Consider the following 67,602-nt stretch of genomic DNA (forward strand, 5'->3'; position numbering starts at 1 on the left):
GCATGCTCCATGGGGGCCAATTATAAAGTCAACCTAGGGAAAAGCTTCTACACAAATACTCTCACACTTAGCAGATCTGAGATATGACCTGGAGAGCTGAGCAGGAAATTCCCTTCTGGAGTTCCAGGGGATTGTAGAAATGCTGACAGCTGGGTCCTTATCTTTCCCATCTCTGGGATCCCTTTCTGGTTAGCAGGAGCCACCAGGGCTAGAGGACATGTTCTGTGGACTGAGGGACATCCATCCTTCAGCTGTTTCCCAGGCTCCTGATGGTCTTCCCCAGCACAGGTGCCTTAGATTAGGTACTCGGAGAGTATCTGCCATATCCATCTGTGAGGATATTATAGGCTGCTATTATTGGTATCTCCCAAATACCAATAACAACCACCAGGGGAGCTTTAAAACTATCATAATCACCGGCTTTTGTTTCCAGAGATATTGATTCAAATTCAGTTGGTGTGGGACTGGGAGACAGAGAGGAACCCGGATGTTGGTAATTTTTTTAAACACTACAGGTGATTCCAGATTATCTGCCTTATCTAATTCCCAGACTAGGGAGTTAGATAAGGCAGTGATTCTCAGCCACACCTGCACATTGAAAATGCCCAGGAAGATTTTTATTTTTTTTTTTTTAAGAGAGAGTGAGAGAGGAGAGAGAGAGAGAGAATTTTTAATATTTATTTTTTAGTTCTCGGCGGACACAACATCTTTGTTGGTATGTGGTGCTGAGGATCGAACCCGGGTCCCACGCATGCCAGGCAAGCGCGCTACCGCTTGAGCCACATCCCCAGGCCCGCCAGGGAGATTTTTAAAGATGCTGATGAATCTCCAAACCAAAGAGTCTGATTTTGGTTATTTAATTCATCTGCCTAGGTATTAGGATTTTTTTTTTTTAAGTTTGCCAGGTGGCCCTAATGTGCAGTTATGGCCATTAGGATTTTTTCTCAAAAAGAATAAGAAAAATGAATCAATCTATAGCCTTACACTTCAGACTCAGTCTCTTGTGTGTGTGACAGAGAGAGAGAAAAAGTTAGTTTCAGGAGTGAAGATTATCCATACCATTTAGCATGGGGGAGACTGAGGCCTGAAGAGCAGAGAGGAAATAAGGAAAGAACTCATTTTTGGAAGGTCTGTTCTTTACCAAGCCTTACCCTATGTGCTTTAAATGTTTTTATTTGTTTGTTTTGGTTTGGTTTGGTTATGGGGATTGAATCCAGTGGTGCTTAACCACTGAGCCACATCATCCCCAGACTTTTTATTTTCTTTTTTGAAAATTGTCCTGAAACAGGTCTTGCTAAGTTTCTTAGGATCTCCCTAAATTGCTGAGGCTAGCTTTGAACTTGCAATCTTCTTGCTTCAGTCTCCATAGTCACTGTGATTACCAGTGGGCACCCTGCTCAGCAGCAGTTCAATTTTGCAAGCTCCCTGGTGATTCTGATACACACAAAAGTTACAGAACCCCTGTACTTGAGGATGCCAAGAGAAAGAAAAATGATTGGAGAAGCATGTGAAATCAAAGGATTATTTTGTGCTGATTGTCTTCATTTTGTTATTTATTTATTAATTTGTACCAAAAATTGTAAATATTATTGGGGTGCTGTAGAATGTTTTGGATGCATGTATATATTGTCTAACGTTTAAATCTGATTAAAGAGCCAGGCACAGTGGCACATGCCTGTAAACTCAAGAGGCTGAGACAGGAGGATCACAAGTTTGAGCCCAGCCTCAACAACTTAGTGAGGCCCTAAGCAACTTAACAAGACCCTGTCTCAAAAAAACAAATAAATAAAAAGGCCTGGGATAATAAATAAATAAAAAGTACCCCTCAGTCAGTCCCTAGTGCCATAATAAAATAAATAAATATCAAATTAAACATATCTATCTCTTTATTTAGCATGCATCTTTCCCTCTCTCCCTCACTCCCTCCCTCTCTCCCTCTCTCCCCCTCACTCCCTCCCTCTCTCTCTCCCTCCCTTCCTCTCTTTCTCTCTTCCTCCCTCTCCCTCACTCTACCGGGGATTGAACCCAGAGGAATTCAATCACTGAGCCACATCTCCAGCCCTTTTGTTTAATTTTTTATTTGGAGACAGGGTCTGGCTAATTTGCTTAGGGCCTTGCTAAATTGATGAAGCTGGCTTTGAACTTGCAGTCCTCCTGCCTCAGCCTCTTGAGCTGCTGGGATTACAGATGTGTGCCACTATGCCTAGCCCATTTATCATCTCTTTATAATGAAAACGTACAAAATCACTTCTTCTAGCTTTTTTAAATGTACAGTGTACAATTATTGTCTATAATCCCCACACTGTACAATAGCAGCCCAGAGCTTCCTTCTCCTTTTCTAACTGTAACTTAGTACCCACCCATCAGCCCTTACCCTCCCTCCCACCCTGCTCTCCCCAGCCCCTGGTAACCACCATTCCACTCAACCTCTATGAGATACGGCTATTGTTTTAATGTAGAATATACATGAGCTTTGTTGTTTACTTTGTAATTAAAATACAGTATACAGAAAATTGCAGGTTCATAAATGTACCTCGTGATGTATCTTCATAATCAGCACATCCATGTCACCAACCCCAGGATTAAGAATCAGACATTTACTCTGAGCTCACCAAGCCACCTACGGAGGTAAAAACTTGATGGACAAGAAGTTCTCACTGAAGTTTAATGGTGGCAGACATGTCCAAGAAATATTTGGGGGATTTTATTCCTTTATGAATTTTGTGACAGATGAATGTGCAGAGATGGCAACTAATGCTCAACAGAACAGTACCGAAATAGTGGTAATAGGAAGGGAGAGTTCCACCCTGTTAAACACCTTGGAATGAGGATAAAGAATGGCCGAGGAATCCATGTCCCTTTTCCAAAGGTCCTGTTTTACTATGACATACAAATTAGGCCATGTACATTTTCGTATTAAACTTTTTATTAAATAAACACATGTAACTTTTCCAAGATAAAAAAAATAGAATAGAAATAGACATCACCAGCTTCCCTACTCCAGTCACTCTGTGACTCCCAACGGCAGATGAGTTTTCCTGGTTTTGTGCTTTAAATAAACGAAAGCATATACTCCTGCGCCTTTTCTTGGCTAGCTTCTGTCACTCATCATCATGTTTCTTAAGATTCATATATTTTATTGCACATAATTGTAGATCGCTCTTTCTCACTGTTGCAGAGCATCCCATTGACATGACTTACACCATTCGTTCTATTGATAAAGGGTGTTTGGACAATGTCCAATGTGGGGCTGTTACAAATACCGCTGTTTATCTTGGAACGAGTCCTTGATGTGAATCCTGGAGGGAAGGAGCTTGGAAACGTGGTTTCCAGGCTGCAGCTTCCCACAGAGGTCTGTGGCGCCGCCTGCTGGACAAGAGTCACATGACATGCCCCGGGTTTTGCCTTCACCGCCCAAGTTTTTTCCCCAGACCTCAGAGCCTTGTTCCCACCTGGAGACCACACCCCCACCTGGAGTCAACACCCCCCCACGTGACCGGGTCCTAGGCTGAGCCACCACCCAGGCCGCCAAGTAACCTTAGTTACTGAGTCCTCAGTCCCTAGAGTCTGGAGCAAGCCAGGAATCTCTGGCTGCTCCCCCAAGAGAAAGAGGCCTTTGGATGTCCCTACCAATGTCCGTGGCTTTGGGGCTAGGCTCCTTGACCTTGCTGAGCTGAGGTCCTGACAGGCAGCCTCACTGGGAACCTGTCATGAGAGTCCCTAGGCCCTAATGGGACGAGCTCACCCGCAGTTTCCCTGGCCCCACCCTGCCCAGACCTGTTCTAGATTCCTCCACCACCCTTCCCCAAGGCCACTGCACCTTCTGCCCGCCTCGCTGAGCAGTGCCTCCTGGTCTCAACCCGGAAGGCTGGCAGGACGACGGTTGGGTTGTCTCAGGGGCCATGGAAGCCTCGGCAGCGCCTGTGCTCTATCAAAAGCTGCAAATTTGGGAGCCAAACATGGAGTCAGAGGAAGAGGAGGAGGAGGAGCTGGAGGAGGAAGAGGAGGAGACATCAGAGTCCCTGGTTCTCTACCTCAGGAGGCCCCTGGATGCCCCTGGGTGAGTTGGGGAGGGGTGTGGATCCCTGATCCTCAGACTGGAGGCTGTCAAGTTCCTCTCTCTGGGACCCTGAAGCAGGGCAAACAGGGCCAGCTCAACCTTGGCTCAGCTTCAGGGACTTTCTGGATGAGTGGGGGAGGGGGGTCCCAGGCTGCAGCCCCAGACCCCGCTGAACCAGTCAGAAGTCTATGAGTCCAAAGGGACATCTGTACAAGCCAGTCCCTGTCCTATCCATGGCTGTCTTAGGTTCCCAGCCCCTAGCCCCCACCCCCAACACACACACCTGCTGGACAGATTAGGGCTGGGCTACACCTGGCTGGCCCCTGCTCTTCAGCCTTCTCTCCTGCCTGCCAAGCCCCTTCAGGCTTCTCTCCAAACTGGCTGGCCCCTGCCTCTCCAACCCTGCTACAGACAATCCCTCCAGAGCAGGCCACAGGTTCCCCAGCTCTTTCCCTCTCTGGGTCTTTGCCCACGCTGAGCCCTCTGCCTGGAAGCCTTGCTCTTCTTGGCAAACTTGTACTCTTGCAAAATCAAACCCTTTGGGGAAACATTCCCTGTGTTCTCTTGGGATTCTTTGGTATCCTCCTGCCTCAGCCCAGCTCAGAACACCCGTCTCTGCAGGAACAAGGTTGATGGGCTTCCCGGAGCCTGGGCCCGGCTGGTGGCAGCTCTGCTGCTGCTGGCTGTTAGCTGCTCCCTGGCTGTGAGGCAGTTCCAACGGAGGGGCAGCTTGACGGGAAGGTTTGGCTCGGTGGCGGTCCCTCCAGCCAGCGTACACTCCCATCCCACTGGAGTATACCATCACGGTGCCATCATCAGCCCTGCAGGTCTGTGCTGGGAGGGGAGGGGTCAGGGGTCACTTGTCCCCGCCACTCCCCCATAACAATCCCTTCCTTACTGCAGCCACGTGCTCCCACCTGGGCCAAGAGCTACTTGCTGCTGGGGGCAATGTCGTGGATGCTGGAGTTGGAGCCTCTCTGTGTCTGGCAGTGGTGCACCCTCATGCCACAGGGCTAGGTCAGTGACCCATGACCCTGACAGCAATACTCAATCAGGGCCCTGGGCTGTGACCTGAAATTCAGGCAGTCAGTGGCCTTGACCTCAAGGCTAGCTAGCCAACAGCACTGTTCTGTTTTCTGTAGTTTGAAAGTAATGTGACTGGCTTCAACCCTAGGCTGTGACCCTTGAACCCAGGTCTTTATAACCTTGACCCCAGGTGTACTGTCTACCTACCCAGTTGTGCTAGGGCAGTGGGCTAGGTCAAGAGCCCAAGAAAGACAATATGGGGATAGGAGATATGGGGTTCATTGAGAAATGCTTCTAGGAAGGTCCATTGGCGATGGGTGGGGCAGGTGTTCCTCTGCTCCACACAGTGCCTTTGACACCTCACCTGAATGTACCGTCTCTTTCTTCTTGTGATACTTTATCCAGAGGTGGCCTCCTTGAACAAGTACATCCCTCTCCACAATGCACTGATGTGTCCCAGTTTCCAAAAGGGCAATTTTATAGGTTGGGTTGCAGAAGAAGTAGTTGCTTTGCTGTTTGTATAACCAGCGTCCCTGGGAGCAGCTGTCCTGGTACATGTCCAAAACAAAACCCAGCTTTTTTTCAGATCATACTAACTTACCCTAGTTCCCAGCCTACATGACAGAAAGTTTATGTCCTTCTAGTTTATCTGGGCATTCCTGACCAGAGCCCACTCTTCTAGTTGCCTTGACCTGGTGGGGTTCCTGGAAATTAAAGGAATGTTCTAGGGATGTGGTGTCTTTTTGTCCTCCTTTTAAGGATAATACATTCCCAGGCTCATGGATCAGTCAGTAACCTTTCACCTGAGGATGCTGAGTGGCTCTGAGCCCAGTCCTGGCCAGCGCCCCTGACCCCTTTGTTACCCCTTTATCTCCTGCCAGGTGCCATGTTCTGGGGCCTCTTCCACAACAGCTCCTCAGCAAACACAACAGCTCTGATGTCAGGCCCAGCCCAGACCCTGGCCCCTGGCCTGGGGCTGCCCACTGCTCTGCCTGCCCTGCATTTGCTTCATGCACACTTCGGCCACCTGCCTTGGTCACACCTGCTGACGGGTCCAACCATGCTGGCTCAAGAAGGCTTCCTGGTGGACGAACCCCTGGCCAGGGCTCTAGCAACCCAGGGCACAAAGGGCCTGTGTCCACTGTTCTGCCATGCTGACGGGACCCCCCTGGGCCTTGGGGACCGAGCCACCAACCCAAAGCTGGCAGCTGTGCTAGGCAGGGCAGCACTCACCCCTACTCCAGCCCTTGCTGGAGATGAACTACTGAGTCTGCTGGCCAGAGATCTGGGGCTGGAGGAACCCTCAGCTAGGCCCATGCCCACCTTGGTGCCAGCACTGCAGTTTTCTATGGCCCAAGGCACTCTATTCACCACCCCTGGTCCCTCAGCTGGCCCAGAACTGTTGGCACTACTGAAGGCAGCCCTGCACTCTGGAGAACCCTACCCTGACCCCTGCCCACCCCTCCTGCAAACTGCTGTGACCCCTGTGAGTAGCATCCTGGCCACCGTGGACAGCAGCGGCGCTATGCTCCTTCTCACCTCCTCACTCAACAGCTCCTTTGGGTCTGGACATGTGTCTCCAAGCAGTGGGGTTCTGCTTAGCGATCTAGTGGACAGGTCTGCAACTAGTGCCTGGGCCTGCCCCCTCGTTCTCCGTGTCAGTCCGGATGACACAGAAGCTGATGTGATGGGACTGGTGGCCTCAGGAAACCCCAAGATGGCCAGAGCCATGACTCGTGCCTTGCTCAGCCATCTCACAAGGCCACAAACCCATACGCAACACCAGCAGCAGCCCCAACAAGGACCAACAGAGAGTTCCAGCACTTGTGGCCAAGGGACCCTACTCCAGGTGGCCACCCATGCAGAACACTCCCATGTCTCCAGTGTCCCTAGTGGCTGCTGCCCCTTCGAGGGGCTCTAATGGAGGGGCAGGAGTCTGATGGGAGACAGAGTTGTCTCAAGCCTGAGAGCAGGAGCAGAGCAGACTCAGCAACAATGGGGTACATAGAGACTGTGCATCTACTAGGTGCCATTGTTGGCTCAGCCCCCAAACTCTGGACTGGTCAGTTACCTGAGCTCAAGCTCTGGTATCCAGAACAAGCTGGATCACTCTTCATAGCATGCTCACTGGACGGAATTTCTGGCTTTTTAAAAAATCAGATATAGAGCCTGATGATAATGAGGAAAAAAGCATCAGGTCCTGGGCCTAGCTCTGAGTGCATATCACCTCTGGGAAAGACAAATGGAAGAATACCAAGCCCCTAACTAAGCTCTGGGCTTCATGGGATAGAGCAGGCGGTACTCAGGATCCTGCTGGTATCTCTGGCTTCCCCTCCATAGCCATCCTCTGCTGATCTTCTTCAACTGGATTGAAAATAAATAAACCTCAAGTCTCCAGGGTACCAAGTGCCATTCCTGCTTTTTGATTAATTTTCCATCTGCCTTGGAGGCACCTGATTTCAGAGTTTCCCCCATGACAGCACAGGTGACCAACATCCAGGGAGGATGTCTGAAAGCTTTCCTTGCTCTGCTTACCTTGTGCTTCCTGGGGCACCAGACATGCAAGGCAAAACTTTTTAAGTTTGCTTGCTAGAACAGACAAGAGTGGGGCAGGGTTTGCAGGGTTACCGGTTACCTTGAGTCCTGCAGAAGCACAGCAAGGCAAGCGTGGAGTAGAAAGTAAGAAGCTTCATTTAAAGAGTAGTAGAACAGATTTCTCCCAGGTGGAAGAAAGGGACCCCAAAAGGCAGTATCTGTTGGATGAAGAAGTCCCAACCCTTTTATACATCTAAAGTTTTCTTTGTCCTTTTACATTCCTCTCCTTTATCTTGTTCATTTCCCCTCATCCTGTGTATGTAATGGGAGGAGGGGGTTGCCAGTGGGAAGGCCAAAAGCTGGGAAACAGGTGGGCTGGAGGGGCCAAGGAGAAGTGATCCAGGCAGGAAAGGGGGCCCAGTGGAATTAATTAGCAATTCCCCTCAGGAGTTGCTTCATTAATAATTCTTTCTTTTTTTTTTTTTTTTTTTTTAATATACCAGGGATTGAACTGAGGGGCATTCCACCACTGAGCCACATCCCCAGCCCTATTTTATATTTTATTTAGAGATAGGGTCTCACTGAGTTGCTTAGCTCCCCGCTTTTGCTGAAGCTGGCTTTGAACTCGTGATCCTCCTGCCTCAGCCTCCCAAGCCGCTGGGATTACAGGCATGCACCCCTGTGCCCAGCTCATTAACAATTCTTTAGGATGGGCACTAGAGGCAGGGCTTTGGAGACCTTAACATTTCAATCTCTCAGGGGCAGTTTCCTAACTCAAATGGGACTCCAGCAGACCTGACTTACCTAGCTACACTAACTACCTGTCTTTAAATCTGGCTTCACAAGGGTAAGTAGGAGGTGTCCCAGGGAACTGGTTGCCAGGGGACTGAAGCTGGGTGTATGGTATTCAAAGGTCAAGGTTGGCCCAGACCTTCTCTCTAGGACTGGGGTCTCTCTGAATATGATACCACCGTTATGGGTGCTGAGTGCTGCTCCCTCACGTATTGAAGTATAACATTAGAGAAGCACGCCAAGACAAGCATTTGAAGTAGGGTTTATTTAAAGAGGGGTAACATAGAGTTCTCCTGGGAGGGAGAAGGTTACCTTCGCAATAGGTTGGAGCAGGGGCAGATTTTTTTGTGGGCGTGTGTGTGGTGCTGGGATTGAACCCAGGGCCTAGTACACGCCAAGGCAAGCGCTCCATCAACTATAGTCCCAACCTGGGAGCTGGTTATCTTGATAGGGTGGAGGAAGGGCTCTGAAGGCATTAGCATTTCAATCCCTCTCCAACTTCCCAGATCCAAATTAGCCTTCATTCTGACTGAGGACCTATCTTTAAGTCTGGCTTCAGATACAACGCTTTCCAAGCCAAGAAGCAGGGGTGGCCAGAAGCCACCCCCTTCTCTGCCATTGTAAAGAGCATCTCTGATTTAATAGAACTCTCCATCCCACCATCTCTATCTCCCCCTCAGGAAAAAAAAAAATCTTTATCTCCCAACTTAGCAATGTACCAAAATCTATCTAGTTATTTTAGCCCCAAACCTGGCATCCCTGTCTATTCCTCTTCCCTGACACCCAACCCATCACCTCCTCCAATCCCCACTCCAACCAACTTCTAATTAGCCCAAATCTGATCTGTTTTCATATCACAATGGTTTAATCCACACATCTTCCATCTTCCTGCTTCTTCTACCTTTGCCTGCAATCCATCCCACACACAGCAGCCAGATAATCTTTTTAAAATGCAAATATGATGTGAAACTCTCCAGGGACCTCCCAGCACACTCAAAATGAAATCCAAACTCCTGATCCTGGCCTGGGGTGCTGTAGGGGCTTGCTTCTCTGAACCCCACCCCCACCGGCTACCAGCCTCCTCCCCTTCATCTCTAGGGTTTCTGTAGCAGCAATGTCCTTTGCCCCTCCTAGATCTTTGCCCTAGGGGAGAATGGGTTCTTCTTGTCATTCACGTCAGCCCACAAGTCACCTCCCGGTGACTGACCACTCCCTCAAATCAGTATTTTAGAACCTACTGAATTCTTTTCAATTAGCAAGAGTTTTTAACGGGCATTGTATTCACATGCTTCAAAATTTTAAAAGCTGCCTCTGACCTCCTACATTCCTTCTTCTTCTTTTCTTTTTTCCATAGTTATCTTTGTAAGTGTATTTGACTACTTGTTCTCAGCCGCCTCCTCCCATTAGAAAGAAAGTACATCTAATTGGTGGCTTTGTTCCAGCCCGCGGCCCGGCTCAGCACGGTGCACAGCACCCAGTAGAGCTCAATAATTGTTGAATGGCTCAATGCTCGCAGGGGCCGCTCTGGGACGAGATGGATCGATCGCCCTCACTTGGACCTATTTTCCGAGTGGGATATGCAGGAACCCATGCCGTATGCTGAAAAAGAGAGGAACGAACTGAGGGTTTTCCACCCAGGGAGCGGAAAGGCGGGCCCTCTCTGGCCCCGCCCCGGCCCGGCAGGCCCCGCCCCGGCCCGTAGGCGGGCCGACCCAGTACGCCTGCGCCGACGCCTGACCTGGAAGCTGCTGTCTTCCGACCCCACGTGTTCCGTGGAGCATGGCGGAGCTCAAGAGTTGCGCTGTGGCGGAGCCTGTTTCTACCCAAGATGCGACGCAGGCCGACCGCCATGGCCTGCTGGAGCATAGCCGCGAGTTCTTGGACTTCTTCTGGGACATTGCAAAGCCGCATCAGGAGACGCGGCTTGAGGCCACCGAGAAACTGCTGGATTACCTGCGCACCAGGCCGACGGTATGGTGGCGGGGCCTGGCGCAGCGCGCCGCGGAAGTCCCGGCTAGGAAGCTGCCTCGGGCCCCGAGATTTGGGACAGGGACCTGTGGTAGCGACCCTGGTGCTAAGGAGGGTGAGGGCGGGCCCTTTTGTCACTGCTCCACACGGGGAACGCTGTTGGTTCCTTAGGGATCCGAGATGAAGTATGCCCTGAAGCGCCTAATCACTGGCCTGGGGACCGGGAGAGAAACCGCTCGGCCGTGCTTCAGTCTGGCTCTGGCACAGGTGAGGCGGGGCTCCTGGGCAGAGTGGTGGGGTGCTATGAGAACGGGTGTCTCCGCTGCAGGAAACGGGGCGTCGGAGTGAGAAGCCAAGGGCATCCTCACATGGAGCTAGTGTGAGCAAGGCCTGGCTAGGAAGAAATTCGGGCAGGTGGAATAAAAATTTGAACAAGTTTTCTTTAATGTTTTTGAGACCCGGGCCTGGCTGTGTTGCCCAGGCTTTCCTCGAACTCCCTATCTGCCCCCATCCCCAGCATACTGAGTACCTTTGATACTTAAATTAGCAGCATACCTCTTAGATGTGGCTGCTGGGATCGGGAAACTTTGGAGTGGGCTCCAGCAAAGCTCAGCGCCCTGGCCACATGAGGGATTTCAGCTGATCATGGGCCATTCTCTGAGAAACTTGTACAAAAGAGTAAAAACTTACTTCTTTAGGATCAGCCTAAAGAGGCTCAGAGCAGGTGGTGAGAATGGGGTGGGTTGTCTGGGAATCACAGGCTAAGCAACCTAAGGGGCTTAGCCACTATAGACCTACCTTCTGAACCCCTGGTGGGGCCGGGGCAGGGAAGCAAGATTCAATTTCATTTGAGCAGTGGTAGTCCATCCTCAGGCATCCTTGGGGTGAGACTCTGGAGCCAGGGTTTCCTGGGAAAAGTTGAAGGAAGAATGGAGGTTGGTGTCTGGTGGCACATAGCTGGGCCTCCCTGCTGAGCCCCTTTCTTCCTCCCTCCCCTACTCCTGGCAGCTGTTACAGTCTTTTGAAGACATCCCTTTGTGCAGCATCCTGCAGCAGATACAAGAAAAATATGATCTGGAGAAGGTGAAGAAGGTGAGCTGTCCCTAGGGAAGTCAACAATCTCGCTCTCACCCCCGGTGAAGGGATGGGGGGATGGAAAGCATTTGGGTTCTTCTCACCTAGGTCTGGAATCCTTTTCTAGGCAATGATGAGATCTGCTCTCTTTGCGAACCTGTTTGGAGTGCTAGCCCTCTTTCAGTCTGGCCGGCTGGTAAAGGTAAAGGCTTTGGGGATACAGGGGGCACATGGACTAACTTGGAAGTGAGGTGGGCACAGTAACATTTAACACGCCCTCTGCCCTCTATATACCAGGACCAGGAGGCCCTGCTGAAGTCAGTAAAGCTGCTGCAAACCTTGGCCCAGCACTACAACCACTTACACAGTCAGCCCCTGAAGGCCCTTATGGACATCCTCTCTGAGGTATGGGCTTACCACTGTGGGATCTATCACGGGTCACATTATCTGCTATGGAAACATTGAGAAGACTCCAATTACCACATGAGAACACTCTAGAGTAGCACTGTCCTATAGAATTATAAAGGTGTGTAACTGGAAAGTTTTCAGTACTTGTGTTGAAAAGGTAAAATTAAAGCTGTAGTTTGATAATATTTTACTTAATCTAGTAGTAAGTCTAAGATGCTCATTTAAACATGCAATCCATGTAAGGACAGATTCATTCTTTTTGTATTATATCTCTGAAATCAAGCATGTATTTCATACTTAGAACACATTTCCTTTCAGGTAAGATGCATTACAAGTACTTGGTAGCCATGCATGGCTAGTGGTTTTCCTGCTGGGCAGCACAGGTTTTAGATAATGCCTGACACACAGCGAGTATGTTAAACATTTCTTGTTATTGTGGTCAAGGCTGACCTTTCATGGGCCTCCATTGCCCTTCCTGAGACTGAAGTAGGTTCATACTAGAACCATTTGCTACTGAAGAAAAAGGAAGGGGCCTGACATGTCCCAGACTGGCTTTCTATGCAGTCTTACCTCAAAGCCAGAAGGACCTGAATCCAAATCCCATCTCTTCACATAGGGCCCCTTATATAAGAAATGGGTTCATCCTCTATAAGACCAGAAAAAGAATAACTTGAAGCATAACTCGGCCAGTTAGCATTAATGGGGTGCTTTATAAACTCAGCTTCCTGAGAATTTGAGATATTTCTAGCAAATGCCCTGGTACCTGTCAAGGTAGATTGTAACTATCCTACTTCAGACTAACATAATGCCATGAAGCCCCATAGATAGAACAGGTCCCAGAGGGGGCTACTTTGTCTTAACCTGTCTCCCCATTACCAGGTCCCAGAGGCCACATTCCAGGAGATCTTGCCGGAGGTCATCACAGGTGACCTGAATGTAGTTCTCAGTTCCCCTCACCACCTGGAGCTCTTCCTATTGGCTCAGCAGAAGGTGCCCACAAAGCTCAAGAAGCTGATGGGATCAGTCGACTTGCTGTCAGATGAGAATATTCCCAGGTGTGAGGGAATTGGGTCGATGAGCTCGCTCTGGGAACACTGCACCCTTGTCTGCTAGTGGGTGTTTACTGAGTCCCCTCTGCCATCCTCCCCAGTCTGGTGAATGTACTGAAGATGATGGCCACCTCTGTGAAGAAGGAACACAAGCTGCCCAGCCTGGCTTTGAACCTGCTCCGCCTGGCACTGAAGGAGGACAGGTTCTCACGGTTCTGGAAGGAAGTGGTAGAGCAAGGGCTGCTAAAGAAGCAGTCCTGGCCAGCCTGGTGCGTGTGGCATCATCTCCCCTTCACCCCCCCCCCACTCCCCCCCCCCCCGTATGGGTGGGACCTGCCCTGCAGTCCAGTCTGGGGCACTGGGAGCTCTGACCAGGCGTTGTCCCATTCCTTAGCTACCTGTGTTTCCGTCTGCTGGGCGCAGCCCTGTCCCTGCTATCCACAGAGCAGCTACAGTTGGTGATGCAGGGAGACTTGATCCGCCTTTTCGGAGAACACACGATCACTACTAAGGTGGGCTTTATGCTGTGCTGTTCAGCATTGCCAAAAAGGAAGGGCCAGACAGCAACCTCTTCCTGCCAAGGAGGAGGGTCTGGGGGCCTGGGGGGTCCCTGGCCTCTGGGTAGGGTGAGCTGCCTGACCCCAGCCTGAAGGGAGTTTGGGGGCTCAGGCCCTTCTGTCGTCAAGTCCACTTATAAGTGAGTATAGCCAGTTGTCTGTTTAGACTTCCCAGATTGCAAAGGATATGAAGATTAAACAAGTTGCAAGAAAATGTAGCATGGCATTGACACATAGTAAGCATGTGAGAACTGGTGGTTTTTTAATTCTAGTATAGTGTATCTAGGAAACTGGCATAGCAGGATTCAAGCCCAGGTCAGCCTGGACTCTTAACCACCCCTCCACGCTGCATCAAGCTGGGAAAGCAGCCCATCCCCATCGGTTGAAGTGAAATGGAGACCTTCTGAGGCTGGCGGTGCAGAAACAGGAGATGTCAGATATAGGGAGGCCTTGACACCAAACAGAAGTGATGGGGGAACAGGGAGTCATTGCAAGTTTTAATTTCAACCCAGCTGGGTACAGAGGAGGGGTTCTGGACCTGGGTTTAGCCTGTAGTGGAAGAGGCTGGTGGTGCTAACCCATGCCTAATTCTTACAGCTCCCGAACCAGTTCAAGTTTGTCCCAGAAATGAGCGAGTACATTGGCACTTTCCTGGAGGGGAGCCAGGATGACCCTGAGCGGCAGTTGGCTGTGCTGGTGGCCTTCTCATCCATTACCGAACAGGGCCTCCCTGTCATGCCTACCTTCTGGCGAGTCACGCAGTTCCTGAATCCCCAGGCCCTGCAGGACTATGTGGCCTGGCTACAGGACATGTTTCTTAAGCCCAACCTGGACTCCTTGATTGAGTTTAGTACCACCAACCAGAAGAAATCCCAGGATGCTTCACTCAACATGTGAGTGGGCCTGGGGACAGGGGGCGTACCCAGGCTTCTGGAGTTTTCTTCCTGAACTACTGTACCCAGACTCTCCCAGTGTTGTGGCTTCAAACTACAAAAGGGTGCAGGGAAGAACCTTAGCTCTTAAGGATGGCCTTGGGCTTGCCACCCTGGTGTTCAGGGCAGGAAGATCTTGGTTTCCTGTCAAGATGGGGCAAAAGAATATCCTGCTTTTGACATTTCTGAATGGCTTCCATGACCTTAGCTACTGTCTCTCCAGGCCTGAGCGAGCTGTGTACCGTCTGCGGAAATGGATCATCCATCGAATGGTGAACATTGTGGACCAGTTGCACCAGGAGAAGGAAGAGGCCTTGATTGATCAGGTGGCCAGGTACGAAATGTGTCTGCTTCCCCAACTCCCTGTGGGTGGTATGGCCAAATAATTGGGTCCTTTGCCTAGTCCTAGTTTGGGTCTTCATTGAGCCAGATGCCTTCAAGTTGAGCCATACTAGGGAGCAGCAAGCAGAGGGATTTAGAGGAATTCTCCAGAAACCTAGGAAGTGTGGGGCTACCGAGGCCTGACAGGCTCAGGCTTGCCCTGCATGTACTACAGGCAGCCTTTGCACACAGATGTTGTATGGGAAGCTCCACATCTCCCATCTGCCAGACACAGAGCCAGGGTGGGGGGGGTGTTTGTTCCATGCACACAATCCCACAGGAAGCAGCCTCACCAGCCCTGCATGGGCCTTGGCCATTGGCTGCACAACCTCACATCTGCCTTGGTCCAAGGGAGGGGCTCTCCTTTTAGCTCCATGCTCAGCTGGGGATTTGGGCCAGAGAAATGACCCCTTCCTGTCATTGCCTGGCTGCTTCTGGCCTTGCCCCGTAGGCCCCAGAGTCTGTGCCCAAAACCAGAGTTATGGCTCCTTCCTCCTGGTACCACACCATCTATGGTGCCACCTCAAGAGGGGAACCTGTCAAAACAAATGGCGCTGATAGGCAGCACTCATTGCTTTCCCCAGGTTTTGTTTGTTCCACTCGTTCTTTAAGACAAAGAATCCCGTGGATCAGATTCCAGAGACTAAGCAGCAGTTTTCCATCCCTCTGGATGTCCGCACCAGAGATTTCATCATCGCCGCTTTCTTCAGGTGGGACTTGGGCAACTCAGGAGAAGCCTGGGGGGTGACAGTGGCCTTGAGAACACTTGCTTCTTCCTATTACAAGCTGGGAGCAACAGCAAAGTTCCAGTGTGTTCTTCTAGGTCCAGGGCCTGGGGACTGAATCCTGGGGTGGGTAGAGGAATGGTGTCATGTTCACTAGTAGAGACCTGTGACCCCTGTCTCCACTCTTGCCCAGCCTGCTACAGACACTCAGCATAAAGTTCAAGCAAGCACCAGACCAGACCCAGGGTGGGAAGTCTTGGACGTACCACCTGGTGCAGTTGGCAGACACGCTATTGAACCACAGTGGCAACGTGGACGCCGTGACACCCTTCACAACGGAGCAGCGCCAGGCCTGGGACCAGTGAGGGCATGGAACTTCAGAGGTGGGTGGGACACTTAGGTCTGGCTGGCAGCAGTCATCTGCAAACATCCCTATCTTGCCACAGGATGCTAGAGACCCTGAAGGAACTAGAGGCCCGCTCCTCAGAGGCAAAGGCCACTGCCTTCCAGCACCTCTTGCTCCTGGTGGGCATCCATCTCTTCAAGGTATGGTGATCTGGAAGGGAGGGACATAGGAACTCGGTGTTCTACGGCACAATGGGTCCCATATTGAGAGGCTCAAGGGCTCTCTGATGGCCAGGGAAGGCTCTGTGGGGGCAGAAGTTAGGTTTCCCAAGATATCCCAGTCCTATGCAGACTTTGCAACCCAGGGGAAATCTCTGTCCACTTGCCAGACACCAGACAGTATCCCAAGCTTTCCATGCAGGGCCTCTTGTAATCCCCACAGCTTTGAAGTAGGCACTTCCCCGCATCTGAATTATAGGGAATCAAAAACAAGTAACTTGTCCTGTACCTCATAATAAGTGGCTGGGTTACAATTGTCCCCCAGGATTTCCCAGATGTTCCTCACTGACCAGAGGTGATGGATTAGAAGGAGAAAATGGGCCTTGGGGAGGCAATCCCAGCATCCATTAGGTGTGTCATTTTGATAGTCAGTTAAAAATGGTACCTAGTTTTTATGTTTCTCCTCCCTGCAAGACAGTGGTAGTGGCTGAGGTTTGTGTTTTTCCTCACTGTGGATCCTCCTGAACTATGGTGTCTCCCTTTCTGTTCTTTTGAACAAGAGTCTTTGAGCACATGTAAAGCTCAGTGCCAGTAACACTTGTGACCTGTGGGGTTTCTTCTTGACGCTAAGCCCTGGTTTCTTCAGAGGCATTCTTGAGGTGGCCAAAGCTCTTAATGAGGCTGCTCTAGGTCTTAGTAAATCTGAATAGACAGGTCCTGCCTTTGTTCTTTTCTTGCCACTTGGCTGAGGCTTTTATTTCCAGTATTTGGCATCAGGCCTTTGATAGCGATAGGACTCCAGTAATTCTTGGACACGTGTGTAACCTATCCCAGACCCTGGGGTCTCTGAGATTGACTTGCAACCCACAGGACAGGCACCTGCCCAGTCACACCACCAGGTAGCTGGAGACCAATGGCCAGGGCTTAGGCTCCCATTCCCCTGCCCTAGACATCAAAGCTGCCCAATGCATCATGAAAGGGACATCTTCCTTCTAGGTACCTCACATCAGAGAATGCTTTCTACAGGTGCCTCACCCCCAACATGGTGGATTAAAGTTTAATTATTTTCAAGTTCAATGCCAAGCCAAGTGTGAGGGGTGGTAACATAAAATTGTGCATTGGGAGTCTGTGACCCACTGGCTTCCTCAGGTTCTGCTTCTCTGGTTATCAAAGGGAAATTGGGTTCCATGTTCCCCAAGGGCTCTCAGATCCAGGGGTTATATGTGATGTGTAAAAGGGTCATTAGCTCTTGGGCTGCCCCCAGTCTTCCATTCTGGGTGATGACAGTGACTTGTCACAGGGCAGACAGTTACCAGAGTGTTCAAAGCCTCTAAAGTGCCAGCTACTACTGTGTGGTCGTCCCCTCCCCTGGCTCAGCAGGGGCATGAGCAAGGCCCCACCCCTGATTTCTCTTCTGCCCTTAGTCTCCCACAGAGAGCTGTGATCTCCTAGGCGACATCCAGACCTGCATCAAGAAGAGCATGGGGGAGAAGACCCGTCGCCGTTCCCGTGCCAAAGCCACTGGTGGGTCATTGCCCCTGGGGTAGGGTAGGAAGGGTATGTCCTTGGGGGTGATAGGGAGCCAGAACAGGGCTGACCTGGGTAGCCAGGCCAGCAGTATTGTGCCCAGACTCAGCCCTCTTCCCTGCTTACAGACTCACAGGAACCACCATGGGTGGAGGTGATGGTGGAGATCCTGCTGTCCCTGTTGGCCCAGCCCAGCCACCTGATGCGCCAGGTGGCCCGGAATGTGTTTGGCCACATCTGCCCCCACCTGACCCCACATGCCCTGCAGCTAGTCCTGGATGTGAGTTGGGCCTTTGGGAAGAGGAATCTGGGGTGGGGCTCACCCTATACCATGCTATACTAGGAGTGCCACATCATCCCTCTGTCCCCTGCTCTAACCGGCAGTCAGGGGGCATGGGGTCCTTGCTCAAGCTGTTGCCCTGCCAGCCTCTTCCAGGCACCTGAGGCTTGTCAAGGAGACACTGGTAACCCATTTTCTTCCTGAGAGGAGAACCTTTGACCAAGACCAGTGTCCTGAGATGGGCTGGGGTACGGTGCAGTAGGTAGGAATTGACCTGGGAATCCTTCCCAGGTGCTGAACCCTGAGACAAACCAGGATGAGGATGACAACGTGGTAGTCACTGATGATTCCGACGAGAAGCAACTAATGGATTCAGAGGTACCTGGCGGTGAGGGGCAGGCTGGGTGGGCAGCTGTCAGCAGGCACGTGGCATTGGGGAGGTCTGACTCACATGCCACCACAGAATGAGAATAAGGACAGTGAAGACAATCGAAACTCAGAGAGTGAAGAAGATAGTGAGGATGGAGAGGAGAGCGAGGAGGAGGAGCGTGATGAGGACGTGGACCCTGGCTTCCGCCAGCAGCTAATGGCCGTGCTACATGCTGGGAAGGCGCTGGTGAGCAGGAGCCAAGGGAGGGACTTGTGCATGGCTGTGTGTGTCTGTGCCTTCCTGAGGCCAGGCTGATGGCTGGGCCCCTGTTTCTCAGGGTGGAGTGGATGGTGAGGAGGATGAAGAGGAGCTGGGGGATGAAGCCATGATGGCTCTGGACCAGAACCTCGCCAGCCTCTTTGCTGAGCAGAAGCTGCGTATTCAGGCCCGGAAAGATGAGAAGAACAAGCAGCAAAAGGAGAAGGCGCTCCGGGTGGCCTTCCAGATCCGGGTGAGCATGCCTGGACCCTGCCCCTCCCCTCCCTCTGCACAAGCTCCCATGCTGCCTGACCGCTCCACCCCACCTTGGCCATAGGTGCTGGACCTTATTGAGGTGCTGGTGACCAAGCAGCCTGAGAACCCCTTGGTCCTGGAGCTACTGGAACCGCTGCTGAGCATCATCCGGCGCAGCATGCGCAGCAGCAGCACTGCCCGGCAGGAGCAGGATCTTTTGCACAAGACGGCCCGCATCTTCATGTGAGCAGGGCAGGGGTGTAGAACAGGCCCAGAAACAAGGCTGGGGATAGCCAGACCTTCAGGGTTACCCAGATAGGAAGATTGAGCCAAGATTGAAACCCAGGTCCGATAATTCGAGCTCCCTGCTCTGACCTGCGGCACGTGCCACTCAGTAACTCACAGAGCCCTTAATGCATCCTCCCATTCTCAGACTTCATGCCACCCAGACCCCAGAACTGGGAGTCTTTGGGCCCCAGCCCTTCCCTGCCCTCGCAATAGTTAGGACACCAGTCATCCAGTACCGTAGTCCTACCAGGATGACAGGCCTGTGGTGGGGGACCCACTGTGGGGGTCACTAACCCAGTCCTGGGAAAAGTGGGAGCTGCAGAATTAATGAGAGGTCATCAGGGGCCTAGGGCAGGATAGATGGGAGGAAATGTGAGGAGCTGGTCACGGCAGCTGCAGCTGGAAGGCAAGGCAGGCAGCGCAGCAGGAGGGCCCATATGGGCCGAGCTGGTCCATGGAGCCATTTTCCACAGGAACTAGGGGGCAAGGGAAGGCCTGAGATGGAGAGGGTTTGGAGAGGGCTGTTCTAGAGGCAGAGAACTGGGCTAGAGCAGCAGCTGGAGAGAGACAATGTCTGTGCCAGTTTCTGACCTGCCTTCCAGAACTAAGGTGCTGGAAGAGAAGGCCTAGGGACCTGGGACACCGAGTAACATTGCACAGACATGGTAGTGGCCCCCAAGACAAACTCGTGCCAGCTCCAGGTCACGCTTGTTCAGACAGTTCTGCCTTCTGCTTGGATAGTGTCCAGTTTGCCAACTGTCCTCCCTCTCATCCCATGCTCTCCTACGAGAGACTATGTAGGATGTCGATAGAAGATGGGGACCAATCGGGGTGTTAGGTGCCTGGGCAGCTTTTTCTTCCCTTTGCCTCATGACCTCAGAGCAAATCCATAGGACCTGAAGTGGGGCTTAGGGTCGTTCCTCTTGTAGTTGGTTGGCTTTGCTTGGCAAAAAGTAAGGTGGACAGAAGTTCTCATTGATTCTGCCTCTCCCACCCCAAGGCAACACCTGTGCCGCGCCCGGCGCTACTGCCATGACTTGGGTGACCGGGTCGAGGCTCTGCACACAAGGGTGGAACAGCTTGTGCAGCAGGCCAGCCGCCAGGCCGACTCCTCTGTCGCCCTTTACTACTTCAATGCCTCTCTCTATCTGCTGCGTGTGTTGAAGGGCAACACTGTCAAGAAGGTCATCCACAAGAGCCAGAAGCAGAAGAGAGCCAGCACCAACATAAGCTCCGAGCCACAGGAGCCACAGGTAAGCCAGGCCTGTCCTGAAAGGGCTTGGGAGGGGCCCTAAGCTCAGCACAGGAGGGGGGGTGCCATCTCCAGCATTTTACACCTGGGGGTTTGAAGATAAGATTTCCCTGGGACCCAACCCTTGGCCTTCTGAAGGCAGTCTGGGCTCTGCTCTCATCCTCACCCTGCCTCTCACCTGGCCCAGGCTGCCAGCTGCTTGGACTTGAACCTCGTGACCTCGATATATTCAGGAGCACTGAGTTCCTTCCTGACCAAGCGCAACAGCCCACTCACTGCTGCCATGTTCCTCAACCTCTTCTCCCGGTTCCCAGTAAGTATCAGAGCCAGCCAAGCCCCCTAAGGGTCCCTCCCCAGTCCAATTACCACCTTATGGCTCTTGTCATCCCCTACAGGTGATCTGTAAGAACCTGCTCCCCATCCTGATTCAGCATGTTGCTGGCCCAGCAAGGCCCCGCCATCAGGTAAGGGCCTTCCTTGGTCCCAGCAGAGCCTATGTGAATTACTTGCTTAGCTCCCTTCTGCCTGAGTATTAGTGAAGCCCAGAAGCCCTGCCCTGCTGGTCTTGGCTGTGGTGCATGCTCTTCAACAAGCAGGATGGCTGATCTGAGGGGCAAGGCCAGCTTTGCTCTTGTAGCAACCACTTTCAATCTGGCCTGAGCCCTTAATCTCCCTGCAAGAGAGGCACAAGAGATGCCTGGGTGTCTGGTTGGGTGCTGAGGCTGTTGAGGCGGCTGGAGGGAGGTGGCACTAAGTTTATAAGAGGGCCAGGAACTATCCCAACCTCAGATCCCGCCCCCAGCCACTTGGGCCCCTTGCCTGTCCCCAGACCTCAATGTCTTCCACCTATATGAGAAGGGACACAGGTGGATGATCACAGAGCCAGAACAGCAGGGAGTTCATTGTGCATCACCTAGAGCCACGTGACCTTATTTATGAGGTGTCCAATGGATTCCTGAGCTCTCAGTGGTTCCTGAGCCTTGGCCCAGCTTACCAAGGCCCCCGGTAACCACCATCAATCTCCTTGCTGCAGATCCAGGCCTGCCTGTTGCTCCAGAAGACTTTACCCAGGGGGGAGCTGAGACCATGTTTTGAGGAACCTGAGTGGGAGCAGCTGATTGTCCAGATTCTGGTGAAGGTTACTGAGGTAACAGCCATGGAGCGCCCTCCTCCCAATGCATCAAGAATGGTTCTCTGGGAACTTGAGCCTCCAGAGTGTGGTTTGAGGGTGTCCCAAGAGACATTTCCTCCCTCTGGGTTTGTCTGGTGAGTGGGAATGGACAGAAAAGCTGTCCACTGGGACGGCAGCTCTCCCAGTGCCTGATTCTGACTACTTCCTCCCTAGAATCTGCGCACGCTGGGGGAGGCGCAGAACAAGTCGGAGCACCAGAAGGAGCTATCTTCCCTGGGGCTGCTCAACATTCTCCTCAAGAGTCACAAGGTGAGGCAGCAGCCTTGCAGCTGGGCCCAGTCAGGAACTTGCATTGCATAGGGTTCTGGCAGCAGACTTCCCGGGAGAGTCAGGGCTTCATGGCAGCACGGAGATCACCAGGCAGGACTGTGGCGGCTGGGTGCCAGTGGGAAGAATCAGACTGTCCTGATTTAAGTGACTATAGAGCCATGTGTGGTTGAAGGTGACACTTGGGAAGACAGCACCACACCTGTGGCTGACAAGGTGGAGGTGGGTATGGGGTGTTTGCAGGCTTCAGTAAGAGAACTGAGAAGGGTCTAGGAGCACTGGAGGCAGTGGGTGGAGTTGGAGAAGATTGAGTGTGGACAGCAACTAGGAAGGAAGCCCGGCCTTGAGCAAGAGGACATGGAGGGGTGCTGAGGAGTTGAGTCGAAGCTGGTGGGGTATGAGATGTTCACAGACTGTCAAGGTAGAGAGGCAGCTGGAAATGGGCCTCTGGGCCCGTCAGTCTGGCCAGAGGGAAGGGTTTCAGCCAGAGTGGAAGGCAGGCTTGGGCTCTGAGCAGTGCTAAAGAGAGAAGGCAGGGCTCAGGGCAGAACCTTGCAAAACAGCAACATAGGGGTAGCAGCTGGACTAAGGCAGGAGGCCTGGGGCCCAGGAGCCAGGGAGAGGCCCTGCCTCCCATCACCACCGCAGCTCCAGCCTTCCCTTCCTCTGCAGAGGCGGGCTGGGAACCTGACCACACTCCTAGATGTGCTGCAGGGCCGGCAGCAGATCCTGCAGCAGAGCTTGCAGCAGGGAGAGCACTTGATTGGCTCCACCCGCCTCCACGACCTCTACTGGCAGGCCCTGAAGATGCTGGGAGTCCAGTACGTTCTGGGAGGATGACCCTTACCTTAGGAGGGGGCTGGAAAGACCCTCCCACCAATGCTGCACCTATTTTGGTTTGCGTTCTTGGGCATGGGAGCTTTGGGTACCTGGGTCCCACAGGAACTCAAGGTAGAGGTGGCCCTGCCCTCACTGGATACTTTCTTGCCTTGCTCACTACCTCCCAGGCGCCCAAAGTTGGAGAAGAAGGATGCCAAGGAAGTTTCCAGTGCCACCCAGAGTCCTGTTAGCATGAAGCGGAAGAAAAAGGGGTTCTTGCCAGAGACCAAGAAGCGTAAGAAACGCAAGTCAGAGGATGTCACAGCCATAGCCACCGGTGAAGACCAGCCCCCAAGCACGGGCAAAAGGAGGAGGAAGAAGATAAAAGCCAAGACCTCAAAGCTGCAAAACAGAAGCGAGAAGCTGTCCCAAGTGAATGGAGTCACTCCCACATCCCCGGCAGAGCCTGCAGGCAAAAAGCAACAGCAGAAGGCTCTTCCCAAAAAGGAGGTCTCAGGCAAATCCCCACAGTCCGCCCTGCCTCGGAAGAAGGCAAGGCTGTCTTTGGTCAAGAGCCCTAGCCTGTTCCAGGGTGGGGCCAAGAGAAAGCGAATGATGCGCAAGAAGGGGCGAGTGGCACAGACACCTGCCTGCCCTTCCTCCCCCGCCACCAGAAGCCCCGTAGACTCCTAGTTTTTTTTAATAAATAAGCTGCAGTCTAAGATACCAACTGCTGCCTCTGGGGAGTGGGTCAGTTGTTAGTCTGTCAGGCCGTATTTCCCCAGGGGTCCCAGGGTGGTACTTAACACCAGAGCTGTGGGGTGAAGTCAGGCCAGTGCAGGTGTGATCATTTCCTGGGTGCAACCCCTACCCATCCCTAGACCATTTTGCAACAAGAGCCATCAGGACATGATTTAAATAGGTTTATTTCTTCATTTACAAGAGGAATATATTTGGCTTATCTCTTAAGACTCTGAGATTCACAATCAGCAGCTCTAAAAAATAAAGGAGCAGTTTGGCTTCCGGAAGGAAGAGGAGGCAACACTGGACCTGGTTCTTGTACAACAAGAAAACATTGCTGGGGCCCCGGCTGAGGCTGGGTGGAGGCCAGACTGATCTTTGGGGGATACCATCCCCACCCCACTCCCTTGTCTAGCCCCCAGGGTGCCCCAGAGCTTGGTGGGGTGGGTATTCCACTAGCTAACACCACTGAAGCCACAGCCAGCCAGTAACTAAGGGGCAAAGGGAGCATTGTCCAAGCTCAGGGTCTCCTATGGGCCATGACAGCCCCCCCTGGACCAGAGCCACCTTGATTGCAGCAAATGTGCAAGGGGGTATGGAGGCGGTGGGGATCAGCTTCCCCAGGGGCTGGTGTGAGGTGGCAGCTTTACCTTAGTGTGTGGTTTCAAGGATAAGTGTGTGTACAGAGATGGGACTGGGTGAAGGCCTGCCCCCCGCCCCAGAGTCAGCTGGGAGTGTGTGTATGCGCGTGCCTGTGAACCACTGCAGCCTGTGGCTGGTGGTGTTGGCTACTGGACAGGCCTCAGCCTCCACAGACCATCTCCTGGGCAGGAAGCTGAGTGCATAGCTGCGTCCTCCAGCAGCCAGAGCACTGGCTACTGCCCCCTGGGTTCTGGGAATTGCTCTCTGGGCCTCATCCTTGGAAAAGGCTCAGCCAGCCTGGAGGGAGGGAGTGGGCCCCTGGCTGTCTGTGGGGTGTCAGTGAAGGTGCTCCAGGGGTCCAGCAGAGGTGGGCTAATGGGTAGCTCCCAGAGATTTCAAGCCGGGTGTACAGCTGCTGCCAGCTCCCTGTAAAGGGACAGTCCTCACCTGAGACCTCCAGGTGAAGAGCCAGCCTAAGGCAGCAGGGACAAGTGTCCTCCAGAGTGACCAGCCAGGGTAGGAAGCACCCAGTGAAGGGTGCTGGGTTCCATGTGCCAGCTTGAATCCAAGGTCAGAGCATGGTCTCTGTGCCAAGCCCTTCATGGGGCTTCAGAATTTGAATTGTGGCTCTGAGGCCTGAGCCATATCTTCTTGGTATAGTCCAGCACCCACTGGGTCTTCAAAGCTGTGTAGAGTGCCTTGCCCAACATACTGTGTGGGGAAGTCCAGCCCCCTGGCCCCATGACCTTGGGAGGGCAGGGGCTTGCCCAAGATCACATAAGCTGGTGGCAGGCCAGGTTCTCCCAACACTCCCACTTGGGGCTGTCTTCTCCCTTGGCCCCAGGGCCCCTGAAACCCAAACCCAGGACTGGGAATCTGTCCAACTGAGTGGCTCCAACACACACAGCCTTCCAGGTTAACTGAGGACGCAGCCTCCTCTTGGAGCCAGGGCCACTCAGCAGTCCTAGGCCATAGAGAATGGGTGCCCAGCTGTGAGTCACACAGAAAGCTTTGAGACAGCCCTATAGGTCCGGGATGCTGAAGGACATCTCCCAGACTAGGGAGGAGCGAGGGTTCTTCACTGTCCCAGCAGCACCTGAAGGGGGAGATGTTAGGTCAGAGGTGAGGCTTTGGGGGCACATTCCAAGCCTTCCCTCCTTCATTTCCTTGCTGTTTGGGCCAACAGGCCTTCCTCTGGAGGCCGAGACTGGTCTTGCACTGCCAGGAAGCTCTAGTTCCTGAGGCCAGGCCCTAAGGAAGATCACAGCAGGAGTTGGGCTCTGCCAGCTCTAGGAAGATTTGGAAGTGCAAAGCTGGGGAGTTCCTGGTCAGTCCCAGCCCAGACCCACAACCTCAGCGCTTCTGAGGGAGGGAGGGAGCTAATCTAACAGAAGCCTGCCTACCTTGCCTAAATCAGTAATCTCGGGGCAACACTGCAAGAAGAGACCAAACCCAAGGTTGGTGGGATGAGCTTCTCCGGGATGTCAGGGAAGTTGCTCCGCTAATACCCTGTCCCTCTCCCACGGGCCTGTGGCCTGCACTCACCACCTCAGACTTTCATGGATGCGGGTGGCATCACCAGCTGGTTCACCCTGGGGGAGAGACGGGCGGGGGTCAGGGTGGCGCATCAGCGGGGGCCGGGCCCGGGCACAGCTCTGGCACATCGCATCGCAGGGGCCGGCTGACCGGAGGTGCTGGGCAGGGACCTCGTCAACCCCAGGGGGAGGTGGGAGAGCCCAGGGGTGAGGAGAGAGAGAGAAAGAGAGGAGTAAAGAGAAGAGGAGAAAGAAGTCAGAAAATGAGAGGAAAAGGAAGGTTAGAGGGTCCCAGCTCTGAAAACCCTGGACCTAGGAACCCAAACCCCATCTAGAACCACTGCAGACTACCTGGGGCCACTACTGGCCCAGTGTGTGATGGAGGCTGGGAGCTGGACCTTGGCAAGGCCTGTGGCCGAGGTGTGGTGGGGCTGGGCCCTGGACTACAGCATCAGGTTACCCCCACCCCAGGACAGCGTGGAGGGGCTGCCACGCTGTCCCTGCTTCACAGGGCCACCCCCTGCCCCACTCACTGCTGCTCAGCCTTGGCACGGTCACTGAGGAAGAAGAGAGCAGTGGCGAGGAAGAACATGCCACCCAGGACCACGACGAAGGGGCAGAGCATGAGGGCATAGCCCAGGCTCAGGAACTCCCAGAGCGGGGAGTCCTTGGTGCTCTGGCGGATCAGGTCCGAGATCTGTGAGGATTTGGTGGGGACGGGGGTGAGGGCAGGGCCACCTCCTGAATTCGCCCAACCTCCCCAGGCCAGTCCCACTCTCTGAGCCACTCACAAAGCCTATGAGGTAGGGGCTTCCGGCATCGCCCAGCAGATGAGAGGTGAAGCTCTGCAAGGCCACCGCAGTGGCCCGGCGGGTGGGAATGACCACGTACTGCAGGAGACAGAGGCAGTCAGTGGCCGGAGGGGCCAGGCCCACCCCACGCCCAGTCCTATTCCTACAGTATGACACTTCTAAAGCCCCTACTGCCTCGGACTCCTGCCCTGGTGTCTTCCCCTTGCCCCTGGGGGTTCCTCTGTCCCCTTCCCCTGCCCTCTCCTTCCCTGCCTACCCTGTAGGTATGGCTGTCCCTGTGGTTCCTCTGCTCTTCCTGCCTGGAGCTGTGTCATACCCACAAACAGCTCTGGTCACTACTGTCCCCAGCCCAGGCCACTCTGTCCTCCTCTAGACCTCCCTTCATCTCAGAGACAGAAACCTTCATCTCTATCCTTACCACATCCAGTCAAGGAGAGAACAGTTTGGGGGTTCCCCAGGACCAGCCCACACCAGCTTCTTCAGGCCAGAGCTCTTTGAGCCTTTGGGAAGCTGAACCCTGAGGAAGAGCTGCCACCTCCCCGACCCACTCTCCCTCTGCTCAGGATGTTCTGCACTTGGCAGGGAGCTAGGTGCTATGGTCAGTGGACACTGATGCCCAGAGAGGAGCCAGCCATTCCTGTGGATCACACGGAGTCCTGCAGTTCTAGAACTAGAACTGTGACCTCTTGCCCTCACCTCCCACCAAACATCTTGTGTCCCCCTCCATGTAGACCAAGCAAGACTAAGGCTGGGACAGTGGGGACATGTGGAACAGGGCCCTGACCAGAAAAACTTCCTCTTGAATCTATGGGCACCCCAAGTACTAAATGCCAAGAATTGCTGGGCCTCAGACACACCCCCATCAGTCCAAGCAGGCTCTGACCCCTCTCCAAGTCAAGACAGAAAGGGTGGCAGAAGAGCAAAGCAGGCAGGGGGTGCCCTTTGTCCCTGAGCCCAGCCTCACCAGCTCAAGGTTGTGGACAATGTGGGAGCAGTCAGCATCCACCAGGCACCGTAACTGGGGGAGAGAGACCTGGATCTCCCAGGTTAGATTAGATTGCGTGGCCCCATTTCCAGCAATAATTAGTCACTTAACTGTGACACTTAATAAACTGGGACATGATTTCCCTGGGATCCAGACCTTGTCAGCAGCTGTCCGGGGCTGCCCCTGGGAATGAGACAGGGAGGAAGTGCTGCCTGGCACCAAGGGCTCTTGACGCACACGGACTGGCTCCCTGCTTCACTCTGGGGCCATCCAACCCCTGCCACCACCCAGCCCTGCACTGAGACACAGAACTGAGTCAGAAGCCCACCACCTCCACCCAGACATGGCCTGATGGGGGACAAAGAGCGATGGCAAGGGGAAGCAAAGAAGAGGGAGGCTTGGGGCGGGGCAGGGCAGACTTCCTGAAGCAGAGGGCTAGCAGGGGCCCAGTGCCAGACAGAATGTGACCTCCTGGGCAGTCCCATGTTTCCAGGCCAGACTCAGAGCACCCTCAGTATCTCTCTCCCCTACACCTCCGGGCATTCTCCCCCATGCCGGTCCTCTGTACTTCTTCTCTTAGTCCTCTCCTGACCCTGACCAGGAGGGTCCCCAAGGAACAAGGGTCATATCCACCCTGCCCCCCACCCAGAGTACCACAAGTAACTAGACCCACTGCCCACTCCTGGCTCCTCCCAGGCTGCTCCCATCCCCACCCAGGGACACAAGCCCCTGCCGGCTGCTCAGACAGCCCTTTGTCCCTGGCCTGCTGGTCTGCAGCCCATTGTTGGCCCTGTGAAGACGGCCTCTGTCCATCCAGCCCAGCCACAGGCCCACAGGCAGGCAGGCGTGCCTGGGACCCAGGCTGAGCCGGGAGGGCAGAGTCCACGGACTTTCAGACCCTGGGGGAGGAGTGCTGGCAGGCAGCACCACCTCGGTGCCAGCCTGGCACCACCAGCCTCCCAGCCACAAACCTGAGCCTCCAGACAACTCCCTTTCCCACCCCCACATTTTATCCTGGCTGCCGGCTCAACCGCTGTTTTCAGGGCCTGCCCTGGTGTAGACCTCCAAATCTCTAATCCACTCCCTGCCTCTGGGTTCACCCTCCCAGCAGGCCTCCCTGCTGAGCCCTGCCAGCTCTCCCACCTCCTCACTCCCCCCATCCCAGCTGCCCCTGTGAGGTTAAGGTCTGGGTCAGCACATGGTGACCTCAGCCTGCCCGGCTCACCATGAGGATGTCCGCAGTGATGGCCCAGTTAGAAAATAGCAGTGTCTCCCCAACGAAGATACAGATCTAGCCAGGAGAGAGAGAGAGAACAATCATCAGGCAAGCCCTCCACCCACTGGCAGCCCCATCATACTGGCTCCTATCATGGAGCCCCAAAGCCTCCAACCCTCCCAGGGGACCCCCACCTCCTGATGGTCAGGCTCTTGAGGAATGGGTCAAGCCATGCCCACAGCGCTGAAGGACACCCAGAGGCCCTGAACTGAGCAAAGGCAGGCAGGCGACCAGAGGACAAGAGCCTCCCCGTGGGGACAGAGGGTTCAATGAGTCAAACTGCACTTCCAAGCCCCCGAGCCTCCTGCCCCCCTACACTCACATAGGCGCCCACAATGCTGCTCTTGGCAGCCACGAAGATCAGGCAGATGAAGATGGCGGAGCCCAGCATTCCCACAGCACACACCAGTGGGTCGGCCCGCTGGGTCCTCAGGCGGCACCAACGCGTAGCTCCTGCACCAGTGACCACACCCAGGAAGCCCGTAAAGCAGGTGATGGCCCCAAAGATGAGGCTATGAGGACACAAGATAGTGTAGGGTATGAGTGGAGTAAGGTGTGAGTGGAGGGGGACATGGCTGGGGCAGAGGTGCCCTCTCATCCAGTGTTCCTCACCACCCAGGGTCCAGCTGAGCAAGGCCTACCTGTCCTTGGCCCCGCAGGGCGGGCTGCTGCATGGCTCTGCTGTCTTCTGCACAACTTGGGCACGGTGCAGATAGAGCGGGATCCACATGCCCAGGGCCCCTGTGGCGAAGGACACGGCCGACGTGGCCAGGGAGGAGAAGACGTAGCTGCGGCTGGGGAAAGGCCAGGGCAATGACACTGAGCTGAGGCCAGAAGCCCCAGCAGCTGGAGTAAGCAGCCCCAAGCATGGTGGCCCAGGAGGCTGCCTCTTCTCCCCCCCACACCCAGGTAAAAGCCTGTCTCCCCCAGACAGGCCTCACCCCACACAGGCTCCAGGGTGAGGCTTCAAGCTGCAGGAATAACCAAGTCTAGGGGCCAAAATGTCACTGCCAGCACTGCAGACACCCAGATGGCAGGTGTCCGGGTGAGGGTCCTGGGAGGGCTACCCCAAGAGCAGGGCCCTCACGTGGCCGCACCCCTCCTTCTCCCTACCAGACTCCTCCCAGCAGTACTCACTTTCGGATCAGAGCCTTCATGTCCCGGAGCCACGATGTCCGTGCCTTGAGCTGTCCCCCGAGCTGGTCGGCATGACCTCTTTTGGTGGCTGGGACCAGGACAAGGATGAGTGTTCCTGTGATCATGCCCAGGACAGGGGACACCTGGCAGAGCGGGAAGCATGAAATCAGGACACTAGGGCCCTGTGAGCTTTGTTTGCCACGCCTTCCCTAGGTTCCAGACCCTTCCTCTGGACTAAGACCCGTCCAGCCTTCCTGGCAGGACCACTGAGGAAAGTGACTGGGGATGAGGTCAGAGAAGGGCTCTGGGGTTCAAAGTGAACTGTCCCATCCAGAGAGGAGGAGGCAAGAAAGACTGATAGGCTGAAAGGAAGGAGGGAGGGATACATGGATGCTTGAATGAACAATGGAAAGACAAAGATGTGGAGATGGAGAGAGATGGAATGACAATCTTGGGGGAGGAAAGAGAAAGTTCCTGAGGGTGGAGAGCCAAAGACAAGCCCTGCCCAATACCCTGGGGCTGGGAGTGTTCCCCAGACCCTTTCCTCACCCCTTGGGGCACTGGGAAGTGACTGGCCGTGCATGAAACCTCCAGCTAATAGATCAAGTAGGCTATCCTTGAGAGATGCCCATGTGGGTCACTTTGGGTCTTCCCTGTGTCCAGCCTAGTGTCAAGAACTGACTCCAATGCCGCAGGTCTCTGTCCCCTACAGGAGAGGGGCCTCACAGCAGCCCAGATTCCTACACAACAATCCCTGAATCCACTAACCCATGAGAAAAGAGAAATTTGTCCCCACCCCCACAGGCCTGGGAGCCCTTGGGCTGGGGAGTTCCTATCCATGCCAGCCCCTCTCGCCCCCCACCAAGAAATTCCACGGAGGCTGCTCCCTTCCTGCTTTTGAGGAAAAAACACTTTGTCTTAGGCTTCCGCTCCTCCGAGAGACGGGGGATCTCTGTTTCCTCCGATTGCACTGTCCTGGGGCCTTGGTAACTTGCCCCCAACCCTCTGGCGGGACAGGAAGTGGCTCCAGACCCCAAGGGCCTCCACATAGAGGTCTTGTCCCAGCCTCACCCTAGCACAGAGCCAGGACTGGAAGCAGGAAGCTCCGCCATGGATCTGGAATTTCCTGACACGGTGAGAGAATCCTTCGTCCTGTCAACCTGGGGCTGGGCAGGGGTGGGGGTGGGGGTTAGGGATGTTTCCAACCCTGAGACTGAGGCCCTGAGGGCAGTGAGGCTGTCCAACTCCCCAGAGACCTCAATCTGGACTAATCTAGAAGGACAAGACCGCAGAGGCCAGGTTGCCCCTGGAAAGTCTGCTCAAGGCCTGTGCCCTAGCCTGGGCAAAGCTGGCATCTCTGGACCAGCAGGGGCAAGGGCTGGACTGGGGGGGGTGACCTCCTGGGAGGGTACCTAGGCCTTACCCGCAGGGCCCAGTGCCAGTCTCCAGCCGCTTGCTTCACACTGGAGCCAGTGATGTAGCCCAGGCCGCTGCAGAGGAGACAGACACATGTCAGCGTATGCAGAGACAGGGACTGGGGTGCGGTGTGCTCCCTGGTCTACGGGGCAGGCCACCTGCCCTCGCCACTCAGCTAGCCAGTCAGCCAGGCATCGGGTCAGAGAATCCTCCAAGGCTGACTACTCAAGTGTCTGGTTCACTGAGGGGGTGGTGGGAAGACCCCTCCCGGATCCTCACCCAAACCAAGACACCTCCCCTCTCACCTGCCCAGTGGGATGGCAAAATAGAAGACAGACAGCATGAGTGTGCGCGTGTTCTTGGTGAAGAGGTCGCCAATGATGGTGGGCGCGATGGTGGAGTAGCTGGCCTCGCCAATGCCCACCAGACCCCGGGACAGGACCAGCAGCCAGAAATACTATAGGGGAACGACAGACAATGTTGGGGACGGCCCTGCCCTGCTCCTCGGCCTGCACATCCTTGCCTCCACTGTGCACCCCATGCCCTTCAGGGTCCAGGAGCCAGGGGAGAAGATGGAACCCAACCTTTGCCTCAGCGGTGACTCCAACCCCAGGCCACCCGGGCTTCAGGTTACCCCGACACCCAGGTTGAGAGCAGTATGGCTCTTGGTCCCCATAAGCACTAGGAATATAAGCCTGTGTCTCTACCTGGGAGACTTCTTCCCCGATCCTGGCCCCAACTTAGGAGCCGCAGGTCACTCCTCAACTCTGTGCTCATCCCCCAAGTAGGGCAGGTGGGCCAATCCTGGCAGCACTGAGAGCCCAGTGTGAGCAGGGAACGCGTAGAGCAGCCCAGAGGACTCAGAGTCCCTCCCCCCACACACATCAAAGGGCAAAGCCAGCTGAGCTGGGAAGGGTGGGGCCATGCCAGCTGCCGGTGGTCCTACCCCTTTGATGTGGACCTGCCCCCTCGGTCCCCCCAGCTGCCCAGGGCTTGAGAACCCAGCCTGGTCATCTTTCCCCAGCCCCACCCTGACCACCCATCCGGCCAGCATCGCCCACATCCAGCCTCCCCCTCTGGCTCCTGGCAGATCCTCTGCTACAGTGCTGGCCCTTCACCTTGACCCCCTTGTTTCTGTAGCTATGTCACCCACTCCCTGAAGACTCCTGGTCTTCCCTTAGCTCTTTGCCTGATTCTCTTCCTGGGTCTCATCTGCCCATAGCCTTTGCCTCTGGGCTGTCTGGGTTTTTTTTTTTTCTGTATTGATTTATATTAGCTTTTTCTCCACAGAGCTTGCTCCTTTATCATCTGTGTCCCCGCCAGCTTCTGTCATTTTTCTCTCCACTTTGTTTATGGAGAGTTTACACCCTTTTGCAGGCTTCCGGATGTTCTCTTTGATTTGATGCCGTCAAATCTGTTGATTTTTCCTGAAAGCCTTGTTCAGGAAGGTCTACTCCATCCCCGAAACACAAAAACATTTCTCTTCTATTTTATGTGTGTTCCGTTTGAGAGAGAGGATGAGAGGTGGGGAGATGCGTCAATCATCCTCAGCGCAGTAGCCAGCCACTGCACCCACGGAAGCCCATGGGACCGTGTACTTGCTATGAATCCGTCTGTGCCTGCATTGCACATGTAGGTACCAATAAACAGCACTCAGTGTCCTCTGTGTGCCTGGAAAACATGCACGTAAAAGGGACCATCCCAAATCCCGCCACTTGCTTTCCCGTTCATTCTTATCTTTTTGAAACCCATTTGCACTGGTTAGCACAGATCTAGTTCATCCTTCCACTGCCCAGAGTCTCACAGTATTAATACACCCCATTTATCTGTGCAGTCCCCTAGACAGCTTCCTCTTTTATTTTCTAGGACAGTATTACAGCGAGCACCCATGCACACTCGAGCCCACAAGTTAGAGTTGCTCTCTTGTCCATATAAGGCTGGGCCAAGCAGGGTGCACAGGGAGAATTTTACAATTTCTTGCCATTCTGATCTCCAAAGAGACTCCTACCAATTTACACTCCCCACCAACAGCGCCTGAGTCCCGGATTCCCCACAGCTGTAATAACACTTGGTATTGTCAGCCTTTTTAATTGTCGCCAATCTGATGGGTGTGAAATGGTATCTCATTGTTGTTTTAATTTGCATTTCCCTGATTACTCGAGAGGCTGAGCCATCCCTTCCTACATTTATTGGCCACTTGTGTGTTTTCTCCTGGAAAGGCCTATAATGATCCTGGGGCTTGTTTTTCTACTGGGTTATTTGTCTTTTCCTTATTGATTTATAGTTCCAGATTTTTAGCTTGTGTTTTGGCTTAACTTTTCGCCTATCTGGAATTCATTTTGCAGTATGGTTTGAAAACCAGATCAAACTTTATTTTTGATCCAGATATAGATAGTTCTCCCCAAGCCACTGGATCTGAGATGCAACTTCTATCTTACATTAAAGCCGGGTAGACACAAGGAGTCAGTTTCATTGATCTCTAAGTCTATCCCTCGGCTACTGTAGTTAGAATAGTCATTAATTTGATAACTGATAGGACAAATTCCCCTCTCGTTGTTATTTTTCACATTGTTCTTGGCTGTTCCTGGGCATTTTCTCTGCCAAATTAACTCCAGAATCACATTGCCAAGGTCCACCAAAAACCCCCATGGGACTCGGGCTGTGATTGCAATGAATTTACAGATTAATTGGAAGTGATCTGTTCCTCTGCCTTTGTTCATCTTATCTCCCCAACTCATAAGGAAACCAAATCTTGTTATTGTGGTCCAGTATTCACTGGTCAGTTCCAGAAGCAGCCTCAGGGGTCTCCTTGGGGCAGGACAAGGCCCAGGGAGGCCCGAGAGGCTTCTGGTCCAGTCTCCATATCCTACTGTGGCTGCCAGGCTGCACCTGGCACTGGGCCTGGAACTCCCCTAAGCCTGACCCTCCCCCATGAAGCAAAGTTGTTCCCCACAAATCTGTAGGTTCTTTGCCCTCATCTTCACTCTCCCCTTCATCAGTGTGAATCTGACCCTGACCTTGTCCTTGTTGAAACTTTTCCAGGGCTCAACAGGCACACCAGTCCCCCCCATGAATCAATCCCTGCCTTCTTTCCAGCCAAAACACTCACCTCCTGGTTCTCCCGACACCTCTGCCATTCGGCACCTGTGAGTGTACTCCTCTGTCCAGGACATCGTCACCAACAGACCTAGCCTCCCAGTCCCAACTGCCTGGCTCAAGTGCTACCTCCTCCAGGAAGGTTTCCCCGACCCCACAGATTGCAAGAAGCTGTGCTGTCTTTCATGAGAACTCAGCATATTGCAGGTCTTAAGGCTCCAAGCCAGGGACTCCTGTCACATCTGCCCAACCCAGGCTCCCAAGGTCAGGGCCAAACTGAAAGTTCTTGAACACAGATCCCGACTTTCCCTTTCTTCCTCCACCTCTCTCTACAGCAGCTGTCCATGATGGCCCACCCTCTGCTTGAATACTCCTACTGATGGGGAAACTCACTACCTCCCAGGGCAACATATCTCCTCTTTGGAAGAAAGAACAGAAATAGAGCTGTGTTGAACATTTTCCATGTTCCAGGATCTGGACGTTCATTCACTTACTTGTTTCTCACAAGAAACTTTCAAGTATTATCCCCATTTTAATAATGAGGAAATTGAGGCTCAGAGTTGTTCCAGGTCCCAAAGCTGAGTGGGCAACAAGAGTTGGGATACTCCAGCCCAGGACTGTGAGAGCCAAAGCGAGAAGCATCTTTATTTGAATTGATGCTTCCTTCCCTGGAACTTGGACTCAAGCACGTGGCTGGCCATCTGACAAAGGGCAAATTGAACAAGAAACAGAAAGGGGAAGGGACTCACCCAGGGTCACATAGCAGGCCCAGGGCTAGAAGCCAAGGTCCTCACCCCTAGGCCAGATTTGTGTCCACATTCCTTGTACCTTTCCCAAGTCAGAGGGAGGCTCAGAAAGAGTCAGGATTTCACCCAGGCTGCACGGCCCTCAGTTACAGCCACCTGGGGCTAGACCTATCTGCACAGTTGATTTACAAAAGCAGTGAAGACCCCCCCACCCCTGCCTTCTGCACTGTTAAGGCACCGTCCAGGGTTTAAGCTAAGGAGCCAAAACTCCCAATCAAGGCGAACAAAGCCTCGTCACCCAATGGAGGGGCCAGGAGGGTGGGCCTCACCTGCTGGGGGATGAAGGAGCTGGAGAAGGTGACTGCTGACCAGAAGAAAATGCCGCAGCTGAGGATCACCTTTCTGTTGAAGCGGTCACCCAGGTAGCCGAAGATGGGGGCAGCCACCATGAAGCTGCAGATGAACACTGTGCGGGGAGAGGAGAGCTGGAGGGGCGGCACAGGGTCCCTAGGCTGGGCCCAGCTACCCAAGGCCAAGTGCCCATGATACAAAGCTCAGCCTGGACCCCGACCAAGGAAGCTGAGCCCCTGCCCCAGGGAGGGAGAAAAGCCTGGCTGGGTTAGGGTGATACAGAGACCACATCCTCTTCAATGCATGTCCATTTTGCCATTTTCTTTACACCAAGTGCTGTGGTCAGGGCGCACCACCGTATTTCAGCTCACCACCCACCGCCCCAATGAGGAGACAGGTTCAGAGATGGAAGGTGACTTATCAAGACCCCACAGGCAATAAATGTCCTCGTGGGAATCTTGACCTCCAGAGCCCATGTTCCTTACACTTTGCCACATAGCTCTCTCTCTCTTTTTTTTTTTTTTTAAGAGAGAGAGAGAGAATTTATTTAGTTAGTTAGTTAGTTTTCGGCGGACACAACATCTCTGTTTGTATGTGGTGCTGAGGATGGAACCCGAGCCGCACACATGCCAGGCGAGCGTGCTACCACTTGAGCCACATCCCCAGCCCCCACGTAGCTCTCTTTATTGTACTTGGTTCAGAGAGATGAAGGGATCTACCTAAGTTCACACAGCCAATCAGGGCAGGACTGGGCCTGGCACGGCAGCTCTCAGTACCTGCCAGATCACCCAGCTACCTTCACTCCCAGGCTGCAGAGGCTTCCTGACAGTTTGTAACCCTGTCATGCATTCATTCATCTATTCATTCAACTGAAATGTTCTTGGTCCCTATAATGTACCTGGTAATGTTCTAGGTGTTTGGGATACAGCAATGAATAAACAAAGTTCCTGCCCTCTCGGAGCTTTCTTTCTAGTGAGGAGAATAGACAATAAATAAATAACAGTTTATCAGATGGTGATAGGTGCTAAGGAAGGTAAAAGGGCAGAAACAGGAGACTAAAAAAAAAAAAAAACATGCATAAAATAGAGAAAGAGAAAGCAGAGGTTTCTGTTTAAAATAGAAGGATTGGGCTGGGGATGTGGCTCAGTGGTAGAGCACTCGCCTAGCACGCATGAGGCACTGGGTTGGATCCTCAACACCACATATAAATAAATAAAGTATTGTGTCCAACTAAATATATATACAAGGGGGCTGGGGATGTGGCTCAAGTGGTAGCGCGCTCGCCTGGCATGCGTGCGGCCCGGGTTCGATCCTCAGCACCACATACCAACAAAGATGTTGTGTCTGCTGAGAACTAAAAAATAAATATTAAAAAAATAATAAAATAAATAAATAAATATACAAATATATGTATTTTTAAAAAATTTAAAAAAGAAGTATCAGAAAAGGTGGCATTTCAGCAAAGATACAGAGGAGGTGAGGAAATAAATCATGCTACCATAAGGGTAAGAACAGCGAGTGCAAAGGGCCTGGGACAAGAGTGTACTTAGCATGTTTGAGAAAAAGCAAAGAGGCGAGGAGAGGCTGGGGCGAGGGACCAAGAGGGCAAAGGGCAGAGACAGCGTTGAGAGGCCAGAGAGGGTAGAACAGTGTGGCCCACTGAGACTAGCGTGACTCCAGGGGTGAGAAGGGGAATACTAGAGGAAGCTGAGCTGGTTTGGTTCTTCCAGAACAAGGGAGCAGTAGAGCCTTAGAGGACTTCACAGGGAGGCCCCCCGTCAGTGACAGGAAGGGGTTTAACGGTCACAGGAATGAAGAGACCTAGGAGGAGGCAGGGTAGACCCTAGGTCACATAGCAAGGCAGCCCCCTCCCTCCCCACAGAAGGCGGTCCCACAGCTGACAGGCAGATGGCCAGACAAAGGCCCAGTGGGCTGCCGATGACCACCAGGCTGAATGTGGTCATGGGCTCAGCTGCTCCCTCCATGGACCCGAGTCCCCAGGGAGACGGGGACTAAAAGAGGCAAGGGAAGGAAGAGGGCAGGGACGGGGGTGAACAAGGAGAGAGAAGGCAGAGGGCAGAGGTCTCCTGACTAGGCTGGAAAGGTGGGGTTGTCCCTGTCTTATTCCAGCCCAGAGCAGGACAGCAGGTGTGTATGGGTGGGTTGGGGGACCTGTTAATCCAGTTCTGAGTGATTCAGGCCTTGGGCAGGATCAGCACAGAGGTGCACAAAGCTGGGCGCCAGAGACACTGCTTGTAGTCAAGTGCGGCTCTGTTCCTCCCTACCTGGGCAACCCTGGCCAGGCAGCAAATTTTCTGGGTCTCCCCTTCCATGGTGTGCTGGTAAGTGTGTAACAACTGGCTCTCTAAAAAGGGAACCCGGGAGGGGGAATCTGCTAGGCAGCCTCTGCCAATCTCCATGGTGTAAACTCCTGCTTGTGGCCGATGTCACATCACCTCTCAGAGCTGGGAAGAGATGTGCCGTGACCCACCATTGTGTGGTTCTTTCCCCTCAGAAAATATAACATGATTAACCATCAGAGCACAGATAATAAAGTAGTAAAATAAGTAGGAAGTGATGACGTTTGAAAACGTATTGTCTGGTTTTAATATAAATTATTTAATAGTAAGTTTATATAACTTAGTTTTTAACAATGGTTGCATCTAACAACCACTCGCACGATTCCTGAAAATCTAACAATCGACTCTCATGAGCCAGTAGGAGCCAGCTCCGGCACGCCAACTTCCTCATCTGTAAAATGAAGATAAAAATAGCAGCTCCCCTGGGCTCCTACTGGAGTCCTAGATGAGATAACATGGGTAAGGTGCTTCACGCCCTGCCCAGAGCTGGCCAGCCCGGTCAACACTGGGCCCTTGTGTAGATCAGTCACAGCCGGATATTATTTCCTCAAATCTAGAAAAAGAATGTTTTCCTGCTGAACCTGCCTCCCAGGAACTGCCTGAGATCAGATTAGGATGTGGGCAGGAAGGAGATTTCAGGGGCATCAGGATTTACACACGTTAGGGCAGAGGACAAATTGCTTTCTCTGTGCCTGTCTGTGCCAGGTGGGGGGTGGATGGAAAGATCAGAGTAGGGGATGCCCCCTGTCTAATCCCATCCATAGGTTGCCCCACTTAAAGGGCTAAATGGCTGGAGAACCAGCAAGGAGCACCACGTCCCACCCGGATAGTGAACCGAGGTTTCATGACGGCAGTGATGTCCACGCTGGGCACTGAAGCGTGCATAGGAGTTTACTGTGATGACAGACCTCAAGTCAACAGTATGTACTAAAATGTAAATTCCAGATCTTCTGAGCAGTACCGTATAAGGGTTGGTGGGGCGTAATGCCTATTGCTAATACCTATACTTATCATTTCTGAAACACTGTAGGCGAGGCCTGGGACACACCCTCCACCTATTCACAATTTTCTCTGTGGATTCTCACTATTATCTTCATCTTACCAAGGAGACAATAGAGGCTGAGAGAAGTGATGTCACACAGTGAGTGTGGCTGAGACAGAATTTAAACCCCAATTTGGCTGACGCCAGAGTCCTTCCTCTAAATCACACCACAGGCTTGCCAGACTGGGAAGGGGTAAGGTCCCAGCTGATGTGCCCAAGGTCAGAGAAAGGTCAGGACACGCTGGGGACAGCAAGGATATGGGTTGGGCTGTGGCATGGGAAGGCCATGGAGGAAGCAGGGGGAGATGAGGCCCTGAAGACCAGGACTAGGTCTGGGTTCTAGAACCATGGTGTGCTCTCTTCTTCCCCAAGAAGGGGGCACTTCGAAAAGCACACACCGGGTAAGCAGAGGAGGCTGAAGCAAGTAACCCAGGCCTTGGCCAGACTCTGGGTGCCCTGCTCCATCCCACTCTCAGGCCCACAGGGCAACAGAAGAGAGCTTCCCCCTTCTGACCCCTGAGCTTCTGCCTGCTCATGTGGGCATGGAAAGGAATAGCCGGAACCATGGATGGACTCCTTTCAGAAGCAGTACGCCCTGCCCCCACCTACCAGCCCCAGCCTGGCCAAGGTCACCAAGCATCTGCATGCCTTTAGCTCACCTGAACCCCATCATTCTGTCCCCATTTTACAGATAGGGCCACTGAGGCCCCAAAGGGTACAAAATTTTGCCCCAGATGACATAGACGGCCTGCCCCGCTGTGTCTTTCCCTTGGAGACAAAGAAATCCAGAGTCAGGAGGGAGATTGAGTCCATCTTTGTAGCCTCACCCACCACTACCCCACCCCACCCAGCCCCACACAGGAGGGAGGACCCCCTGCCAGTCCTCAGGGGGACCTGGTACTGTAGGGGTAGAGACAAGAGGAGGAATTTTCCTGGCAAAGGAATTGTACCTGATGGGGACCGCAGAGGCTCATTCAGCCAATAGGCAGCTCTGCAGGAAATACACTGGCCCAGGCCAGAAGCTTCCCCAGCCTCCCCCCCCCATGCCCATCCCCCAGCCCGTGGTCTTTGTTTGTTGGGGGGAGCTTTCTGGCCAGACTGGCTGCCCTACCACCTGATTTGGGTAGGGGTGGCTTTCCCAGCAGTTCCCGCAGGAGGACATCCTGTGGCCAGGGTGTGGGGAAGCCCTGCTCAGCTCACGTGTGCTGAGCCCACAGGTCTAGGACAATGGAGCCGCAGGGCAGGACGCCAGGCCAGGGGGGCAGGGCCACAGGCAGCAGGGTGGGAGGGGAGAGCCTGATCCAGCAGTGGGAACTTGGGCTCAAAGCCTCACTCCCTCTTCCTCACGGGCTGGCCCAAGGCCATCAGAAACACAGGGGGCCGGACAGGGTGCTATCCACCTCCCCCGGTAGTCCCAAAGTCCAGGGTGCAAACAGCAGCCAGAAGCTCAAAGCACCCGCACAGGGGACTCAGTGTCCTTGTAGGCAGCCACCCAAGTAAGGGAAGTAAGGGAAGCCACCCTCACCACATACCTCACATGTGGCCTGTTTGAACTCAGAAAGTGGTCCTAGGGTTGGGATGGAGCTCAGTAACTGAATGCATGCTAACAAGTGCAAGGCCCTAGGTCCAACCTCAGCACTAAAAAAAAACAAACAAACAAAAAAAAACAATGTGGTCCTGGTCCTGGAGCAAGAGAGGGCAATATCTGAGCTAGGAGATCCCTGGCCTCCTACTTAAGAGCCTGCATTTAGTTCCTGCCTGGGCCTGGGCTGAACCAGGGCTATTTTTACAAAGCCCAGGCTCCAACTGACCCGTTATTTTGAGAGATTTGCCATCGTCCACATCCTGTGGGTAGGGACGGTGCTCCAGCAGGATGGATTGGGTGGGGGTCAGGCTGTGTCATTCAAGGACAGCCCAGCCCATCCCAGCTAATGGGGAGGCCCCCAAACAGATGGCAGCCCACTATGGAAGCCCATCATGCTCAAATGTCCCACAGGAAGGACAGGAACCACCTCCCTTTTCATGTCCTGCTTGGGATAGAAACCTGTGGCCTCAGCAAGCAAGGCTCTTAGGCCGCCTTCTGAATGGAACCCCTGGGAGGATGGTCAGAAGGGCCGCCCAGCCTTGCCTGCAGAACCCAGGCCTGCTGGAATGGAGGATGTCACTAAACTGGCCAAGCCCTAGGGGAGAGGAGTAAAGCCAGGAGACTTGGCCCCAAAGCACAGGCACTGTCTGGTTTCAGTCTGAGCTGGCTCTTCCTCCATCCCCACTCTCCCCAACCCTTGCGCTTCCTCCTGACCCCACAAACCCCAACCCTGAGTGTGTTTTAACCTCCTCTGCCATCCACTTTTCTGCTCTGGGCTCCACCAGAACACCGTGATGCGTGCAACTTCTGTCTACCCTGCTCCAAAACCTTCTCTGGCTCTCCATTGCCCCAAGACAAAACTGGAGATCTTATCCCAATCTGCAAGCCTTTCACAGTCAGACCCACCCACTGCCCTGCCTCCTGTCCCTCCATTCTCCCTACTCCAGCAAACAGCTGACAAACCACAGCTCACTAAAGCCAGGCACTGTCACAAACGTCACTTTTACTCTCTTCCCTGGCTACATTTATGCCAATCCTTCAGCCCACAGTCAGAATTACAGCTAATAATTCTCATTTGCTGATAATTCTCATTTGCTGATAATTCTCATTTGCTTATTTTCTTTTCAACTACATCTATTCTGCTTGTTAACCCATCAGATTAACACATTTTTTATTTCAATACTTACATTCTTCCCTTCTAGAACTTCAGGCTTTTAAACATCTCCCCGTTCTTTTCTCATAATGTGCTATTCTTGTCTTATCAATCCTAATCTTTCTTTTGAACTTTGAAAATTAAGCTCACCTAATTTTAAAGTCCTTTTAAAATGAGTCTATTCTCTGTAGTTTTTCAAGCAGCTTTAGGGCCCTCTCGGGAAGACGAGTTTCCTGCTGGGTGTGGTGGTGCACCCCTGTAATCCCCAGGAGCTCAGGAGGCTGAGATAGGAGGATCATGAGTTCAAAGCCAGCCTCAGTGTCTTAGCAAGCCACATAGCCACTTAGTTAGACCCTGACTCAAACTAAAATATAAAAAAGGGCTAGGGATGCGGCTCAGTGGTTAAGTACCCCTAGGTTCAATCTTCAGTACCCCCCCAAAAAAAGAGAGACGAGTTTCCTGTGTGGTTTGTTAATTTTGAATTTGAGTTTGCTGGGAATTTTCATCTGGGCCCCATGCAGGCTCTGGGATATGAACAGTTTGGGATTTGCTTCTTTTGGATCCCCTGAAAACACAGAGCCTCCAGGGAGAAGGTCCCAGTCCTGTAAGGAGTAGGAACAGGAACCAGCCTCTCTGCATAAAGCCAGAGCCAGGAAGGAAGTGTCCATCTGTGTATAGAGGCTCTACCAGCACAAGTGCCTGCCAGCTTGGAGCACAGTTTGGAATCAGGGAACTTGCCTGAGCTCTGGGAAGGACACTGAATCATCCCCCTGACCCTGGAGCCCAAGCCTGCACTGCCCAGTCATCAGAATGAAGAAGCCCTGAGCCAGGAAACTGGGCCAGACTGTGATGCTTTGATGAATCTGGGTGATGAACATGTGAAAATTTGTTGTCCTCGACTCTCTACTTTCACATACGTTTAAAATATTCCATGAAAAAAAAATGTTTATATTAAAAATACTATAACAAGTGTTGAAGGCATGAATCTGATCTCTAAATATTCTGAATTAGTTGGCTTTGATTCCAGCTCCCACTCCAGTTTTTGACTTCAGCTCCTTGCTTCTGACACCTGGGAATTTCCCCATTAGCTTTAGCTTTCAAGCTCAGCCATGTAATTTAAACGTGTTTTCTTGGCATATTTTATCTAGCTTGGAGGGGAGAGGAAGGTTTCCTCGTATCTACCGAATCTGACAAACCGGCTACATAAAAGTCCTTTCCCCTGAACAAACCCTAACTCATCCTTCAAAGCCCCCATTCAAATGTCCCCTCCTCAGAAGTCTTCTGCACATGCCACCTAGGTGGCTAGGTACAAACTCTCTACCATCCACCAGGCTCCCACAGTACCCCCTGTGCCTGAGCGGTGATCTGATGAGCCATCAACAGAGGGAACCTACCTGAGGGCAAGGACTGAGTCTGGGCAGAACCCAGCATGGGGCCTGCCAAGCGGTAGGTTGAGAAGCAGCTGCCCCTTTAGATGTGGGTTATGGGGGATTCCAAAATTGCAAGACCCAAGAAAATTGCAAAAGCCATAATTCTGCGGTGGGCTGTCACAGAGGCTAAGCTATGGTTCTTTCAGGTGACCCAGGAGCCTGGTCTGAGCAAGCAGCCAAGTGCAAGGGGAATGCTGAAAGTGGGCCCTTCCCAAACCAGTGATGTTCTGGTCCCAAGGGGAAACAGCAAGGGCAGGCCCAGGCCTAACCTTCAGTTACCCCCCACCCTGCCTCCCAGCCCAGCAGCCCCTTGTGCCCACAAATAAGCAGGCCGCCACTCCCAGCCCTGGCCCTTTGATCCGGGCAAGCACCAACACCCAGCTGGCGCCCTCCACACCGGCTCCAACCTTATCAGGCTTGGGGAAGAGACAGGTGCCTGGGGCACAGGCCAATTAGGTGACTTGTTGAGTTACCCACTGAGTCACATCCTGGTCTAGTACGACTGGCTTCAATGGCCAAAGAGGTAAGGATACTCGGGGAACCATCCCAGGGGTGCCAGTTGTGGGTGGCAGGCTAAAGGCCACAGGGTAAGGACTCACACAAGAGAGTCTATGAATGCTGGAAATTCTCACCAAGCCCAGAAATCTCTCCCACCCCGCTGAGATGCCAGACATGTGGACTCCCCCCCAAGCCAAGTGGGCTGCCACTACAGAGGCCTCCTGGGTCCCTATTCCAGGCCTGCTACTCTCTCACCATGAGACCTTAAGCAAGTTGGTTTGCTCTCTTGACCTGTCTCTTTGTTGGGCAAGTGAAGCCAGCAAAAGCTGTGTGGCCACTGGAAGACCCAAAAGAGATGATGCTTGTGGGTGATGTGTCTACATACGCTGGGGATATAGCACATTTGGTAGAGTGCTTGCCTTGTATGCACAAGGCCCTGGGTTCAATCCTCAGCACTACCAAAAAGGAAAAAAAAAAAGTGCAGAAGGAACCAGAACACTGACCTGCACAGCTGTCTTGGGGCCAATGCCCCCCACCCTCTCCCTGGAAGGCTCTGTGGCCTTGAACATGTTTATGTAGGGGTGTTAAATGGAGGAGGATCAGGGTAGAGCCTCCTTCCAGATCAGTCAGCAAGGCCAGAACAATGAGGCTCAGGGGCTGCGAGCTGGATGACTAGGGTGACGGGGCTCTCCCCTGCCCCTTCCTCACCAGCTTGGCATCCTACTTCCTCCCCAGATCCCACCAGCTTGAACCCATCTTCTTGGTCAGTGCTGGTCACTGTGTGCAGGGCCCAGGAGGCTGGAGGGAGCTGTCCCAGGCTGTGTGGCAGGCTGACTTATTCTGGCACAGACAGGGAGGCCCAGGAAGGAGCAGGGGAGGGGGTTGGGCTCCTGGCCTGGATAGAGGCAGTGTCTGCCAGGGCAGGGACCTAACCACTTGTGGGGGACGCTGAGCCACATGACCTTGCTCCAACCTCGCTTAGTAAGTCTCATTTATTAAGACTGAGCCCAGGAGCCATTATATCCCCTCTCTTTCAGCCCCAAGACCCCATCTGGGATGTAAGGACAGGTGGACTGAGTGGCTGGGGCACTCTGAGCTCAAGGAGGCATTGTACATACTGGAATGCTACCTAGACAGGTCAGGCAGGTTCCTGGACAGAGCTGGCACATTCCATCCCCTCCCTCCTAGGAACCTCAAGCTGGGGAAGGGGTTCACAGACTCAAATGCACATCAGGGATCTTCTCCCACACATCTGGCTAGGCCTCACAGCTAAATGGAGTCCAGAATCAAGGGTCCAGAGATAGGCATTAGGCTAGGGTCACACAGCAAGGCTGGGGCCACATCAGGACTAGACCTCCTCCCCTAGCCCTGGGATAAAGCACTAGATTGAATCTCCACCAAGGCAGCCAGGACCTGCGGAGCATGACCAGCAATAGTAAGAACCAGTGGACAGGCCAGGGAGCCAGGGCCTCAGTCCCTTGGGGTCGTGGTGGGGCAAGAACCCGGGGGGACAAGGGAGACACCGTCTCTTCACAGAGGGAGGGGCCAATAGGCTGGGATAACTGCTCAATGGCTTCCCACATAGCCCTTGCTCAGCTTATAGCGGCCTATTGGGGCTCTGCCCTACCTCTAGCAGTCCATTTTCCCTTGAGACTCCAAGGGAAAATGGGGCAGGGACTCTCAAGCCTCAGTTTCACCCAGGCCCCAGGTTCTCCGTCTCTTGCCCGGGTTTGGGAACCTTCAGGGGTTGACCAGGTGGACTCTTTCACTTTGCCATCTAAGAGGTGGTTCCCAGGGTTAATGGCAATGGAAGGAATTGGGAATTGGGGCAGGAGATGGAAATGGTCACATTGGTTCACTGGCATTGTCCAACCCACTCATCTAAGGAGGTCCCTTCATCAGCCTTGGGAAGGGACCCCAATCACTAGGTCTCAGTGAGACCCTAGGACACAAAAAGGTCACACAGGGTTTGGGCCCTTGGCCTCGGTGTGTCTGTCTCCCAAGCCCCTGGGGCAAGTGGTATGTGCTACAAGAAAAAGCAGCAAAGGCTTGGACAAGTGCCATTTGTGGGTGGCAAGGGTGAGATCTGATGAAAAGCCCGTGCTGCCTCTGGGAGTCAGGACTCAGGGAAGAAGAACCCTCGGCCAACAGGAGGAGATGCCAGCACCTGGGCAGGTCGCAAAGGCGGGAGGTGGCCTCACCTGACTGCAGCAAGCCAGCGCCTCGGTCCTTGACCCCAAAGTGCTGCTGGATGTCCAGAAGGACACCTAGAGAGGGAGACAGAGGATGTTTATCAGCAACGTGTAACACCTGGGTACCCCATCACCCCACCCCATCTAGGAGACCCCTCAGCCCAGCCCAGCCCAGCCCAGCCTCTTTTCCCACCTTCAAAGCCCAGCTAGGTGCTACCTCAGAACCACCCTGCTATGACCTCCCCGCTGCCCAGGCCTCCCTCTTGGCCCCACTGGGCCTCCCAGGTGCAGCCTGGGGATGGGGCCCCACCCCAGTGTAGGGGCCCACAGTGCAGAGAAGGGTGAGGCTGCCCTGTGGTCACTCCACCCTGGGGGCAGCCACACCTCCTATCTGCCAGCCCAAGCCTTTTGCCCACCTGTGGCCGAACCCTGGCTCAGACACAGGGACCTAAACAACAGGTAGGCACGGGCCCAGCCCTCGGGGAAACCACAAAGCCCAAAGGGCAGGGGTGACTCCAGGCGTATATACAGACATGAGCGCACACACGCTAGCTCCAGCTGCCCTCCAGATTAAAACCAGGACTCCCTGTTTGTCCAACCATAGGAGGTAGGATGCAGTCTGAAGCACGTGGTGCTCCAGGCCTGCTTTTTTGGGGAAAGGGAGTTCTTGAGACCATGCCTGCTCCCAAGTCCCAGCTACCTCCCCTGTCCTCTTAGAGCTCTGTCCGTCAAAGGGGAACCTGGAAGCCTTGAAGCCACCCACAGTTGCCCACAGACAGGCAGACAGACAGACCCAGGCTACGGGAGGCCCAGCAGAATCCTGGGCCCCGCCCCGCCCCGCCAGCTCTTAGCCACCACTCCTGAATCAGCCCCTGGCCCCACCAGCCCCAGGGGCCCCACCTCAGCTTATCTCTGAGGACAGCAGGATCTGGGGGGCCACAGGTCTCAGCCCCCTTCCTGAGAAGGGGGTGGGGGAAAAAAGAGACAGGGCCTTGCAGGGGACAGAGGCCTCTGGGGGACTCCCAGAGCTCTTGGTGAGGACAACAATGACGGCCTTATACGTGATGGTAGTTTACATTGCTGAGCATTAAGTTATTCATTTGTTAAAGCGTCATATAGCCTAATCAGGCAGGTGCTATTATCTCACTTGCCAGATGAGGAAACTGAGGAGAGGAAGTCCACTTATGGGTTCAAAGTCACACAACAGGGAAGCGGGGCAAAGCAGAACCCCCCGAGCACTGTATCGGGGTCCAGTCTGGCAGCTGGGGCTTGGGATTCAAAAGACACGGAGAGGCTTGAATATTAGGTTCCTCTCAAGACCCAGGCTGGGAAGCTGAGCAGTTTTCCAGCTGCAGGGTCAGACCCAGCTGGTGTTCTGGCAGTCTGACAGCCCAGAGAAACTGGCCTCCTCCTTGTTAATGCCCTGAGTGAATTCACCACAATTACCCTAATGAAGAGGCTGTGTGAGGCTCAGTTAATGACTTAATAACCAAAGCCTAATGGGGCAACAGTCTTGCCTTCAAGGTGGAGGCCAGGGGCCAGTCCTGGGCTGGTAGGTCCCAATGGGCCTCTGGGCCTGGGTCAGGGCACTTCAGCATCCCAGTTGGTGGCCCTGCCATCCATAGGCCCACTGCTATTCCTTTAAGGTTATTTCAGTTGCCTCCTCTTCTAAGTAGTCTTCCCTGATTTCTCCCCTTTCCTCATCCTAAATGAGTTACAGTGTCCCATCTATGTCCCCAGCCCCATCTATGTCCATCCTAGCTTTGGTACTGCTCTTTAGGACAAGTTAGGATTCTATAGGGAAGACACACAGGGACCCAGTGTGGCCAAAAGCTAAGAGACAATATTTATTGCTTTTTGCTAACTTCAGGGCACAGTGAGGCTCTAAGGATGGCATTTCTATCCTTGGCATGCATGCTGGTATTTGTAATTATCATTTCCATTCTGCATATGAAGAAACCAAGGCTCTAAGACCCAAAACTCTCTGTCATGCAGCACATTAGTTTTTGGAGGTCTGAAAATATAGATAAAAAACAAACAAACTCCATTTCCTCCCACTACACACTCATAACAAACTGCTTCTCTGACCAAACTGTGGGGGGTGGGGGTCCCCACACATCAAATAGGCAATTAACTCTGCAGCAGACACCAGCTGGGTATTCTCTAATTCCACTCGTTTCTGACACTATCTACCCAAGACAGCATCAGATCCCCAAAGCAGAGGACTCAGCCCCAAGACCACCCCCCCCCCACTTTAGATGCCCACCACAGCCCCAGGCTGTTTTACCTGTATAAATTGGGGTTCCCACGATCCTCTCCTTGGGTTTGATCAATTTGCTATAGCAACTAACAGAACTCATTTGCTTGGTTTATTATTATTATTTAAATATTTTTAGTATAGATGGGACATATTTATTTTTATGTGGTGCTGAGGATCAAATCCAATGCCTCACCCATGCTAGGCAAGCGCTCTACCCCTGAGCCACAATCCCAGCCCCTCGCCTGATTTATTATAAAGGACATCACAAAGCACACAGATGAAGGGATGCTGGAGAACATGGAGCTTCCACGTCCTCTCCAGGCTCACCCGCCTGCAGGAACTTCGGCACTTCCAAATCTGGGGCTTTGGGGTTTTATGAAGGTTTCATTGTATAGACACATAGTCACAGCTGATTATATCTTGGCCAGGTGTGATCAGCTCAATCTTTAGCACCTCTCACCTCCCTGGAGGTTGAAGGTAAAATACTGAAAGACCCAACCCTTAGCCTTCCCTGCGACCTGCCCCTATCCTAAAGCTACCCAGGGACCAGAGGGCATCAGTCATTCATTAGCATAAAGAGACTGATCATTTTGAAGATTTCCAGGATTTTAAGAGCCCTATGCCGGGAGGCAGGAAGAAGACCAAACACATTTTTCTCAATATCCACCCAGGGTCTGCTCCTGAAAACCAAAGTTTGCTCTTCTGCCACACTACCTCTTCATGCTTTGCTCTTGTCCCCAGCCCACAGCCCAGCACATAGCTGGACCTCAGGGACTCTCTGTGGGGCAGATGCACAGATGGACGGGTGGCCATGAACTGGGCACGGGACATGGTGAGTCAGCTCCAGAACACAGAACAGGGACTGTCACAGTTTTGGTAGATGAAAGGATGGGTGGAGTTGGGAGTTGGTAGGAGAGTAAAAACATCCCCAAGGCCCAGGACTGTGGGTCTCTATCCACAGCTCAAAGGAAGGACGTGGGTTGGAGGCAACCAGAGCTCACAGTTCCACAGCCAAAGCATTCTTGCTTCCTCCCTGCAGCACAGCAACTGGACCCTTCCCCATCCATTGATTTCAAGGCCCAGCATTTGCCTCTGCCTCCAGGAAGCCTTCCCTGACTTCTTCCCCCACACAGTTCTTAGTAAGGGGAAGAAATATTTCTCCACATCCAGGTAGGCATCCAAGGCCCCTGGGAGCTCCTGGGCAGTCTAGAACCCTGGACATAGGAAACCCTGGATCCCTACCACCACCCATTTTACCATCAGGAGGGAGCATAGCCTTGAACTCCACCTGAACTCCAAGAAGAGGGCCAGAGAGCAGGACCTTTGCAGGCTGTGAGGCCCATGGCCAGGCTCTGTCTGGATGAGGCCATGGCCACAGGAGGGCAAGATCCTGCTGGCTGCTGGCACGGGAAGCGTGTGTCACAGCAGCTCGGCCGTCGTCTCACATTTTCCTCCAGGGCCCCAGCCTGGCTGGGCCCACACACCCCCGCCCTTCTTGACCACAGCCTTATTTTTAGCCTCTTTCCTGGAGGCTGAGGTTTGGTGGGTCACAGGACGGGCCTCACGCCCAGGAACAGCTTCCCACAGCTCAGGCCAAGCCAAGACCCCAGCCCCACCATCTTGGGGACATGCAAGGTGGGGCTCCCACCCCAGAGGCAGCCCCCAGCCAGCCCAGCCCACAAGGCCAGCCTCTCCAGGCAGCCACCCCTAATCCACATCCTGAAAGGCTCTCTGGCCCCAGGGTCCCCATCCCTCCAGGACACATTCTGGAACCACAGAAGGCCCCCGAGTTTTCTCATCCACTCACACCAGTCTTGCCCATCCTGGCTCCCTCCCCCGAGGCGGGGGTCTCTGTTATCTGAGGCCCACTCTCTCCAGTCCTGCAGAGATCCCACCCCATCAGCCCCTGACTTGGGCCTGGGTTTTCATCCTCCCCTTGATTTTTGTCTCCCACACAGCAGCCCAGACACCTGCTCACATCTCGCTCACCCCACCTATGAGGACAACCTTGATCTGTCACCTTCGGCCAATACTCCTCCTCCCTCTTCCTACAGAGTGGAAGTTGTTGTTGTTGAACCAGGGATTGAACCCAGGGGTGCTTACCCACTGAGCCACATCCCCAGCCCTTTTTAAAATATTTATATTTAGAGACAAGGTCTCAGTGAGTTGCTTAGGGCCTCACTAAGTTGCTGAGGCTGGCTTTGAACTTGTGATCCTCCTGCCTCAGCCTCTCACACCACGTGTGCCACCATGTCCAGCTCAATGGAAGCTCTTGAAAGAGTTCTCTCCCCCAATTCCGTGTCCTCACCTGCATTACTGCCCTGAGGCCAGCCGCCTCTGTGCTCATCTCCACAGACTCTCATGCCTCCATTTCTCAGCCTCCTGGACTCTCATTCCACAGCTCTCCAGCTGGTCCCCTTCTCTGAGCGGCACCAGTGCAGCACCCAAGCCGAGTACCTGGCAGTCAGCTGTTACCTTCTCCCTGCCTCCCTGAGCCCCAGGAATAGGCCCCAGCAAGCCGTCTCTTCTTCACCAGCCAGCCTCCTCCCCAGCCTCCTCGCCTCCAGCCTCTGCTGACCCAGCCACATCCCTCGTGCAGTTAGATCTCATCAGCACTAAGCAATCGCCAACTAAGTTGTAGGCCCTGAGCTGGGGTTCTGGAGCCCTCAAGGCCATCTCTGAACTCAAGGAGCTAATGCTGTGGCCTTGTGGGTGTCATCTCTTGCCACGCCTCAAGTCACCCAGGACTTTCTCAAGATCTACTGCCAGGCCCCTGGTTCAGCAATGCTAACAGGGCACATATTTATGTGAACTGAGTGCTTCCTGTGTGGCAGACACAGTCTGAAGAGCATTAGCTCATTAAGTGTGACTGCCCAGTAATGCACAGTGGCTCCCCAATCGCTGTCTGAATAAAGTCCAGGGCAACAGAGCCCTGGAGGCCCCCAGGATCTGGCCCTAACCCAGCCAGAGCAGCCACTATCTGGGCCTCCATTTCTTCCTGGGTAAATAAAGAGGTTAGGAACTTCAGCGGTGCCCAGGCCTGCCCGAGAATCCCAATCCCCCTTAGAGAGGGTGCTTGTTAGAATATAGCCTCCTGGGCCCCACCTAGGTCTGCAGAATCGCCCAGAAGGGAGGCCCCTGTGACTTGCCCATCACAGTCTGCAGCTCCAAAACCCAACTACCTGCGTCCTCTTCCTGCCCCATCCATTTCTGCCTCATCCTCCAGGGCCCAGATCCAAGGTCATGCCTACCAGGGTGCCCCCTCCCTCCTCTGAGGCTCTTGATAAAGTGGACCCTAAAGGGGCACCCCAGAGCTCGATGGCCTCTGGCCCTGATTCACCCAGAGGGCTAGTTCCAGATACTCATGGAGAGCACCCATCACAGCTGGGTGGCCCCAAAAGAGTAGAGTCCAGCTCTAGCCAGGTCCAACCTGCTGACATGACGGAGTCCTTGAAAGGCCAAGGGGTAAGAGAGCACTGACCTTGGGAGCACTAGCTCAGACAACCTTGGATATCGGGTGCAGAAAGCAAGATCCTGAGGTCTCTTCCTGTCCACTCAGCAGGAACAGGCCCCTGGGTGCTCAACCTTGTTCCCCCACATTCCCCAAGCACTGTCTTTATCACCACCCAGTCCCTCCTCCTGAACCTCTCTCAGAGCAGCAGGCAGCTGAGCTGAACTGTCAAGAGCATAGGCTTCAGAACAAGACCATCTGGGTTTTACACCCCGATTTTTCCACTTTCCCTGCTGTGTGACCTTAGTCAGTTAAACTACTTAACCTCTCTGACCCAGTTTGCTCCTCTGTAATATGACTTGGTTTCAAGACTGTTTTCCACAGGGTTGTTTTGAGGTTCCCGTCGTTTAATCCACCTAAAGTTTTTACAACAGTGGCCGGCACATGGTAGGTACTCAATAAACGTCACAAACGTTATCAGTCATCATTAACTAATGGCACAGGAACAGCCCCAGTCAAGAATGTGGAACCCTCCCCTCGGTTTTCTGTTCTCCAAAATGGGAGCAGGCACTTAGAAAGACGGACCCTAGGGACCTGAAGGGATGGACTGCTGCCATCGGTCAATCCCTCTCAGAGGGACCCTGTCCTCCTGTGGAGGCCTCAGCGCTGGCTCAGTTTTGCCCCCACTCCAGCTCTCAGCCACAGCTCCCACCCCTGGTAATTACAGGGGCCTAAGAGCCGGGCTCTGCTGACCTTGCTTGGGATGGCGAAGGCCGGGAAACCACAGCCTGGCCCCTCCGGCAACCCCACAGCCAGGGGCCCGCCAGGCAGTCCCTGAGCCAGGGACCCCAGCTCCCAAGCACACACACTCACACCTGCCCTGTGATCTGCCTCCTGTCTCCAGCGACAAGCCGAGTGACCCCTTCTCTGAGCTTCTGGTTGCCCTGCTGTGTCCATTCCTGCATCTCAACTGAGTTTGCTTTAAATGGGCCAACCCTCCCCCCCCCCCAAGCCACTCTACAAACCTGTCATTCATGTCTCTGTAGGCACCATGAAGATGAGGCCCTCCAGAGCTTTTGGCCCCTTGGAAGAACACCCCATCCCCACCCAAAAGCCCTGCCTGCAGACCCCACCAGCCCCAGAGAGGCACCATCCCCGGAACCCAAGAGCCCCCCCCCCTCCTCCCAGCCACTTCTCTCTGCCTAGAGTGGGCGGGGCCCACAGCCCGGCCTCTGGTCTGTGGTTCTAGCCTATCATTTGGGGCCAGCTTTCCTGGAACCAGACTCTGCCTTAGCAATTTGGGGGCTCTGCATAGCCACTCCTTCCCAGCTCAGCCTCCCAGCCCTGTCCTGGCCCAGGGACTCCCCAGATCACCGGGAGTCTGGAACAAGGTGGCCATAGCCTTATTATGACCCTCAGGGGATGTAACTGGTACGTTCACCGACCCAGGATAAAGCCAGGGCACAGGGACAGAAAGGGTAGGGGGGAGATAAAGGCCCCTCAGAGTGGCGCAGGTCAGGCCCTCACACCCTAAACCTGCTCTGGTGTGTGGCTTCAGTGGCGGAGGAGAGCAGAGACCCCGGCTCCCACTTCTCGGGTGGAAAACTGAGATTCAAGTGAATGGACAGAGCCTGAAGGATCAGGCACGAGCTGTCCTCCAAGCTCCTAGACCTGGCTGTGTTGCCACCCTCAGCTAGAAACTTCTAGAAAAAAGGCAGCACCTGGCCCCCGCACTCAACACCCATGCCAGTTCCCCTCAAATGAGGGCTAGTAATGGTTTTGTGCCCAAGTAACCACCACTGCCCAGGCACAGCCCTCCACAGTTTTCAAAGCCTAAGCATGCTCCTGGCCCCAGGGACCCCAGCCAGCACGCCATGCTCAACAGTGAATGGCCACAGAGACCTGACAGAACTAGGTGCAGGGAGACCCTAGCAAGGTCTCCAGGTGGGGAGAAGACTGAGGAGGAAGCAGGTCAGGGCCCTGTCCTCCAGCTCCAAACTCTAGCTCATGGATTAACTCTACCTATTTCTTGATCTAATTTCCATTCTTCTGCCCTCAGACACTGGTTCTCCAGGATTCCATTCACCCACCTCTCAGCCACCTGGAGAGGACCAGGCCCAGAGCAGACCAGTGCTGTCCTTCACAAGGCCTCGCTGGGTGACCCAGGCCCAGCCCTGTGCCCTCAATGCCTTATCTGCAGAGGAGACAGGGCAAAGACGCCACTGTGCCCTCCTAGATGTCTGGAAGTCACTCTTCCCAACATGGGGGTGGGGTTGACCCATTGTCAAGACTGAGGACAGGGCAGACAAGGACTGCCTTGGACGACTTCCTCTCGTTTCCTTCCTGGAGACATGAGGCCCGAGGCTCATTGTGTGCCCTGGGCTGGACAAAAGGGCAGCACCAGTCACTGGCAGAGAAGCCCTGGCCTCAGCAGCAGTGGCCTGGCCCTTAACCTATCCAAGCCAACAAATGTCCTTTCCACCCACCCTGCGGTCAGACAGGACTGGGTCAACCCAAGTCTACCACCCAAGCCTGGGCCAGCCTCACATGCATGCTGGGGTCACAGATAGATGGCCCCTCAAGGCTGGAGGGAGATGGTGACCTTACATGGGGACAGGAGCTGTGATGGAAGCAGAACAAGATGCAGCCAAAAACCAAGAGTTAGAGGCTGGGGGTGTGGCTCAGTGGCAGAGCACTTGCCTAGCATGTGAGAGACCCTAGGCTCCATCCCCAGCACCACCAAAAAAGAAAGAAAGAAAGAAAGAAAGAAAGAAAGAAAGAAAGAAAGAAAGAAAGAAAGAAAGAAAGAAAGAAAACAAGAACAAACAAACAAACAAACAAATAAAACCCAGTGTTAAGTGCCTAGTTCCATCCAGAGAATTGGAGAAGCCCTCCTGGAAGGGGCGCAGAACACTACCAGGACCCCCCAGGGCAAATGGAGGCTGGCAGCTCCTGGGGAACAGACCTGATTATCCTGGGGGAGAGAGATGCAAGCACAGCCAGCAAAGCAGACAAAAGTTCCGGATACCAAATACCCCATGAGGACCTGACCACAGCAAGAGAGGGACAAAATCTCTATTCAGGGGCTGGGGATATGGCTCAAGTGGTAGCGCACTCGCCTGGCATGCGTGAGGCACTGGGTTCAATCCTCAGCACCACATAAAGATAAAATAAAGATACTGTGTCCACCTAAAACTGAAAAATAAATATTAAAAAAAAATCTCTATTCAGGGATCGGGGGCGGGGGGGGTCAGGATCTCCCTTGAGTCACACAGCAAAACCAGCAGCAGCAAGAAGCTCAGCCCCAGAGACACTCAGGGCCCAAGAGGGAGCCCAACCCCAGAATCCTGGGGCTCTGGAAGTGTTATTTGCCTCCCCTTTTTCTTCTTTTTTTGGTGTTACTGGAAAATTGAACCCAGGAATACTCTTCCACTGAACTGCACCCCACCCCAAAGTCCTTTTTAATTTTTATTTTGAGACAGAGTCTTGCCAAGTTGCCTAGAACTGGCCTTAAACTTGTGATCCTCCTGCCTCAGCCTCCCGAGTTGCTGGGATCATAGGCGCGAGCCACCATGCAGCTTGCCTCCCTTATTCTTATCTGTCTCTCAAGATTTCAGTCCCCCACACCCAAGCAGAAACAAAAGCCACTTCTTTTTGTGGAAGGGTCTAGGGAAGGGATGAGGAGCTCTGTCCCTGGGCAGCTCTGTCTAGGGCAGCCTCACTCCCAGGACAGGCTGTGAACTGCATGCAGTCAGTAGCCTTCCTGCCCCAATCACAAAATGGGAAACGGAGGCTTAGGCCAGGGATGTGTCTGGCGCGGGGTCCCAGGCTAGGTGAGCCTCATGGCATTGCCTCCGACAGGTCAGCAGCACAGTAGGGGTGCTGGCAGAAGCAGCAGGAAGTGCCTGGAGAGAGAAGCAGCCTTGAGGGAAAGGGCAGCTGGTGATCAGTCACTGTGGCCTCACCTGAGCACGTCCTCTGCCAGAAAGGTGATCAAGATGCTCCACCCCTCGGCCCTTAGCTGGGACTTCCCCACTGTACAGACATGGCAATGACCAGGACAGGGCCACTCAAAGGAGCAGGGCGGGGACTGTGTTTATCCTTAAGGTGATGACTACCTATCTCGTGGATAACCACACAGTCACTAGGCTCTAGGACTGGCTTGGTACCTATGTGAAAGACCCTAGGCCTCAGTTTCCCCATCCGTCAGCTCCTGATAGACTCTATTGGACATAGGGAAGAAAGCCACTAGGAGAATGAGCCCCAACCTGACAGCTCCTCCCCGTCTGTATTCATCGAGGCCACTCAGGGGAAGCCCCCTGAGCCCCAGCTCCTGGCTGGGTCCCTGGGCTCATCTCTCCTTCTGGGTTTGTGTTAGTGAGTGGTTGCCATGGAGACTGGTCTCAGCTTCTTTGGCAGAAAAGGACTCCCCCAGGGCAGGGCTCTGCCTCTTATCACCAGCCCCCACTCCGCCCAACTCCAATGCCCAGTGTGTGGTGGGCTGGATCAAAGGGAAAGAAAATAGGTCTTGAGAAGGGAACAGGTGCCTCAGAAAAGTTGGGAAAGAATCTCAATTCTCCAATAGTCATTCACCAACCATAATTAGGGCCTGGACCAGCTCCCTCTTGCTGGGCCTGGTTCCAGGAGCAAAATGCTACCACCTACACCCTCAGTTCTGCTTCCATTTTACAGATGGCAGAATGGGATCCCGGGGGCAGAGGCCGCTCTGGCATCAGGAAGCAGAGCTGGGAAGGGAGCGGCTGCTTACGACCCTCTCCTGAGGGGCTTCCTCCTTCCTCTGACCTGGCAGCCATGGGGGGCTCAGAATACACAGTGGGTGGCTGCTGGGTTGGCAGAGCGGAGGGAGCCACGTGCCCTAAGGGAACTCAAACTGCCTGAACTAAATGGAACCCAAATTCACCTGTCCAGGAGGGCTCTTTCCCTGGCCAGCAGAATCTCTGAGCTTCCAGATCAGAAGCAGGGGACATGCCCTACCTCCACCCAAGGTTCCTGGAGCTAGAGGGCCTGCTGCATTGGGGCATGATATGTGACCCTGGGAAAGTTCCTTTGTTCTAGGCATCAGTCCCCATCTGCACAAGGAGGTAGAGGGAAGGATTTAGATGAGATTTCTAGACTACCTCAATTTCATCCAACCAAAGCAATGCTCAAGAAGAAAAGGGAATGGGTGCCTGGGCCTCCTCACCTGGGTCTGAGGCCGGCTGCCCTCAGGGGGTTCTCATGGGGAGGTGGAAAGACCATAATTAACAGGATCGCTGGGTGGCGCTGGGAATGCTAGGGCAGAGGCAGAAGCCACTGGGTTCCCAGGATAGAGCCCAGCCCTGGTGCAAAGGGAGGAGCTAGCAAAGGTGTCTGAAAGGGACTATCACAGAGAAATGGGAAGGACATTCTAGCTGGGGACACAGCTTGAGCCTCTGCATGAAAGAGAAGGCAGCTGACATTTGTAAAGCCTTCAGAGCTATCTGGCCTAGTCCCAGGTGCTTTGGATACATTCTCATTCATTCCACACAGCCCAGGAGGTTGAGATGATCCCACAGAAGGCTCAGGTGATGGCTGCAAGGTCACGCAGCTGGCCAAGCTGAAGAGCGTGGACTCTAGACCAGTTATTGTCCACGCTGGTGACCCCCAGCCAGCTGGTGACTGTCCACTGTGACACTGACATGTGCTGAGAAGGTAAATTATGCACTGGATTTCAAAGACAGTATGAAAAAATGCAAAATATCCCAGTAATCATTTGATATTAATACACATTGAAATATGTTGGATACATTAAGTAAAATATATTATTATTTAATTGTATCTTATTTCTTTTATAATCTGGTTACCAGAAAATTTGAAACTAATGTGGCTTGCATTATATTCCTCTTGGACAGAGTTGGTCTATACCATAAAATAAAGAAATGCACAGGATAAATATAAAGGAGAGTGGGAATTCCTTCCTTCTTTGATGGGGCCCAGTTGTGAGGTTCTCAGAGTCCAAGTGGGCAAATATCAAAGGTGACTGAACAGCAGAGTACCTGCATCCTGCCTCTGTCCCAGGAGCCAACAGGTAGACACAGGCCCTGGCACAAGGAACATAAAGCCATAGTAATTTTACCATAGAGACGGTTAATGTTCCTAAAAAACTGAACTTGGGGGCAGTGGGAGGGAAGTGTCACATAAAGAGAGAGGTAGCCAGGCTTATCCGGAGAGGAAATCAGCACATGTTATGTGCTGGGGGCGGGGTGGTGCATGAGCCCCAGCCCTGGGCCTCCACAGGGCAGGATGCACAGCCCAAGCTGGGTGTTTGCCCAGGGCTTTCCGGGCCTTCCTCCCCACTGCCCCACACCCCTCTTAGTCACCTATTCCCATCCCCCTGACCAATTCACCAGAAATTAGCTATCTTGTTCCCCCATTCTGACAGTCTAACCCATGTAGAGGTAGGAGCAGATAAGCACCAGAACTCCTGATCCCACCCTCTCCCCCTGGCAGAGTCAGTTCCCTCAAGAATGTCAGAGGGGGTGGTCTAGAGCCAGAAAAAAAAAAAATGAGTCGGAAAGTGTTACAGTCTCTCCTCAGCTGGGAGAGAGTGGGGAGACCTCCAGACAGACTTACTATTAGATCTAACACCACCTTTGTTGTCCACCTTTGGGGCCATCTTGGATGAGGGCCTGTCCAAGGGCCTTGATTCCCCCATCAAGGTGTACAGAAGGTATACAGAAGCCTACTTTGCACCAATTACAAGTCCCTGATATTCTCTGACTTTTCCCCACAGGGTGGCAGCTAAGCTCCTAGGCAGAATGGCACAAGTATGACAGGGTCGGTACACTGGGGTGTTTTTGTTTGTTTTGGTACTGGGGATTGAACCCAGGAGCACTTTTTAATTTTTTATTTTGAGGCAGGGACTTGCTAAGTTACTGAGGTTCTCACTAGGTTGCTGAGGTTGGCCTTAAACTTGCAATCCTCCTCTCCTGCCTCAGCCTCCCGAGTCCCTGGAATGATTTACAGGCATGCGTCACCACACCCAGAATTTGGGGAGTACTCAATACTGCTCCTGTTCACCAGATCAAGGTAAGAGTCTCTTGGAGATAGCTCAACCCATTGGAGTACTGATACCACTAGAACCTACTTCCAACTCTCCCCAGTGGAGGGACAGAGAGCCCAAAGGGTTTTGCAAGCATGAATTGGGAGAAAGGGAAGCTTCTGCTCTCCCATTAGAGTTTTTCCCTTACACTTGATACAACTCCATTCAACAGACAAGAAACTAAGGCCCAGAGAGAGGAACACCCAGGTGGCATGTATTTAATAATTCACTTGCCAATCATCCCTAAATTTTCTTTAGAGTCTATCCTAAACCTCCCCTTTGTTCTGTGGTGGCAGGTTCTGGACTAGCATGTCAAATATCCAGAACTGCTCTCCTCCTGCAGGGAGCCTCCACCTATGCCACCCTGGCCAGATTCCTTTCCTCTCAGCACTATATCATTCCCAGTCGGAGGCCCATCCATCTAGAGCAAGTCCCTACTTCTTGACCCCTGAGAAGTCAGGGAGAGGAGCCAGCAGAAGGGAATCCCAGAACCGTCTCCATCCCAAGAGGGGTCAATCAACTCACAAATAGGGAGACAGACCTAAACATAAACTGAGACTGGCCCAAGGTCACACACAAAGCACATTTGGGACAAATATGGGATTAGAATCCAGTTGTTCTATCCATCTCAATCCCATCTTTATCGCTGATTCCCAGAGGTGTTCACAGAGGATGAGGCCTCCCCTCTTTCGCCCCAGAGGCCGGTGCTGTGCCCCAGGCCCCAAGCGCCATAGAGCAGGGGGAGGCGTCTTCAGGCCTGTAGCCAGGGCCAGCTGCAAACCGCATCCAGGGTCCCCAGGCGCCGCGGACCCGCCCCGCCCCTCCCTCGGCTCCCCGCAGGCCGGAGCCTTTGTCAGCCACGCGCTCACAAGCTCACACACACATCCGCGCCGCCACGAGCGCACACACTTAGTCTCCCTGGCGCACACCCGCAAGGGGCGCACACACTCGCCGCACGCACTCTGGGTGGTGGAAGCGGCCGAGGAAGGAAAGAACTGACGGGCCCTGGATACACAGACGGCCTGGGCTAGGGGAAGACGAAGAGAGGCCCGGGAACCTGCGGCTGTGGCGGGAGGGGACGCAGAGGAAAGAACGCAGAGACGCAGAGGAGACTCGGAGAAGAGGAAAACGGAAGGGCCGTCAAGGGCTGGCGAGGACGCGCCGGCTGATTTAGGGATGGAGACTTGTCCAATCCCTGTCCCCTGGTTGTGTGTGGGGGTTTCAGATTAAACCCGTGGAGCACTGGGGCATCACTTGCTCAGTTGTGCCTGAGCATACAGTCCTTGGGGGACTCCACGTAGGGCTTGGATATAGGGAACCTGGGACCAAAAAGCTCCCTAGGGTACTTCGTTGGGGCGGGGGCTGGGGGGAATTCCTGGTCCTCGGGTTGGGTGGGGCACTTGCTCACCTGCCACGGTGTACCTGTCCAGGTAGTTAAGCACGTTGCCCAAGCTGAGGATGGCGGCAGCTGCCCCCCGCCCGCGGCCCAGGGTGGCTGGTTTGGGCTGCTGTGCGCCGGGGCCCTTGGCAGCGGCTGCGCAGCCCGGGGTGCCGGCGATGCTGGGGGGTCCGGACGGGGCCCGCCTCACGCTGCCGGACAGCGTCTGCACCTCATCGTCGGGGGCCACGACTCCAGCGCTCCCGGCGCCCCGCGCCCCGCAACAACCGCTACCGCCGGCCCCTCGCTGCGCCCCCCGGCGCCGGCGCCGCCGCTCCGCGTCCGCCTCCTCCTCCTCCGCGCCGCCCGCCGCCGCCGAGGCGCATTCCAGGCACATCATGCCGGCCGGGATCGGGGCGGCGGGGGGCGCGGGGGCCGCGGGGCCCAGCTTGGGCCCTCTCAGTGCGTGCGTGCGCTGCGGAGCCGCCGCTGCACCATCCCGGCTGGGCCCCGTCGGCTTCTGAGCTCGGGCTCCGGCCCCGGCTGCGGCGCTGCCACTGTTCAGCCCGACGCGCCGCCGTCGCCGCGGCGGCTCTGACAGCTGCGGTCCGGACCCGCCCACCAGTTCCACGCCCAATCAGCTCCTTGCTCGGTCCACAACCCCGCCCCGCACGTGCTGCCCCGAGGGGCGGCGGGGGGGCCTGGCCGCAGAGCCCCACCCACCTGACGGGGGCGCTGTCACGCTAGAACCGTGCGGCCGCTGAAGCCTGCTAAGAGCTGGAAGGGTTTTGCGGGGAGCTACCCAGCTGGAATTGGGGTGCTGGAAACAGGAATCCCTAGCACCTACTCAGTAATCTCCTGGCAGAGACTGGGAGAGGACCGAGGGCTTAAGCCTAGGATATTTGGACAACCTGGAGAGAAGGATCTCAGATGGTCAAAACAGAGACACCTGTTGGAAAGCCTGTGGCTCTAATGGCTGCTCAAGCTCCATGATTCAGTCAGCTCAGGGAGGGCTAAGTGATTGGTCGGGGCACAGCTCAGGACCCAGACCTCCACCAGAAAGGCTGTGCTGCCTGCCTCCCCAGGGAAATACAGCTCCAGCCCCAAAACTACCCGGAGCCCACTCGTGTGTGTGCACCCAGATCCTACACAGATGCACACAGAGTGGCATTCCCAGGTAGGGAGACCCAGGGTTCCGATTAGGGTCCAACAGAAACCAGGACACTGAGGAAGAGCCTCCTTTCCAGACAATGTGATACAAGCTTATAATCTCAGATACTGATGAGGCAGGAAGATTGCAAGTTCAAGGCCAGTTAGGGCAATTTAGAGAGACCCTTTCTTTCTTTTTTTTTTTTTTTTTGGCGGGGGGGGGGGCGCTTCGCAGGATGGAACTCAGGGGCACACGACCACTGATCCACATCCCCAGCCCTATTTTGTATTTTATTTAGAGACAAGGTTTTTTTTTTTTGTTTTTTTTTAATTTATTTATTTATTTCAGTTTTCGGCGGACACAACATCTTTGTTTGTATGTGGTGCTGAGGATCGAACCCGGGCCGCACACATTCCAGGCGAGCGCGCTACCGCTTGAGCCACATCCCCAGCCCACAGAGACAAGGTTTTACTGAGTTGCTTAGCACTCACTTTTGCTGAGGCTGGCTTTGAACTCACAATCCTCCTGCCTCAGCTTCCCAAGCTGCTCGGATTAGTGGTGTGTTCCACCCTGCCTGGCCTAGTGAGACCCTTTAAAAAAAATTGTTTGGGAATGTAGTTCAGTGATAAGGCACCCTTGGGTTCAATCCCCAGTACTGCACACACACACACACACACACACACACACACACACACACAAAAGGATAGAGGCCTGTTCTCCTGAAGGTATCACCTCCCCAGGCTTCAGACTTCCAACTGTGCACTGGGATGGTACAAAACAATTAAGGGAAGTCAGGAAACTGGGGTCCTAGCCCAGTGGTGTGTGGCATGATCCTGGACAGGGCCCCTACCTCTCTCTGGGTCTCAATTTCTCTGTTGGGGGTTAGGTAAGAGGAGGGGAGTCAGAGGGTCTGAAAGTGAGGGGTCATTGCTCTCTCCCAGGGAGGGATGGTCCTGTCTCCTCTGGATAATGGCCAAGTAACCCCTGTGTTCAGAGCCACGATCACTGCCCTGACACATTTTAGGATGTGCTGTGATTTCCTTTTTCTCCCCCATTATCTCTTTGGGATTTTGATTGAAATTAGAATCCTGTACAAAGTGCCGAAGACACAATGTTAGAACTGGACAGACCCTCAGAAACCAGATTTTTTTCCCCATTTTACAGCCAGGTCCCAGGGCATGGAAATGACCTCTGCATGAACATGCAGCTAGTGGCAGGGTTGGAGCTAACCCAGGGCTCTGCTATCCTGTAGAGTTGAGAGCTTATATCCTACTGCAGGCTGCTCTGGACCCCATGGCTACAAGCAGGTGCAGTTATTGAAGTGTCAGCCACAGTGAGTCATGGCATAGCCAAAGGGTAATGCAGCATGAGACACCCCACACATACACTGTCTCTGGTGAGCAGAGTTAATCCCCAAGCTGGTGTTTCTTGGCGCCTTCGAGGTGTATTTTAAATTCTGCGAAGTGACTAAAAATATGCTTCAGTGTGTTGGGTATGAATGACTGTGACAGGAGGGTTAGGAAAACAGATTTCATTCTGAATGTTGTCCGCTGCCTCTTGCCAGCTTGCTGAACTCGGGCCTGCAAAAGTCAGATGAGGGAAGTTCCACTGGGTGGCCTGTGATGACAAGTGATTAACAGGCAAGGACAGACCTAGGAGCTCCATGGGGAGAGATCTGGGCCCAGCCAGTGATCCTCAGAATGATGTGATGGTGCCAGCTTCAGGAGTGTCTGGCCGTGGGACCTGCCCAGCTGAGGAGCAGTGAAGAAGCCACAGCCCTGGCACCGAGCCGCACCTCCCGTTCCCATTCCCTCTAACTGCCCATCCTTTCCCCACAGCCCTGTCCAGGAGAACAGGACTTTCCCCTGGACCCAAAAGAGGAGCATTCTTTTTCCCTTTCCACTACTGGATAGAAAAAAAAAAAAAAAAAAGTTTTGAGTCTTTTGAATTTGGGGTAATTCTGAACTGCTACCAAGCAATTCAGTCATTCCTTCTATGTGAATTTCTCTGGAATTTTAACCCAAAGGCAGTTTTAGAGTTGGTCCTGTGTGGGATAAAGGACCACCAAAGGCAGGGTGATACAGGGGACATTAAGCCTTTTCTGGCCATGTGGCCCTGGGCAAATCACAGTGGTTTTCTTAGAACCTCTGGCAGCATCATAGGACCATTGGCCACAGAACTTAAAGGGTTCTTATCTCTGTCTCACTGATGAAGAGACTGACGCCCAAGAAAAGAAGTAATTTGCCCAAGGTCTCATACAGAGCAAGTGATGGACTAAATCCACGTGTGTCTACCTCTTAACCCAGCACGTACCCAAATGCCCACAGTGCTGCCCTGAGCTGCTGCAGCAATGATTTTCCTATGGGTGCAACAGGAAATGAGCTAAAGGGGCTTCTGATTGGGTACAAAACAAATGGGGCACAGGACATTCATGGCTATTATTTCAAGCACAAGTGTACTTGGGAAGTTGTAGGGTGAAACAGAGAAGCAAGTTTCTCAAGGGACTTTTCAGAGCCTTTACTATAAGAGTATATATTCTGGGTCTCTCAGAGGGAGGTAGAAATTGCCATGTGTTCACATGACTACAATTCCCCCAAAAACATTCAGAAACGCTGGCCTATAATGTACCAGCTCCCCCAAGGCTGATAACTGGAAGTTCAGTCCACCTTCCCTCTGTCCATTCCCCCACCTGGGAGTGTCTCCAAGGTTCAGGCCTCAGTTTCTTCCCTTCTCACTTGGCACATGCTCTTTTGGAAGCCTCTCACCCACACCGCCCAGGCTCTCATTAATCATCCATGTGCTGGTGACACCCCATCCTCCATGCCTCTCTATGTGCCTCATCTCCAAGCCCTAGATCCATATGAAGTCTCCTGCACACACCCCCTCCCTAGGGACTCTGCAGACACCTTAAGCTCAGTACATCCAAAACTAAATGCCTCATCCTTCCCCCAAACCTGCTCCCACCTTGGTATCATTTATCTCTCGAAAAGTGGCACATCACAAATGATGTCAACAAGAAGGAGACTTGGGGGCCATTTGGGTCTCTCATTGTCACATCATCTTTTGGGACTCAACTCTTACATCTAGAGACACATTTTTTTTTCCAATGCCCCCATAGCCCACTGACATCTCGGACCTCTCTGCATCTCCGGGGACCCTTGTAAAGTTCAACATCACCATTTCCAGCATCTCCCTCTAGGCTTTTCTCCATAGTGCCTGCTGTTGACTTTCTCAATCACATATGTGACCCCATCACTACCTGGTACAAAACCTTTCCATGGATCCCAACTGCATATAGAATTATAAGTATCTAAGTTCCTTAATACCATCTGCATGACTCTTTACAACCCACGACCCCCTAGCCCAGCTCCCACTTCCCCATCTCTCAAAATTATTCTCCACCACACTGAACATGGAGTCCCCTGAACTCAATTACAGCCATTATACTTTCTGGAGTCTGGGTGAGTGGCAAGAATTGGGTCACAGTCCTTGCCCTCCCCTTAACAGAAAAGCCCTGGTCCTGTTAACCTAATGATGGTTCAGGACCATGGAGAGCGTCACACATGCAACCCCCTCCCCCAACCCTTTAGTAGGACTCTGGCTAGCTGTCTACCTAGCTCCCTCCTCCCGCTGGTCCTTCAGAAACCCAACACAGACATGGCTTCCTCCAGGAAGCCTTCCCTGACCCACCTGAACAACCAAGTCATTTCCTCTGGGCTCTTGAGTAACCTGTGCATCTGATTATGTTTTGTGCATCTGATTATGTTTGCATAAGAGGCCACGGGTACCACCACCCCCTGACAAACCATAAGCCTTGAGGGCCCATACCTTGTCTGATTCATCTTCAAGATCCAGCACTGAGGAGGTGCTTGGAGAATGTTTGTTGATTGAATGAGTAAATGACATTTAGCAGGTGCAGGAAATGTGTGTTGATTTGTATCATGTTATCTGTTGCTCTGAGTGACTCAGAAACCAGCCAGATTCCTTTCCTGACCCCTCTAGAAAAGGCATTTTCTCCCTGTCTGACTCCACCCTCCATTAGTCGCCACATGACATTTACCTCCACTCTTAGATTAGCCTTCCCTACAGGTCACCACCCACGGGTGGGGAGAAGGCACCTCTTCTCTGTTCCTGCTGTTACCAAGCAGAGGACTCACTGGAGCACCCCATCCCCCAGCCTGAGCTTGCCTCATAAGTCTTGTTCCGAATGCCTCATCGCTGCCTCTGTCTCGCCTGCTCAGAACAGATGGTGCTGAGTCCCCACTAACACAGAAGTTCCTGTTCTGTCATCTGAATATTTTTAACACTTTCTAAATTATAGAAATTTCAATCCCCTTTGATCATGGACCCAGACAATCAGAAATGAAGAACCCCTTGAGGGACATTGGACCCAGTCTCTTCACCATCCCATGAGAAGCTACATCCTAGGGAGGGTCCAAGGCCTGGCCAAGATCATTGCAGTGGACACTATCTTTGTTTTGGGCTTTTGACACTTTTTTTCTTACATTGTTTTTTTGTTTGTTTTTGTTTTCCTGGGGCTTGGTATGGAAACCTCACATATGCTACCACAGAGCTCCAGCCCCAATCTTGCTGTCTTGTTTTGATGATTAGAATTCATTCATTCCTCTTTTTTTTTTTTTTTTTTTTTTTTTTTTTTTTAGAGAGAGTGAGAGAGGGGAGAGAGAGAGAGAATTTTTAATATTTATTTATTTATTTTTTTTTTAGTTCTCGGCGGACACAACATCATTGTTGGTATGTGGTGCTGAGGATCGAACCCGGGCCGCACGCATGCCAGGCGAGCGCGCTACCGCTGAGCCACATCTCCAGCCCCATTCCTCTTCTTAACAGCACTATGGTCTCCTGGTCTTAATGGAGTGATAAATCAAGGTGTGGGCATAGCATCCTAGCTAGTCCAACTAGACTCTTAGGCCCAGGGCTTTAAATCTTGAATAGATGGCAAAAAAAAAAAAGAAAAAGAAAAAATGTCTGGAGCTCCGGAGAAGACCCCCAAATAAGATGGCCCAGCAGTGGATCCCACTGTTATGTATAATTATAATGCACCAATAAAAAGGAGGAAAAATAACAAGTATTTTTTAAAAAGAATAAAACGGCCCAGGAACCCCGACCCCTGAAATGCTAACATTCCCATCAATTCTGTAAGCTCCTGATATGCTTCCAATGAATGCCTTCCCTACTTAAGTCAGCCTGTTTCTGTTGCATATAACCCCACATCCCAAACTGATGTGATCACCCAGGTACCACCACGTACCTCCCTGTGTTAGGAGAAAGGATGGCTCCAGCCATCTCTGCTGCCTCCTGCCTGCTTTTTTGGGGGGGTACCAGGGATTGATCCCAGGGGCATTCAACACTGAGCCACATCTTCAGCGCTTTCATATAGATATATTTTATTTAGAGACAGGGTTTTGCTAAGTTGCTTAGGGCCTCGCTAAATTGCTGAAGCTTGCTTTGAACTTGCAATCCTCCTGCCTCCCGAGCCACCGAGATTACAGGTATGTGCCACAGCGCCGCCGGGCTCCTGCCTGCTCTTCTACAGAGACTTCTATAGCTCAATAACCTCTCAAGTCCACCCTGGCATAGGTGAATGTCACACACTTCAGAGAAATGAGCCAGACAGACTGAGGGCTGGTGTTGCAGGGGAACAAGCCAGAGTTAGGGTACAGGAATCTAGACCCACACGCTCAATCCCCAAGCCTTAGGTCAGAATGGAAAAAGAACTTTTATCAGTACTTTATAAACATCCCTTCATGCTTGCAGCCCAGTATAGAGATTAGCAGGCAAACAGGCAGAGGGGCAGCCAGGATCTCACCTGGCAGTCATTAACACATGAAGTAAGCAGGGTCAGGCTTAAGGACTTGTCCTGCTGAGCAGCATTTTCCCTCCTGTTGACATTCCCAGTAAACAAGTCCAGAGTATCAGCAACTGGGATTACCCAACAAGTGCTCTTTAGGCCTGGAAGATGTTCCTGTTTACCAGACTCCTCTACTCTAGCCAGGCTCTCCCAGCCTCTCACAGACCCAGACCTGAGACCTCAGCCCACTATGACTAGCCCCAAGGAGGCAGGAGGTGGGAGCTGAGTGAAGCCGGGGCCTGGCAGGTGGAAGATTCAGACCAGGAGCCGGGCTTCCATGGGTCTAGACCCAGCCTGAGAATCACATGAGGCCTGCTCTAGCAAAACCACATTCAATTCACCTCTTGCATACACTGGGAAATCCATAGCTCCAAGAAAAACAGGAGGTAGCCCCAGTCACACAGCCAGTGAAAGCTGAGATGACCCATGGTGTCCCAGCTCCAGCCCACACTGGCTGCCTCCTTCCCAGGAGAAACCAGTTTTCCTCACAAGTGCATTTCCTTGGAATTCCAGGGAAGCCTATTTCCTGAGCACCCATGTGAAGGCATAGAACCAGGAGCTGGGCAGTCTAGTGATGCCCACTCTGGGAGGAGGATTAACCCTGGGGGTCAGGTGCAGGCTAATCTGGAGAGTCCAGTTCCTGGGACCTGTCACAGCCAATGAAGGGTGGGGAGGGTTCCCCAGGAGGCAGGGATGGAGCAGACAAGGGTCAGGAGCTGTGAGGGAGTTGGGCCACTGTTCTGCCCACAGCTGCTGGGAGGTAGGCACAGTGGAGGTGGCAATCAGCAAGTGAGCAAGTGATCGCCTGGCTGGGCTCCAGAGGAGGGGACAGAACCT

The 67,602-nt window shown here is 53.4% G+C and overlaps 3 protein-coding genes across 3 annotated transcripts; 2 read left to right on the forward strand and 1 right to left on the reverse strand.

Moving 5' to 3' along the window:
* The first annotated feature begins 3,832 nt into the window (after positions 1 to 3,832).
* Positions 3,833 to 7,007, forward strand: Ggt6 (gamma-glutamyltransferase 6). The gene is made up of 4 exons (XM_026393943.2): positions 3,833 to 4,060; positions 4,682 to 4,887; positions 4,964 to 5,077; positions 5,968 to 7,007. Exons 1-4 carry the CDS (start codon positions 3,903 to 3,905, stop codon positions 7,005 to 7,007), a joined length of 1,518 nt encoding a protein of 505 aa, XP_026249728.2. The 5' UTR covers positions 3,833 to 3,902.
* A 3,150-nt stretch (positions 7,008 to 10,157) lies between these two features.
* Positions 10,158 to 23,609, forward strand: Mybbp1a (MYB binding protein 1a). Its single transcript, XM_026393903.2, has 26 exons — positions 10,158 to 10,384; positions 10,553 to 10,648; positions 11,390 to 11,473; positions 11,583 to 11,657; positions 11,753 to 11,860; positions 12,743 to 12,918; positions 13,014 to 13,181; positions 13,307 to 13,424; positions 14,067 to 14,362; positions 14,625 to 14,735; positions 15,367 to 15,492; positions 15,701 to 15,868; positions 15,954 to 16,053; positions 17,496 to 17,595; positions 17,727 to 17,878; positions 18,170 to 18,256; positions 18,342 to 18,494; positions 18,586 to 18,759; positions 18,844 to 19,004; positions 20,050 to 20,302; positions 20,489 to 20,614; positions 20,697 to 20,765; positions 21,335 to 21,448; positions 21,647 to 21,742; positions 22,433 to 22,581; positions 22,768 to 23,609. Exons 1-26 carry the CDS (start codon positions 10,193 to 10,195, stop codon positions 23,270 to 23,272), a joined length of 3,957 nt encoding a protein of 1,318 aa, XP_026249688.2. The 5' UTR covers positions 10,158 to 10,192; the 3' UTR covers positions 23,273 to 23,609.
* Positions 23,610 to 23,755: 146 nt separating this feature from the next.
* Positions 23,756 to 60,291, reverse strand: Spns2 (SPNS lysolipid transporter 2, sphingosine-1-phosphate). Its single transcript, XM_026393904.2, has 13 exons — positions 59,777 to 60,291; positions 45,586 to 45,651; positions 35,295 to 35,431; positions 31,429 to 31,580; positions 31,131 to 31,197; positions 29,708 to 29,850; positions 29,212 to 29,364; positions 28,893 to 29,082; positions 28,520 to 28,585; positions 26,289 to 26,387; positions 26,031 to 26,194; positions 25,508 to 25,554; positions 23,756 to 25,058 (listed from the first exon to the last, which is right to left on the reverse strand). Exons 1-12 carry the CDS (start codon positions 60,144 to 60,146, stop codon positions 25,512 to 25,514), a joined length of 1,650 nt encoding a protein of 549 aa, XP_026249689.1. The 5' UTR covers positions 60,147 to 60,291; the 3' UTR covers positions 23,756 to 25,058; positions 25,508 to 25,511.
* Positions 60,292 to 67,602: the final 7,311 nt, after the last annotated feature.

Source organism: Urocitellus parryii, chromosome 7 (assembly GCF_045843805.1).
Source record: "Urocitellus parryii isolate mUroPar1 chromosome 7, mUroPar1.hap1, whole genome shotgun sequence".
NCBI classification, from domain to species: Eukaryota; Metazoa; Chordata; class Mammalia; order Rodentia; family Sciuridae; genus Urocitellus; species Urocitellus parryii.

Coding starts and splice junctions, on each gene's coding strand:
- Ggt6 (XM_026393943.2), top strand. CDS start 3,903: ATGGAAGCCTCGGCAGCGCCTGTGCTCTATCAAAAGCTGCAAATTTGG. Junction 4,061..4,681: donor AGGCCCCTGGATGCCCCTGG/GTGAGTTGGGGA, acceptor CCGTCTCTGCAG/GAACAAGGTTGATGGGCTTC. Junction 5,078..5,967: donor CCCTCATGCCACAGGGCTAG/GTCAGTGACCCA, acceptor ATCTCCTGCCAG/GTGCCATGTTCTGGGGCCTC.
- Mybbp1a (XM_026393903.2), top strand. CDS start 10,193: ATGGCGGAGCTCAAGAGTTGCGCTGTGGCGGAGCCTGTTTCTACCCAA. Junction 13,182..13,306: donor AAGCAGTCCTGGCCAGCCTG/GTGCGTGTGGCA, acceptor CCCATTCCTTAG/CTACCTGTGTTTCCGTCTGC. Junction 14,363..14,624: donor CAGGATGCTTCACTCAACAT/GTGAGTGGGCCT, acceptor CTGTCTCTCCAG/GCCTGAGCGAGCTGTGTACC.
- Spns2 (XM_026393904.2), bottom strand. CDS start 60,146: ATGATGTGCCTGGAATGCGCCTCGGCGGCGGCGGGCGGCGCGGAGGAG. Junction 26,388..28,519: donor TCACTGCGGACATCCTCATG/GTGAGCCGGGCA, acceptor TGTCTCCTGCAG/TACGTGGTCATTCCCACCCG. Junction 26,195..26,288: donor GCCCCTACCTCATAGGCTTT/GTGAGTGGCTCA, acceptor AAATCCTCACAG/ATCTCGGACCTGATCCGCCA.